We start from the raw sequence: 72,089 nt of genomic DNA, 5'->3' as shown, positions 1-72,089 counted from the left end.
GAAGTGGTATCGAGAACCTAGAGTTATAATCAGTAAAAACATTTAACCCGAATAGAAGAGAGATCAGAATCCCAGAGTATAGACGAGGAATAAAAGATCCTAATACCACCCAATTGGCGACGTGGGCCCGTAAGCCACACGGCCAAGTTAGTAAAAAGTTTTGTAATGTCTAGACTCAACTTCGGCCAAGGAGTGTGGAAGGGGGATTCCTACAGGCAATCGGCTCTGATACCAACTTGTGACACCCCCGATTTGACCGTACACTAATCATACATGCAAGCGTGTACGATCAAGATCAGGGACTCACGGGAAGATATCACAACACAACTCTACAAATAAAAATAAGTCATACAAGCATCATATTACAAGCCAGGGGCCTCGAAGGCTCGAATACAAGAACTCGATCATATACGTGTCAGCGGAACCAACAATATCTGAGTACAGACATAAGTTAAACAAGTTGCCTTAAGAAGGCTAACACAAACTGGGATACAGATCGAACGACGCGCAGACCTCCTGCCTGGGATCCTCCTAAACTACTCCTGGTCGTCGTCAGCGGGAAGCACGTAGTAGTAGGCACCTCCCAAATAGTAGTAGTCGTCATCGACAGTGGCGTCTGGCTCCTGGGCTCCAACATCTGGTCGCAGCAATCAGGTAAAGGAAGGGGGGAAAGAGGGAGCAAAGCAACCGTGAGTACTCATCCAAAGTACTCGCAAGCAAGGAGCTACCTACATATGTATGCATTGGTATCAAAGGGAATAAGGGTATCATATGTGGACTGAACTGCAGAAAGCCGGTATAAGAGGGGGATAGCTAGTCCTTTCGAAGACTATGCTTCTGGTAACCTCCAGCAGCAGGAGAAGAGAGTAGATGGTAAGTTCACCAAGTAGCATCGTGTAGCATAATCATAACCGATGATCCTCCCCTCGTCGCCCTGTGAGAGAGCGATCACCGGTTGTATCTGGCACTTGGAAGGATGTGTTTTATTAAGTATCCGGTTCTAGTTGTCATAAGGTCAAGATACAACTCCAAGTCGTCCTGTTACCAAAGATCATGGCTATTCGAATAGATTAACTTCCCTGTAGGGGTGCACCACATTTCCCAACACGCTCGATCCCCTTTGTCCGGACACACTTTTCTGGGTCATGCCCGGCCTCGGAAGATCAACACGTCGCAGCCCTACCTAGGCACAACAGAGAGGTCAGCACGCCGGTCTAAATCCTATGGCGCAGGGGTCTGGGCCCATCGCCCATTGCACACCTGCACGTTGCGTACGCGGCCGGTGAGCAGACCTAGCCTCCCTTATACAAGAGTAGGCGTTCTAGTCCAACCCGGCGCGCGCCGCTCAGTCGCTGATGTCGCGAAGGCTTCGGCTAATACCACGACGTCGAGTGCCCATAACTGTCCCTGTGTAGATGGTTAGTGCGTATAGGCCAGTAGCCAGACTCATATCAAATACCAACATCTCGTTAAGCGTGTTAAGTATCCACGAACACCGACCAGGGCCAGGCCCACCTCTCTCCAAGGTGGTCTCAACCTGCCCTGTCGCTCCGCCTCAAAGTAACAGCCGGGGGCCGTCGGGAACTCAGACCCACCACTACCTGGATGGAGCCACCTGCCCCTTCAGCCCCCATCTCCAAACAGTATCACCGGTAAAGTAATAGTGTAAAGTATATAGTATATGCACCGTGATCACCTCCCGAAGTGATCACGGCCCAGTAGTATAGCATGGCGGATGGACAAGAGTGTAGGGCCACTGATGATAAACTAGCATCCTATACTAAGCATTAGGATTGCAGGTAAAGGTAATAACAGTAGTAGCAAGGACAGGCTATGCATCAGGATAGGATTAACGGAAAGCAGTAACATGCTACACTACTCTAATGCAAGCAGTAGAGAAGAGTAGGCGATATCTGGTAATCAAAGGGGGGGCTTGCCTGGTTGCTCTGGCAAGAAGGGTTCGTCGTCGATGTAGTCGATCACAGGGGTACCGGCAGCGGTCTCGAGGTCCACCGGAAAGAGGTAACGTAGGGGGAACATAATAAATAACAGAGCAATCAAAGTATAACATGGCAATGCGTGGTGCTAGGGGTGACCTAACGCGGTAGTAAGTGATACTGGTGAAGGGGGAAAACATCCGGGAAAGTATCCCCGGTGTTTCGCGTTTTCGGACAGATGAACCGGAGAGGGAAGGTTGCGTGTTCGCTATGCTAGGGATGTGTGGTAGACGAATGGGCTGCGTATCCGGATTCGTCTCATCGTTCTTAGCAACTTTCATGTACAAAGTTTTTCCATCCGAGCTACGGTTTATTTTATATTGATTTTAGAAGTTTTATACTTTTTCTAAAATTCTGGAATTAACATTAATCGAAAATTAAATAGCTGAATGCTAAGTGCACACAGAAAGAGTACACAGCATAATGTGAGGCTGACAGTGGGGTTGTGGGCTGAGTCAGCATGTCAAATGTTGACCAGTTGACTGGTCATCTGGGTCAACAGGGGCCCACCTATCATTAACTGGGGCAATCCCAGTCAGCATTTGACTGGTCAATGGGACCAGTGGGACCCCATTGTAGGTCACAGTTTTAACCACCAGAGTTTTGTTAACGTTTTAATTAATCTAATTAAGTAGTGGGGCCTACTGTCATCCTCACAATAGGCCATTTTAGAAGTTAATTAGCTAATTAAGTTAATTAACTATTTGATTAATTAATTAATTAGTTAATTTATTTATTATTTTTATCTAGTATTTTCTTTTCTTTACGTTCTTTTCCAGGGGGGCCTGTGGTCAGAGGCACAGGCCAGGGGCGAGGCGCATGCTCGCACATGAGCACCGTAGGAGCTGCGGGCGCAGCCGCGGCAGCGTGCGCCGCGCGAGGGGAGCTGGTGGTGCGGCAGGGCGTGCCGGAACATGGCCACGGCGGTCGGACGAGGAGGTCGGGTGGGGGCCGCAGTGAGGCGGGCACGCGAGCGAGCGCCGGTGGGGCGCAGCAACAGCAGCAGCTAGCCGTGCGTGGCGGTGGCTGTGCGGCGAACAACGGGATCTGCGGGAGCGAGGCCGGAGTAGCCAGGACGCGGGCGGGCGCCGGTGTGGGTGTGCAGTGTGCGGCGATGCGTGCGTGCGGCGCAGGGGTACGCCGAGCGACCCGGTGAACGCATGGAAACAGGAGGGAAACGGGGGCGGCTCACAGCGTTGCTGAGAAGGGGGGGTTGGCGTGGCTTGTGGACGTCGTTGTGGAGGAGGACGGGGACGCGAGATCCGGCAGCGATGGAGGAGCTCCGGCGAAGGGCGCCCGGCGACGGCAGTTCGGGGTGGCGTTGAGGTCGTGAGGCGGCGATGGTGGGGTAGTCCGACGAGGGGCGAGGAAGCCGCTTGGGGGGAAGATGGAGACGACGGCCGACGGTGCCGGCAAGCAGCGCCGGGCGGCGCGGGATTGGGCGTCGGGGTCGTGAGGCGGTTGTCGGGGGCGAGCGCCCCCGATTCAGATCCACGCGGGGGAGGGGAGAGAAATCGAGGGAGTGGGAGGGGTTATGCGGTAGTGGGCTAGGGTTCCGATAGGGAGTGGGGGGGTTAAGGGAGTGAGGGGGGCCAAATGGCCAGTGGGCTGGCCGGCCTGCCTAGTTTGGCTGCGGCCAGCTGGGCCGAGCGGCCCAGGGGGAAAGGGGGTTTAGTTTTTAGTTTTTTTTTGCTTATGTTTCCTTTTTTTATTTTACAACTAGTTTTATAATTTACCAGAATTGCACCTAAATCAGTAATGCTAATTATAACACTATCACAAAATGTCTAACCTCCAAATAAATTAGTTTAGTATTTTTCAAAATATCAAAGACATTTAAATAATTGTTTTTGCTGTTGTTTTAATCACCTTAGGGTATTTGATTATTTTATAAAGATGTTGTTTCTCCAACAATATTATCCATGATTTATTTTTCACACTAAGAACATTTTAGTTTTGACTTTTGAAAACTTTAATTGTTTGACTTGATTTTGAATTTGAATTTTTTTGTAATTGGTTTTGAACTAATGCGAGATTAGCATAATCATGGTGACGTGGCATCATTAGCAGAGGGTTACTGTAGCTTAATTATCCGGGCGTCACAGTTACCCACCCATTTGGGGGCCTCAAGCCTCCACGGGTCACTTTTAGGTTGGCGTGCTGGTCGCTCCCTCTTAATTTTGTTTTTTTTGTTGTACTTGTTTTTGAGTTTTAGATGCGTATTTTTAAAGGGTTTTTGAGGTTTTGTTTTTTCCTAGGTTTTGGAGGATTTTTTTTGTGAAACACAACTATGCTTCTCGGAAGAAAAAAAAACTTATGCTTCAACGAGAAGCACAAATTTCTTCCTATGGAAGTACGAATTTGTTTTCGTGAGAAGCATAGGTGTGTACATCCGCGTGAAACACTGATTCAAATTTGCTTCTTGGGGGATATTTTATTTGCTTTCACGAGAAGTATGGATTTGCTTCTCATGGAAGCATCGATTTGCTTTTGGTGAGAAGTACCTTGTCGGGGAAAATATTGTTCATGGAAGCATAGAACACATAGATGTGTTTCTCGGGAAAAGGGGAAAACACAATTTGTGCTGCCAAAAAACATGTGAAAACGGTGCATTTGGGCCAAAAAAACATATGCTTTTTTCGGTATTCGTTTATTGCACGAACTGTTTACTTGGTTTTGTTTTCTTTTTTGCATTTTTGGGTATTTATTTGGGTCTTTTCATAAAATGAGTTCATCAAAACCTACTAACATGGGATATAGTTTCGAAGATCTCGATGCGAGAAATCTATCGTGAAAACTGTTCTATACTTGGACCCATCGTTCAAGAGATAAAATGTTTTAAAAAAACAAATATGCGAAAAAGAAAATTTCCACATTGCGACAAGTGGCGCACATGCAGTGTGACATTTGTCAACCAGAGAAGGTGAAGGAGTTACCTTGGCAACGGTTCGGGTACACAACGCTCGCGTCCAAATTCCCGTCGATCGTAATGGACTTGTCCATGCGGGCGCATTCTTGGTCTCACGTGTGTTCCACCAGCCGGTTTTGTAAAGCTTCTAAAATTTTCTAGCCGATTTTATGAAGTGTCTAGAAGCTTCTAGTTTTTTTGCTGGTTTCCTGTTTGGTTTTTTATTTTTCTTTTTTGATGATTTTTTAAATTTTCGAACCTTTTTACAAACTCGTGAATTTTTTGGTTTTTTCTTCGTCTTTTTTTCAAAAGAATAAACTTTTCTCAAATTCAAAAAGATTTTTCAGATTCATGACCATTTTTTTCAAATCAATGAACTTTTCCTTAAATTTGAGAACTTTTTGTTCATGAACCTGTTCACAATTGACAAACTTTTTTTGAATACGTGATTTTTTTTAATTCGCAAACTTTTTCTGTATTCACAAGCATTTTTGGTGTGAAGAAACCTTTATTTAATTTTGAAATAGAATAATTTTTACCTTTTATCTAGTGAACTTTTAGAAAAACTCAACCTGTCAACCGTTTCTAACTAGCGGCAGGGGTGGGGGTGGGGGGGGGGGGGGGGGGGAGGGTAGCACGATGCTCGCGCTTGGTGGCCCGGCCCAGCCGATCAAAGCAGCGAGGCATAGTCTATTTTTTTGAAATACCTGTAACTTTCTTCATACTCATAACAGTTATAGGTACACTGATTTAGACCTAAGATCCAAGAAAATACAAAATAACTCTTATGACTAAGAATTAGAATGAAATATCTTAGAAACACCTTCTTCACGGCTTCAATCTTTGCTCGAAGAAATACTTCAAAGAGTTTGGTAAAGAGGCTCAATTAGACTGGATCAACGATGTTGTCACTCTTTCACACACACGAATATTATCAATAATGATTTTTTAAAGCGCCTTGACTCGCCCATCCAAAAAGATGGAAAGCCTTGGTCTTAAAAAATAGACCTTTCATAATGTTTTAAAAAATGTTAATCATGTATTTCAAAAATGTTAAATGTGTATATAAAAATGTTGACCATGTATGCAAAAAATATATACAAAATATACAATGAGTGTGAAAAAATTTGATCATGTATTTAAAATATGTTAAACAACTATTTGAAAAAAATTATTAATGAAGCATTTCAAAAAATTGAATGTGTATAAAAAAATGTTGACCATGTATGAAAAAAATGATGAAATCTTTTGATCATCATGTATATAAAAAATTAACGAATCATTTAAAAAACTGAGCAAGTATTTCAAAAATGTTAATTAAGCATTTAAAAAATGTTAAATATGTATAGAAAAATGTTGACCATGCATTCAAAAAAATGTTTATTTTGCATTTGAAAAATATTGATAAAGCATCTTAAAAATGTTAAATGTTCATAGAAAAAATGTTGACCATGTATTAGAAAAATGTTAGTGTTGTATTTAGAAAAATCAAACATGTAATTTTTTTTAAAGTGCGTATAGGTAAAATGTTGACCAACTATATAAAAAATGTTATTATTGTATTTGGAAAATTTTAATCATGCATTTATAAAATGTTAGAAGTGTGTATAGAAGAAATATTTAATATGTTTTATAATAATGTTAAATATATATTGGAAAAATGTGAAACATGTATTGAAAAAATGTTGTTGACATATAAAAAAATTTATAATGAAAACCAAAAGAAAGAAAAACACAATATACCAAAAGCAAAATGTAAATGAAAAATAAAATCAAAGAAACAAATGAGCAAACAAAAAAGGAGAAGGAAAAAGAAAAGAAACATCCCGGAAGAACAAGGAATAAAAACAAAACCAGTGAAATCCAGGCTCATTTCGCCTCAAGTGCATCCCGCCCTACTACTTGATCAGAATGTCGACGCTAGCCCGGTGTTTAGTACTGCTTGATACAATAAATAGTATGCGCTCCAAATAGGAGCACCCATCTCGCTATTCCCCGACCCGTCACCTGTATCCAGCTTTCTCTCAAAAACAAAAAACAAAACTGTATCGAGCTGCAATGTGCTGACGACTTGGCCACGCCTTTGACATGTAACAATTCATGTTGATATAAAAAAACGTAGCAATTCATGATTACCGATCAGTGCCTCAGTCCATGTAAAAGAAAAGCAGCGCTCGGTGCCTCGGTCTTTCATCACCTGATCAAAACCAAACGCACAATGATGAATGATCATTCTTCATTCATCAACGCACCGATCACCACGCTCTCCGTGGCCAAATCAACAATCATCATCACTCCTTCATTCATGCGTTCGTCCACTCGGCAGGATCGCAGCTGAACCACGCTCAAGTGCTCTGGCTTGTCCCTTGGCTGGCTGGACTGATTGATGACTGCAGTCGGTGATACACTGATGCTACTGCCGGTACTGCAAGGCTAGCGCTCCGAGGCAAAATTTCGTGTTTTGACCTTTTTCTGAAACCTATTCAAGATATGACCTTAAGTTGAAAAAAATTCAATATCTGACCATTTTGCTATCGCCAGAGTCCATGGCGCTAGGATCTAACAGCCTATCGCCAAACGGGCTGACGGTAGCCTGCACAATCCTACCGCCAAGGTGCTTGGCGGTAGGCACGAGCACACACTATGTTCAATACTTAGGCGGGTTTTGACGATAGGGCATGCAACCCTATCGTCAGGGTTCTTGGCAGTAGGTTGTTATACCCTCCCGCCATGGTCTCTGGCGGTAGCAAAAGAATCAGATCTCGAAAAAAATTTAAACTATGATCAGATTTCGAATAGGTTTGAAAAAAAAATTAAAACACGATATTTAGCCGCGCTCCGACGGCCCCGCGCCAGCAGCGGCAGGAGCAGGAGCGGCGGCAGAAGATGGAGAGGAACCAATGTATGCGACGCTGGTGGTGATCGATGCTCGGTCGTCGACATGCTGCCCTGCCCCCACCATGCCGGTCAGCGCCCTGACAGACGGCCGCATGACCAGGACCCATCCATGTGGAGCGTGGCGCCAGCCCATGCATGAGCCGAACAGTTCCTAGTCGCGTCACAGCCTCTCAGGGAATCGCGTGCGTACGCAGGTAGACTTGGCTGCTTCTTCTGTGCCCCGCCGACCACCCGCCATCTGGATTCTTGAACGCGCTGCCGTTTTGCATACGTGATGTGATGAGTGTGACGGTTGGAGTTGGACACGCTGCATATGCTTGGTCGTCGGAGGCAAGCTGCTCGTCTTGTCCTCCGGGTCGAGACCGCGCTATTGTCTACTGACCCTTTTTTTTGCGTGGAATGATCTACTGACCTGAACGCATGAACATATGAATTGCTCACATAGATATATCACATACACGGTGTATGGTGATCTGAAGAATCAATCCATCCGGGGGTGAACTGTGAAAAGTTTGAACATGACATTTTAGAAAACTACAGTTTGGTGCGACTATGCACGCGAGTGATTTTTCTAGTATACACGGGGTATTTGGTGTGTGCACGCACCGGTTGCCACCACCATGAGATTCATGCTACTTCTTTTTGTGGCGCAAGGCAAAATTTGTCTTATTTCAGAGTGTAACATAATACTTATCTCATTGTGCTTGTTTTCCAAAGTGTAACATAAGGTTTCTTCGTGTACCTACAAATAAGAGCGCACTTGTTTCAGATTGCATTTACTGCAGCGGTATGCAGCGAGGAAATTTGATACATGATGCACCAAAACAAATAACTAATGTGACACTTTGAAATAATAAAGGCAGAAATTGCCAAAGGCAGAAAAATATAGCACAATTCGACAATGAAATGAACGGCAGTGGGTCTCGGCTATCCACCGCCAACGTCTTACACGCTTCAGAGGTATAGGATGGTTATTTTCAAGAACAAGGTAAGATGGTTATGTAGGAGATGTATGATCAAAACTAGATTCGGGTGGTGGGCCAATTGCACAACCTAGCTCAGCTATGCGAGTTCAGCATGTGGACACTCTTTTTGTCTCATGCAAACATCGTCGTTGATCAGGTGGACTACATTTCTTTGAATTGGGCATCAAATGGTATGTGTTCATCAACATTCATTTATGCAACAAAATCCATGAATCCCTCCCAAAGTTCTCTTCGATGAAGATGTGGTTGGTGCATGCCGAGCCAATATGCAAGTTCTTCTTCTGGTTAGTGCTCCACAAACAAATTCAAACTATGAACATACTCCCTCCGTTCCAAAATAGATAATCCAACTTTGTATTAACTTTATACTAAAATTAGTATAAAGTTAAGTCATCTATTTTGAAACGGAAGGAGTACTTGACAACCATGGTTGGCCGCACAACTCGATATGTCAGCCTAGAGCACCAAAGACCGTCACACCCCTTTGCAAGGATTGATCCTCCTCGTGGATTGGAGCCATGCTTAAAACGGATGAAGCGTTAAACAGAGGGGAACTATTATAGTTTTAACAAACCCTTTCTTTTGGGGTGAGCTACCAGATAACTATTTTTTCTCTGGGAAGATTACACTACAAAAAAAGTACACTTCTATGATGATACGTGTTTGTCACAGTAGGTCGTATTTTTTGTCATGCATGTACATCCATGACGATTTTATGACAGAATCAAGATAATCATACATGTGCTGTCGTAGAAGTGTTCCATGACATTACCAAAATTATCATCACGGAAGTGTCCACTTCCATGACGATAAATCGCGCATCACAGAAGTGCTTTCGTTAAAGGTGACCGACACGTGGCATCCACCGCAACGGAACGCCGTTAAGCTATCGGATCGGATTTTGCATCCGATAACCCGTTAACAACCCTGACCAATGGGAAATTTCCACGTGTAAAATTCTGATTGGCCGAAGGAAACACGTGTTGCCTCACCGTTGGGACAGTCGCCATCCACTCATTGGACAGGAGGCGCCTATGATAGGTAGACACGTGGCACGACCCAACAATGGCCCATTCCGGTGAAAAAGGTCGGCCCAGTAAAAATTAGCAGGCCGGCCCATATAAGGCCTACTTGTGTCAGGTCCATTTAAGCTCACGGTCCATACGAGATGTGCCAATTCGGCCCGTCAACGGCCCGTTAAAGATTTGACACCATTGCAGCCCATCGTCAGTTCGAGCCCGTTAACAGCCCGCTATATATTTGGGCTCAATATCGGCCCGATGAGATTTCGGCCTGTTAACGACCCATTTAATGGATGGGCCAATTTTCAGAATGTACATATTTCGGCCTTTTAGCGACCCATTTAAATGTTGGGCTAATTTCCGTCCCGGTGTGTCTTTCAGCCTGTTGACGGCTGCTACCTCTTTTAGCACTGCGTTGGTTTTCCCCGAAGAGGAAGGGATGATGCAGCAAAGTAGCGTAAGTATTTCCCTCAGTTTTTGAGAAACCAAGGTATCAATCCAGTAGGAGGCTACGCGCGAGTCCTTGGCACCTGCACAAAACAAATAAATCCTCGCAACCAACGCAAATAGGGGTTGTCAATCCCTATAAGGCCACTTACGAGAGTGAGATCTGATAGATATGATAAGATAAGATTTTTGGTATTTTTATGATAAAGCTGCAAAGTAAAATAAAGGCAAAGTAAATAGCAAAGTAAAATAACTAAGTAGTAGGAGATTGATATGATAAAGATAGACCCGGGGGCCATAGGTTTCACTAGTGGCTTCTCTCGAGAGTATAAGTATTCTACGGTGGGTGAACAAATTACTGTTGAGCAATTGACAGAATTGAGCATAGTTATGAGAATATCTAGGTATGATCATGTATATAGGCATCACGTCCGAGACAAGTAGACCGACTCCTGCCTGCATCTACTACTATTACTCCACTCATCAACCGCTATCCAACATGCGTCTAGAGTATTAAGTTAAAAACAGAGTAACGCCTTAAGCAAGATGACATGATGTAGAGGGATAGACTCATGCAATATGAAGAAAACCCCATCTTGTTATCCTCGATGGCAACAATACAATACGTGCCTTGCTGCCCTTACTGTCGCCGGGAAAGGACACCGCAAGATTGAACCCAAAGCTAAGCACTTCTCCCGTTGCAAGAAAGATCAATCTAGTAGGCCAAACCAAACTTATAATTCGAAGAGACTTGCAAAGATAACCAATCATACATAAAAGAATTCAGAGAAGATTCAAATATTATTCATAGATAGACTTGATCATAAACCCATAATTCATCGAATCCAACAAACACACCGCAAAAAGAAGATTACATCGAATAGATCTCCACAAGAGAGGGGGAGAACATTGTATTGAGATCCAAAAAGAGAGAAGAAGCCACCTAGCTACTAACTATGGACCCGTAGGTCTGAAGTAAACTACTCACACTTCATCGGAGAGGCTGTGTTGATGTAGAAGCCCTCCGTCATCGATGCCCCCTCCGGCGGAGCTCCGAAACAGGCCCCAAGATGGGATCTCGTGGATACAGAAAGTTGCGGTGGTGGAATTAGGGTTTTGGCTCCGTATCTGATCGTTTGAGGGTACGTGGGTATATATAGGAGGAAGAAGTACGTCGGTGAAGCAACAGAGGGGCCACGAGGGTGGAGGGCGTGCATGGGGGGGTAGGCGTGCCCCCCTACCTCGTGGCCTCCTGTTACGTGGCTTGATGTAGGGTCCAAGTCTCTTGAGTTGTATTCGATGAGAAAATCACGTTCCCAAAGGTTTTATTCTATTTGATATTCCTTTTCTTTGAAACCCTAAAATAGGCAAAAAAACAACAATTCTGGGCTGAGCCTCCGGTTAATAGGTTAGTCCCAAAAATAATATAAAAGTGGATAATAAAGCCCAATAATGTCCAAAACAGTAGATAATATAGCATGGAGCAATCAAAAACTATAGATACGTTGGAGACGCATCAAGCATCCCCAAGCTTAATTCCTGCTCGTCCTCAAGTAGGTAAATGATAAAAACAGAATTTTTGATGCGGAGTGCTACTTGGCAAAATTTTAATGTCATTATTCTTAATTGTGGTATAAATATTCAGATCCAAAAGATTCAAGACAAAAGTTTATATTGACATAAAAAATAATAATAGTTCAAGCATAATAACAAAGCAATTATGTCTTCTCAAAATATCATGGCTAAAGAAAGTCATCCCTACAAAATCATATAGTCTAGCTATGGTCTATCTTCACCACATAAAATATTTAAATCATGCACAACCCCGACGACAAGCCAAGCAATTGTTTCATACTTTTGACATTCTCAAAACTTTTTTGAATTTTCACGCAATACATGAGCGTGAGCCATGGATATAGCACTATAGGTGGAATAGAGTGGTGGTTGTGGAGAAGACAAAAAGGAGAAGATAGTCTCACATCAACTAGGCGTATCAACGGGCTATGGAGATGCCCATCAATAGATATCAATGTGAGTGAGTAGGGATTGCCATGCAACGGATGCACTAGAGCTATAAGTATATGAAAGCTCAAACAGAAACTAAGTGGGTGTGCATCCAACTTGCTTGCTCATGAAGACCTAGGGCAATTTGAGGAAGCCCATCATTGGAATATACAAGACAAGTTCTATAATGAAAGATTCCCACTAGTATATGAAAGTGATAACATGAGAGACTCTCTACTATGAAGATCATGGTGCTACTTTGAAGCACAAGTGTAGTAAAAGGATAGTAACATTGTCCCTTCTCTCCTTTTCTCTCATTTTTTTATTTGGGTCTTTTCTCTTCTTCTTTTTATGGCCTCTTTTATGTCTCTCTTTTTTTATTTGGGCTTCTTTGGCCTCTTTTATTTATTTTGCGTCCGGAGTCTCATCCTGACTTGTGGGGGAATCATAGTCTCCATCATCCTTTCCTCACCGGGACAATGCTCTAATAGTGATGATCATCACACTTTTATTTTTCTTACAACTCAACAATTACAACTCGATACTTAGAACAAAATATGACTCTATATGAATGCCTCCAGCGGTGTACCCGGATATGCAATGATGCATGAGTGACACGTATGAAAGAATTATGAATGGTGGCTTTGCCACAAATACGATGTCAACTACATGATCATGCTAAGCAATATGACAATGATGGAGTGTGTCATGATAAACGGAACGGTGGAAAGTTGCATGGCAATATATCTCGGAATGGATATGGAAATGCCATAATAGGTAGGTATGGTGGCTGTTTTGAGGAAGGTATATGGTGGGTGTATGATACCGGCGAAAAGTGTGCGGTATTAGAGAGGCTAGCAAAGGTGGAAGGGTGAGAGTGTGTATAATCCATGGACTCAACATTAGTCATAAAGAACTCATATACTTATTGCAAAAATCTACAAGCTATCAAAGCAAAGTATTACGTGCATGCTCCTAGGGGGATAGATTGGTAGGAAAAGACCATCTCTCGTCCCCGACCGTCACTCATAAGGAAGACAATCAAAAAATAAATCATGCTCCAACTTCATCACATAACGGTTCACCATACGTGCATGCTACGGGAATCACAAACCTTAACACAAGCATTTCTCAAATTCACAACTACTCAACTAGCACAACTTTAATATCACCATCTTTATATCTCAAAACAATTATCAAGTATCAAACTTCTCATAGTATTCAACACACTCATAAGAAAGTTTTATTATTGATCTTGCATACCAAGCATATTAGGATTTTAAGCAAATTACCATGCTATTAAGACTCTCAAAATAATCTAAGTGAAGCATGAGAGATCAATAGTTTCTATAAAACAAATCCACCATCGTTCTCTAAAAGATATAAGTGAAGCACTAGAGAAAAATTATATAACTCAAAAGATATAAGCGAAGCACATAGAGTATTCTAACAAATTCCAAATCATATATGGCTCTCTCAAAAGATGTGTACAGCAAGGATGATTATGGTAAACTAACAAGCAAAGACTCAAATAATACAAGACGCTCCAAGCAAAACACATATCATGTGGTAAATAAAAATATAGCTCCAAGTAAAGTTACCGATAGAAGTAGACGAAAGAGGGGATGCCTTCCGGGGCATCCCCAAGCTTTGGCTTTTAGGTGTCCTTAGATTATCTTGGGGGTGCCATGGGCATCCCCAAGCTTAGTCTCTTGCCACTCCTTGTTCCATAATCCATCAAATCTTTACCCAAAACATGAAAACTTCACAACACAAAACTTAAAGTAGAAAATCTCGTGAGCTCCGTTAGTGAAAGAAAATAAAATACCACTTCAAGGTACTGTAATGAACTCATTATTTATTTATATTGGTGTTATACATACTGTATTCCAACTTCTCTATGGTTTATAATCTATTTTACTAGCCATAGATCCATCAAAATAAGCAAACAACACACGAAAAATAGAATCTGTCAAAAACAGAACAGTCTGTAGTAATCTGTAGCTAGCGCAAGATATGGAACCCCAAAAATTCTAAAATAAATTGCTGGACGTGAGGAATTTATCTATTAATCATATGAAAAAAGAATTAACAAAATATCACTTTCCAAATAAAAATGACAGCAGTTCTCGTGAGCGCTAAAGTTTCTGTTTTTTACAGCAAGTTCAACAAGACTTTCCCCAAGTTTTCCCAACGGTTCTACTTGGTACAAACACTAATTAAACAAAAAAAACACAACCAAAACAGAGGCTAGATAATTTATTTATTACTAAACAGGAGCAAAAAGCAAGGAATAAAAATAAAATTGGGTTGCTTCCCAACAAGCGCTATCGTTTAACGCCCTAGCTAGGCATAACAAGCAAAAATAGATCTAGGTATTGCCATCTTTGGTAGGCAATCCATAAGTGGCTCTCATAATAGATTCATAAGGTAATTTAATTTTCTTTCTAGGAAAGTGTTCCATGCCTTTCCTTAATGGAAATTGGAATCTAATATTTCCTTCCTTCATATCAATAATTGCACCAATCGTTCTAAGGAAAGGTCTACCAAGAATAATAGGACATGAAGGATTGCAATCTATGTCAAGAACGATAAAATCTACGGGCACATAATTCCTATTTGCAACAATAAGAACATCATCAATTCTTCCCATGGGTTTCTAAATAGTGGAATTCGCAAGGTGCAAGTTTAGAGATCAATCATCAAAATCACGGAAACCTAACAAATCACACAAAGTCTTTGGAATCGTGGAAACACTAGAACCCAAATCACATAAATCATAGCATTCATGATCTTTAATTTTAATTTTAATAGTTGGTTCCCACTCATCATAAAGTTTTCTAGGGATAGAAACTTCCAATTCAAGTTTTTCTTCATAAGATTGCATCAAGGCATCAACGATATGTTTAGTAAACGCTTTATTTTGACTATAAACGTGAGGAGAATTTAGCACGGATTGCAACAAGGAAATACAATCAATCAAAGAGTAATTTTCGAAGTTAAATTCCTTGAAATCCATAATAGTGGGTCTAGCAACATCTAGGGTTTTAATTTCTTCAATCCCACTTTTATCAAATTTAGCATCAAGATCAAAAGATTCAGAATTCTTGGAACGCCTTCTAGGTAAAGGTGGATCATATTCAGTCCCATCATTATCAAGATTCATATTGCAAAACAAAGATTTAATAGGGGACACATTTGTAAGTGCATCTAGTGCCACCCCTAGTTGGTTTTGGAGTATTGACGACAAACCTAGTTGAGGGACTAATGTGTTTGTGAGAATTGTAGGATAACACAGGTAGAAGTCCCTCATTGATTCGGTTTTCCTACCAGAGATGACCCCTAAAAATGTATGAAGACATTGATGTCAAAGGTGGTATGTGAAGATATTCACATTGAAGACTATGACAAGAGAAGACATCGCATGAAGCCTATGGAGCTCGAAGACTCAGATCTTTCATAGTTCTTTTTATTCTTTATTGAGTCATAGGAACCACCGTACTGTTAAGTGGGGTCCAAGAGAACCAGTCAGAATGACTGAAGTGATGCTTAACCAAAACCTATGTCTTCGAGCGAAGACTATGAGAGCGAATCTTGTCCAGAGTCGGACAAGTCAGCTTTGCTTGTAGCCCAAGTAAAGTTGCCGTGTGTGTTTGAAATCTGACCGTTGGAACACGTGTCAGTTCCTTAGTGACCCAGGGTCATTTTGGACAAATTAGGTCGGGTTGCCTAGTGGCTATAAATAGCCCACCCCCTACAACCATAAACAGTTGGCTGCTCAGAGTTAGACTACGGCTTTTGTCGTTTGAGAGCAACCCACCTCGAAGCCTTTGAGAGAGAATTCCTTGCGAGGATAAAGCCCTAACCACCCAGAGCCAAAGAGTGTTAGGCATCACTTAAGTATTCCTGTCTGTGTGATCTGAAGACTTATTACACTTGAGGACTGTGAATCCTCCAGCCGGTTAGGCGTCGTGTTCTGAGCATCCAAGAGTCATTGTGGATCGCCGGTGAACGAAGTCTGTGAAGGTTTGGGAGTCTACCTTGAAGACTTACCAGAGTGATTGGGCGAGGTTTGTGTGACCTTAGCTCAAGGGGAATACGGTGAGGACTGGGTGTCCTGAGCTGCGTGTTCAGGACTGGGTGTCCGGGACTGTGTGTCCTCAGGTTTAAATACCTAGCCGCCCTAACCAGACGTACAGTTGTCACAGCAACTGGAACTGGTCCAACAAATCATTGTCTTCAACGAGTCACTGGTTTCATCCTTCCCTTCCCTTTACTTACTGTTGGTCCTTGTGAAGTCATTGTACGATTGCACTATCTCTTGTCTTCATTGAGTGACTACTTGTTCTGATTGGCTTCATAATATCTTCCTACCTGATCCTTACTACCTAGCTGCTATTAGTCATTGTGCTTTCACTTCATTGAATACTTGACTATGGTTTGCCTAGTGTAGTCTACCTTCCGCTGCATGGTAATAGGTTTATTTCTATCGTTTGTCTTCGAAACTTCCATGTTTTGAAGACTTTCATAAAAATCGCCTGTTCACCCCCCTCTAGTCGATATAACGCACTTTCAATTGGTATCAGAGCAAGGTACTCCCTTGTTCTGTGTGATTCGGTTTAACCACCTGGAGTTTTAGCTATGTCGACTGCAGGGATAATTAAAGTCTCCGCTGCGTGCCCCGTCTTCGATGGAACTGAATATCCCTACTGGAAGAATAAGATGCGCATGCATCTTGAAGCCATTGACGTCGACCTATGGTATGTCGTCAAGAACGGCGTTCCCAAGGCTGGAGAAGGTGTCACTGCTGCTGGCGTCAAGAAGTTCGTTCAACTGGACTCTACTGCTAAGAATATCATCTGTGGTCATCTGACAAAAGGACAGTATGGCCGCGTGAGTGCTTTGGAAACATCTAAGCTAGTCTGGGACTGGATCTCCAAGGTCAACGAAGGCGTCTCAACCCAGAGAGATCAGAGAATCAGTGTCCTTCGCAACCTCTTCAACCGCTTCAAGAGAAATGACAATGAGAATGTCCAGCTCACATTTGATCGACTCACTGGCATCACAAATGAGCTTCAAGCCCTCAGCGCTACTGAGATCACCAAGCATGAAGTCGTCAAGACACTCCTGAGATCACTTGACAGTTCGTTTGACACCCTAGCCCTGATGATTCAAGAACGTCCTGATTTCAAGACACTCGATCCGTCTGACATACTTGAGAGGCTCAACACACATGAGTTTCAGCTTTCTGAGAAAAGAGATATCTACGGTCCCAACTATGGGCGAACTCGTGCCTTGAAGGCAAAAGCTGTCTCCTCATCTGAAGAAGAATCTGACAGCAGTTCTGATGATCCTGAAGATATTGGAAAGGAGCTTGCTATGCTTGTGAAGAAGTTCCAAAAATTCACCAAGAAGAAAGGCTTCAGAAAGTCTTCACGATCAAGCTCAAGGAATGATGAAGCTTCTACTCATGACTACAAGAAGAAAAGATGCCACAAGTGCAAGAAACCTGGCCACTACATCTCTGAGTGTCCGCAGTGGGACATTGAGAACAAGAAGAAAAAGAAGAGCAAGGAGTATGATTCTGATGACAAGAAGAAGAAGAAATACTCAAAGTCTTCTTCCAAGTCCTCCTCAAAGTCTTCATCACACAAGAAGAGCTCATCTGGCAAGGCACATGCGTTTGTTGGCAAGGAAATGGATTCAGAGGAGGAGTCCGCTTCTGAGGAGGCGGAGGTGGAGTCTGAGGAGGAGTCCAATTCTGGCGTTGCGAGTCTGGCTACAGCATACGTTGCCAAGTCCATCTTCAACACTAAAGACAATGACTCCATCACCGACACCGATGCAAATGACAAGGACTACTCCACTCCTACCTATTGCTTCATGGCACGCGGTGCCAAGGGAAGGGTCTCCAGCAGAAAACCAAAATCGTCTGACGCTATTGCTGGGGACCTTAAACATCTTGTAGGGCGCAAGATCAAATGCCCAAATGGTCTTATTATGTACTTCGTTCCTGAATCGCTTGCTACTCTCCCTATCAGTCCAAATCTCGATCTAAGCTTTCATAACCCACTGGTTCATCAAATGTTTTTGCTTCACAATTCTCTTCGTGAAGCCTATCCCCTAACTGCACTGTAGGGTATGACACCAGCAGCTTCAGAATGGATTATTGATACTGGGTGTACCAATCACATGACTGGCAAGAGAAGCCTTCTTATGGACTCAACCTTACGTCCATCCGACAAGAGTCACATCACATTTGCTGACAATGGTAAAAGTAAGGTATTGGGTCTAGGTAGACTTGCAATCTCAAAGGATCAACACATGGATAAAGTCATGCTTGTTGAATCCCTTGGCTTCAACTTAATGTCTGTCTCAATGCTTTGCGATTTAAATATGATCGTGATGTTTGGAAAATATCATTGCCTTGTTCTAATGGAATCTGACAAGCCTCTAGTGTTTGAAGGGTATAGGAAGGATGATTTGTACGTGGTAGATTTCTCAGCAGGACCATAGCTTGCCGTATGTCTTCTGGCAAAAGCTTCAGAATGCTGGCTCTGGCATCGGAGGCTAGGGCATGCTGGCATGAGGAACCTCCACACCCTTGCAAAGAAGAAGCATGTCATAGGCATCGAGGGCGTCAAGTTCAAGAAAGATCACTTATGCGGTGCCTGTGAAGCAGGAAAGATGACGAGGGCCAAACATCCCTCGAAGACAATCATGACAACAACTCGACCCTTCGAACTGCTCCACATGGATCTTTTCGGTCCCACTCTTTACTCAACTCTTACTACTACTATTTGTCTCTATGGCTTTGTCATTGTTGATGATTATTCTAGATATACTTGGGTGCACATAATCCTCTACAAGACTGAAGTGCAGGATGTCTTCAGACGCTTCGCCAATCGAGCAATGAACAACTATGGCGCCAAGATAAAGCACATCAGAAGTGACAATGGCACTGAATTCAAGAACACTGGCCTTGATACATATCTTGATACTTTGGGCATCACACATGAATTCTCAGCTCCGTACACGCCACAGCAGAATGGCGTCGTCGAACGCAAGAACAGAACACTCATTGGGATGGCCCGAACGATGCTTGATGAATACAAGACTCGAAGAAAATTCTGGCCTGAAGCCATTGATACTGCATGCCATACAATCAATCGTGTTTATCTTCACAAGCTTCTGAACAAGACATCTTATGAGCTCCTTACTAGCAAGAAGCCAAATGTCGGTTACTTCAGAGTATTTGGCGCCAGGTGCTGGATCAAGGATCCACATCACACTTCAAAATTTGCACCAAAAGCACATGAGGGTTTTATGCTTGGATGTGGAAAGGATTCACACTCCTACAGAGTCTTCAATCTCTTTCATTATAAAGTGGTTGAAACAGTGGATGTGCGGTTCGATGAGACTAACGGTTCACAAAGAGAGCACCTGCCAAATGTTCTAGATGAAGTTCCATCCAGTGAATCAATCAAACTTATGGGAACTGGAGAAATCATACCCTCTGAAGCTCAACTTGAAGAGGAACTTATCATCTCCGCACCTGATCAACCTGAAGACAATCCTTCTAACAATGACAATGATCAGCAAGAGCAAAATCTTCGCCCTGTACATCCTCGTGTTGCCAATGAAGTGCAGATTGAGAGAATAATTGATAGCATCAATGCACCCGGTCCGCTCACTCGTTCAAGGGCAACACAGCTAGCAAATTTCTATGGACACTTCGCTTTCGTCTCAATAACAGAACCCAAGAAAGTTGAAGAAGCCTTCATGGAACCTGAATGGATTCAAGCTATGCAAGAAGAGCTTCAACAGTTTGAGCTGAATAATGTATGGGAACTGGTTAAGCGTCCTGATCCTCGAAAGCACAATATAATAGGCACCAAATGGATATACCGCAACAAGGTAGATGAGCATGGTCAAGTTTTCAGAAACAAAGCTCGTCTCGTTGCTCAAGGATATACTCAAGTGGAAGGGATTGACTTTGATGAAACATTTGCTCCTGTGGCTCGACTTGAAGCCATACGCATACTGCTGGCCTATGCAAATCATCATAACATACTTCTATATCAAATGGATGTGAAGAGCGCTTTTCTCAATGGCAAGATTGAAGAAGAAGTGTATGTTGCACAACCGCCTGGCTTTGAAGATCCAAAACATCCTGACATGGTATACAAGCTCAACAAGGCACTGTATGGCCTCAAACAAGCCCCTCGGGCTTGGTATGACACACTCAAATACTTCCTGAAGAGCAAAGGCTTCACACCTGGTTCCCTCGACCCCACTCTCTTCACGAAGACATATGATGGCGAACTGTTTGTGTGCCAAATATATGTGGATGACATTATCTTCGGCTGCACCAATAAAAAATACAGTGAAGAGTTTGGATATATGATGCAAGAGCAATATCAGATGTCCATGATGGGAGAGCTGAAGTTCTTCCTCGATCTTCAAATACGACAGCAACGCAACGGCATCTTCATATCTCAAGAGAAGTATCTCAAAGATTGCCTGAAGAAGTTCGGTATGCAAGACTGCAAAGGCTTCACGACGCCAATGCCAGCCAAACATCATCTGGGTCCCGACGACAATGGTAAAGAGTTCGATCAAAAGGTATACCGCTCCATGATTGGTTCTTTACTTTATCTATGTGCATCTAGGCCAGATATTATGCTCAGTGTTTGCATGTGTGCTTGATTCCAAGCGGCACCAAAGGAATCGCATCACTTAGCTGTGAAGCGAATTCTTCGATATTTGGCTTACACCCCAACTCTAGGATTATGGTATCCAAAGGGCTCGGAGTTTGATCTGGTTGGATTCTCGGATGCTGATTATGCTGGTGACAAGGTGGATCGCAAGTCTACATCAGGCACATGTCATTTTCTGGGACAATCACTTGTATGTTGGTCCTCAAAGAAGCAGAACTGTGTATCTCTCTCCACTACTGAATCTGAATACATTGCTGCTGGATCTTGCTGCGCTCAGCTTCTATGGATGAAGCAAACACTCAAAGACTATGGCATTCATCTGAAGCAAGTGCCACTCTACTACGACAACGAAAGCGCCATCAAGATTGCCAGCAACCCAGTTCAGCACTCGAAGACAAAGCACATTGAGATTCGTCATCACTTTCTCAGAGATCATGTTGTGAAGGAAGACATTGATATCATACACGTCAACACTGAAGAGCAATTGGTAGATATCTTCACCAAGCCCTTGGATGAGAAAATATTTTGCAAGTTACGGTGTGAGCTAAATATCTTGGAATCCTCAAATGTCCTGTGATCAGGCACACATCCTAACACTTATGCATATTGATGACTTAGATGTGCAACACACAAAGTAAAGTATATCTTCAATCAATGAAGACATGCATTCTAAGTGTGAATACATTAATGAGGAATTTGACTTTGGAGCACCATGATAATTGTGTGCCATGTCTGGGTCTAATACTTCCTATACGGTGGGTAACACCACCACCAAATGTTCTGTTTGAAGTGTTTCACTCATGGCATTACATTTGCTATGTCTTCACATTTGGTTTGGCTTCAATCTCAACATGTCTTCATGTTTATCTTCATTATGTTGATTATATATATACTAGTGTTCTGTCCTCTACAGCATTCACTTATAGCTATGTCTTCTTGTTGAATCTTTTGAACTAAGTGAATGTGATCGGACCCTAACCTCTCTATGCTTTCTATCTCAAACTCTATCTCTCCAAATTATATGCATTCTTTTGAAACTGTCAAATGTCTTCTCTGCGTCCTTGTCAGCAGAAGATACAGAGACAAACATTAAGTCTGTTTTCAATGCTAATTCCTTCACCTGAAACCCGGAGAAGTGGGAACGACCACCCGACAATCCAGGCGTGCGTGGGACGTGGAACAACCTCCGACATGCTGCATGATGGCCACATGTTCCTCAGATGTGAATCGCCAGGGGCACCTGTGTAATAACACTAAGCCGCCCCTGTCCCTATAAATACACGCCTCACCACAGTCATTATCTCTTCTTCCACTCTCGCACGAACCCTAGCGCCACCGCTAGCCCTCGACGACGCCGACGACGAAGCGCTTAGCTGCCGCAACCTCTCCGACACCGTCTTCACGCCGACCGCGGACATCATCTTCTCCGCCGTCGCCGTAGGTGTCCTCCGTCGCCAAGTTAGGGCACGGACGATCGGACTGCTCGGCCTCCTCTTCCACTCCATCTAGCAGTTCTTCGTGTGGTAAATAAAACTTCCTTTTTACGGCCCCTTTGATCCTATAGACTCGTCACTTTCTACCACAAGCAGTTTTTGTTCACACAAGTTGGATCTATTTCATAATGCATCTCATAATATGCCTAGTATATTCACTTATGCTTCACAAAGTAGTTAGATTCCTCACTTGTACTGATCCGTGGATTCGTACAAATATGGAACCAACTCCTTATCTATGAGTGAATGTCTTCGCACAATGAGGTCAATGTCTTCTAAACTGATTTATCTTCAAAATCTTCTGAGAATGCATATGACCTCTTCCCCTTCCCTCGCACCTTAATGCTGTCACAGGTACATGTCCGTGGGAGAATCCCTTGGTTCTCATAGTCTGCATTCATTTGCAGAATTCATACAATATCACATAAATTCTCCCGAAGCCAGTGCCTGTTTGTCCAGCAAGCGAAAGCCTTTGAAGCCTTTGAATGTATTAAAGCCATTCAGTTTAAAGTTCATGGCTGCAGAGAAATCAGCAAGGAAGGGTGGCAGAAAGCGTCGAGGAGAAACATCAAGAGATCTGCCCGATGACCTCTCAGAGATGTACAAGACAGATCCCGAAGAGGATTACAATCAGCGCAAGACACGAATCCAATGGATTCGACGATATTGGGCAGAACAGTGGTTCAAGTACAGATTTGTGACAAAGGAAAATGCTGAAAAGAATGCCATCAAGCGACCATGGGGAGACATCCTCTACAAAAATCTTCAACCTAGGTCTAGAGATGAAGCCATTGAACAAGGCTTCTATCCCTGCATGGTCCGTGGACCACAGCCTGCGGATGCTGACCCATTGTCACTGCTATGGTGTCGTGACGACAATCTGTTCAAGCGCAACTTCCAGTTTGCCCAGAATTCGGCAAAGCAGAACAAGAAGTCTTTGGGATTAGACTTCAACCCTGGTCCCTCTGCTCCCCGTGCCGATGGCACCCGCGAAGTTGAACCCAATCTTCTTGGGCCCTTCTACAACTTGGAAGGTCTCATCACTCATATCGTGGTTCAAGGGACAACCGTGAATGAGCCTGCAGATGACGCTGAATCAGATGAAGCGCCTGCAGCGCCGAAGCCAAAGAAGTTGAAGCAGCCTAAAGCTTCAAAGCCTGCCTCTGCACCAAAAATCTCACGGGCGAAGCCACTGGCTACTGCACCTCCTGAAGACAGTGTGCAGTCTGAAGATTTGTCATGCATCTCCAAGCCCTGGAAAGTCAAGATGCCTCTGCCACACGCCGGCCAAGAACTAACAGCTGCTGCTATTCTGCGCAACGATGCCATCGATCTGTCCAGTGATGAAGATCTTGCAGATGACGCTCTTGAGCAACTGATCAAGAGCAAGGAAGAAGCAGAAATCTTCAATGACCTGCCTCTCTTTGACGTGGAAATCATCCACAACTTCATTGATGAGTGGTTTGACACGCCCAACCTCAGCTTCGAAGATCTGCAACTTCCAATTGGCCTTAGTGTCGCCTTCCATGGCGCCATTGCTTCAGAGCTAGCTCTAGCTCAGCGCATCATTGAACTGAAGCAAAAGATTGACTTTGAGAAAGCTTAGTTCAAGAAGCATATGGCCAAGCTCAGCATGCAAGAGGTGAAAAACTTCAAGATTATGCTGCACAAGCTCAAAGAAGCCTTTCTCAAGAAACGTGCAGAAGCTCAGGGTTCTCGTGAGCGCATGAAGAGCCTGGCTGACAAGTGTGTGCAAGGCTACAACGAGGCTGAGAAGCGCAAGGCCCTTGGGCGTCCGGGCATTGATCCCAGGATGGCTGCTAAGAGGAAGACGAAGCCCATTGTGGCCGAACCCAACGCACCAAGGCAGGAAGCAGATTCCATTGTCTTCCCAACTAGCATGACTGGCTCGAAGCCAAAGGCCAGGTCAACCGCTTCAGAACTGAAGAAGACGAGGACTGCTGAGGCTGAAGCCAGAAAGAGGAAACATCCTAAAGCCTCTGCTACTGCTCCCTCCAAGAAGAAGCGAAAGACCAAGAAGGAACGGGCTGCTCCCACAGAGCCCTTAATTGTTGAACCCATCTCCATGATTCGCCCTGCCACTGAACATCAAGAGCGCCAACTGACTATCCATGAGCCTGCTTCCACAGAGGCTCATGAAGCTGAAGACTTTCAAACAGCTGATCCCACCGCTGCTGAAGACATTGGTCACCATGACCATGTTGAAGATGATGCAGTTCTTCCTCAGATCGAGCACCAACAGGTATCATCGCCTGTGCTTACGCACAGAGAACTCATCAACATTGGTCGTCCTCTGACGCCAATTGCTCAGGATGCATCATGGGCTGATCACCCACAAGCACAAGAGGACGATGACTTTGAGGCCCAGCCAACCCCAACTCCACAAGCGTCGCCAGCGTTACGCAGGCTTCGCAAAGGACCAAGGCCTCCAGTCTCCGAGTCTGAAGCTAAAGCGGCTGAAGATGTTCCGGCTGCATCAGCCGATGAAGAAGAAACCCCAAGAGTTGCTACACCCCCGTCTCACCAAGAAGCTGTTCTCAAGGAGAACGTGACTGTGACCGACCCTCCATCTCATCAAGTGGAGGTTGAGAATCTTGAGGCTGCCACCACCAAAACAAATGAAGCCACTGACGCTGTCATGTCTGAAGCAAATGTGGAGCCTACACCAACCCAAGCACCAGAAGTCAGCGAAGCCAATGATGCTACTGCTTCTGTTCCTGTGCCTGCTGGTGGTCCTCATTTTGACTATCATGTTGAGCACAGGCCTCAGGTACAGAAGCCAATTCCAAGGTTGCCCAGGTTTCCAGGTCCTGCATCAGCACCTGGATCCTTCAATGTCAATGGCTTCAAAGCAGACAACACTTTCTTCAGTAGCTCCAAGAACCCCTACTCAAGGGAAAGAATATCTTCTGATCGGTTCTGGAGCTATCCGCAGCAAAGCTATTACTCCTGCATTCTGTACAATCAAGGTCGCATCTTCCCACATAAGCGTCTTGACACCGAAGCAATAGCTGGTCTGCCCTGTTTGGAAGAAGCTCTGGATTGTTTCAAAGAGGTTGGATTGTTGTCGTTTGTCACCGACCAAGAGCACTAGAATGAAGAGTTGCTGCTCCAATTCTATGCCACACTTCACATCCGTGGGTACAACAGAGATCCGAAGACTTGGGTCCTGGAGTGGATGACAGGAAATGTTCATCACGAAGCCAAAGCCTTTGATATCATTGAGCTTACTGGTCTGCCCACTCCTGGCGATCTCTACGAACTTGGCTGTCAGCTTCACAGTGAAGCTATGGAGAGCATCTTTCAGAAGCCTGAACCAAACATGAGTCAGATGCTCAGTATGATGAAACCCTTGCCACAAGATGCTGCATACCCTAAGGAGTTCTTTGTTGAAGACCTTGAGTATCTGCCAAGGACTACCTATCACATCATAAGGCGAACTCTCTGGCCCATCAAAGGACATTCTCCACATGCCAAGCTGGAAGGTGCAATGAAGACTTTGGTCTTCTATATTCTTCATGGCAAATGCTTCAATGCACAAGACTTCTTCATCCGCCAACTTGCTGCATCAGGCTCTGATCTCTTTGGCTTGAAGTTCTACGCTCCATGGATAATGCGGCTGATTAAACTCCACTCCGCTATCTCATATCAGCCATCTGCTCGCAATCATCGGATCTTTCTGCCTGATGTGGATATGTCCGTTGAAGCCATTTATCCTGAGCCTGCCAAGGAGCCTCTTAGTCTTCAGAATGCGGAGCATCAAAGTTTCTCTCAGAACATTGAAGGAGTTGAAGCAGTCACTCGTGTTTATCCTCTGGCTGGAACTACACATGCACCTCATCGTGCCCTTACTGAAGCCACCGAAAGCACTATTGCTCAATGACCCAAGAAGCGATCTCGTGTTCTCAATGACCGAGAGCTTCTGGTGGCTCTTCATCAGAAATAGGATAGGCATCATGACTGGCTGAAGCGCCAAATGCAAAGCCTCTTGCTGGATGTCAACCGCATTCGCGATCTTGCCACCAAGAATGCCTTTGTTGCCCATGAAACCTCTCGACGCACATGGAAAGGGCTGACGCTTATGTGCTCTGAAGATGATCTTCAAGAGGATGGCTTCTCTGAACGCTTCAAGTTTGACTCCACACCTCCTCGAAGGGCTGTGCTGCGATGAACTCCATCTCTTGAAGACTATGAGTTCTCTTCCTCTACGGCAACTGTGAATGCCAGAGTGATCGAGGACGAAGACGATGCTACTTCACCGCCCCCTCCTTCAACACGCTTCGACACTGCTCCAAGTTCTTCTACACCGCCGAACACCACCGACGACCCTGCTGCTTCACCTACATCTTGGGAACGAGTAGATGCTCTATGTTTTCAAACCTTTTTGGTCCTTACTGACAAAAGGGGGAGAAGCATATGAGTTTGATAGTCTTCAAGCAGGTCCACATGGGCGGTTGCTTTATATTTTTCCTAGTGTTTACAACTCTCGTTTTGATACATTTGGTTCTTTGAGTTGTAACACTTAAACTCGATGGTCGTCTGCTACTTATTTGCTACTTTGTGATGCGATGATAAATTCCGCATGTGCGACGATAAATTCCGCACTTAGATCATTTTGCAGACGTCCATTTTTCATTATGCATGTCATTATCTTCACATACCTTCACATGCATAATGAATTGTCATCATAAGTTGAAGAGGATCTCCACGAGTACAACCTGCCATGTGCATTTGCATTCCAAAAGCAAATTACTTATATGCACATCTTCAGGGGGAGCCCTTGCAACTTATGAAGACAATTCCTTATCCTTTACAATTTCACATATTATATTCCCCGTTGAAAACTCCAACTAGTTTGTCATCAATCACCAAAAAGGGGGAGATTGTAAGTGCATCTAGTGCCACCCCTAGTTGGTTTTGGAGTATTGACGACAAACCTAGTTGAGGGACTAATGTGTTTGTGAGAATTGCAGGATAATATAGGTAGAAGTCCCTCATTGATTCGGTTTTCTTACCAGAGATGACCCCTAAAATGTATGAAGACATTGATGTCAAAGGTGGTATGTGAAGATATTCACATTGAAGACTATGACAAGAGAAGACATCGCATGAAGCCTATGGAGCTCGAAGACTCAGATCTTTCGTAGTTCTTTTTCTTCTTTATTGAGTCATAGGAACCACCGTACTGTTAAGTGGGGTCCAAGAGAACCAGTCAGAATGACTGAAGTGATGCTTAACCAAAACGATCTTCGAGCGAAGGCTATGAGAGCGAATCTTGTCCAGAGTCGGACAAGTCAGCTTTGCTTGTAGCCCAAGTAAAGTTGCCGTGTGTGTTTGAAATCTGACTGTTGGAACACGTGTCAGTTCCTTAGTGACCCAGGGTCATTTCGAACAAATCAGGTCGGGTTGCCTAGTGGCTATAAATAGCCCACCTCCTACAACCATAAATGGTTGGCTGCTCAGAGTTAGACTACGGCTTTTGTCGTTTGAGAGCAACCCACCTCGAAGCCTTTGAGAGAGAATTCCTTGCGAGGATAAAGCCCTAACCACCCAGAGCCAAAGAGTGTTAGGCATCACTTAAGTCTTCCTGTCTGTGTGATCTGAAGACTTATTACACTTGAGGACTGTGAATCCTCCAGCCGGTTAGGCGTCGCATTCTGAGCATCCAAGAGCCATTGTGGATCGCCGGTGAACGAAGTCTGTGAAGGTTTGGGAGTCTACCTTGAAGACTTACCAGAGTGATTGGGCGAGGTCTGTGTGACCTTAGCTCAAGGGGAATACGGTGAGGATTGGGTGTCCTGAGCTGCGTGTTCAGGACTGGGTGTCCGGGACTGTGTGTCCTTAGGTTTAAATACCTAGCTGCCCTAACCAGACGTACAGTTGTCACAGCAACTGGAACTGGTCCAACAAATCATTGTCTTCAACGAGTCACTGGTTTCATCCTTCCCTTTCCTTTACTTACTGTTGGTCCTTGTGAAGTCATTGTATGATTGCACTATCTCTTGTCTTCACTGAGTGACTGCTTGTTCTGATTGGCTTCATAATATCTTCCTACCTGATCCTTACTACCTAGCTGCTATTAGTCATTGTTCACTTCATTGAATACTTGACTATGGTTTGCCTAGTGTAGTCTACCTTCCGCTGCATGGTAATAGGTTTATTTCTATCGTTTGTCTTCGAAACTTCCACGTTTTGAATACTGTCATAAAAATCGCCTATTCACCCCCCCTCTAGTCGATATAACGCACTTTCAACATCAATAACTTTTAGATCTTCATCATTATTTTCATAGGAACTAGAAGAACACGCTTTTATAAAGGCATCTTTCTTAGCACGCATCCTAGCTGTTCTTTCTTTGCACTCATCAATGGAAATTCTCATGGATTTGAGAGACTCATTAATATCATGCTTAGGTGGAATAGATCTAAGTTTCAAAGAATCAACATCAAGAGCAATTGTATCAACGTTCCTAGCCAAATCATCAATCTTAAGCAATTTTTCTTCAATCATAGCATTAAAATTCTTTTGCGAAGTAATAAATTCTTTAATATTAGAATCAAAATCAGAGGGCATCTTATTATAATTTCCATAAGAATTGTTGTAGGAATTACCATAATTATTAGAGGGATTACTAGGATAAGGCCTAGGATTGAAATTTCCTCTATACGCGTTGTTACCAAAATTGTCCCTACCAACAAAATTCATATCCATAGATTCATTATTATTCTCAATCAAAGTAGACAAGGGCATATCATTAGGATCAGAAGAAACACTCTTATTAGCAAATAATTTCATAAGTTCATCCATCTTTCCACTCAAAATATTAATTTCTTCTATCGCATGCACCTTTTTATTAGTAGATCTTTCAGTATGCCATTGAGAATAATTAACCATAATATTATCTAGGAGTTTAGTAGCTTCTCCTAAAGTGATTTCCATAAAAGTGCCTCCCGCGGCCGAATCTAAACTATTTCTAGAAGCAAAATTCAATCCGGCATAAAAGTTTTGTATAATCATCCACAAATTTAAACCATGAGTAGGGCAATTACGTATCATTAATTTCATTCTCTCCCAAGCTTGTGCAACATGTTCATGATAAAGTTGCTTAAAATTCATAATGTCGTTTCTAAGAGAGATGATCTTAGCAGGAGGAAAATACTTAGAGATAAAAGCATCTTTGCACTTGTTCCATGAATCAATACTATTTTTAGGCAAAGACGAAAACCAAGCTTTAGCACGATCTCTAAGCAAAAAAGGAAATAGCTTCAATTTAACAATACCATTATCCACATCTTTCTTCTTTTGCATGTCACACAAATCAACGAAGATATTTAGATGGGTAGCGGCATCTTCACTAGGAAGGCCGGAGAACGGATCTTTCATAACAAGATTCAACAAAGCAGCATTAATTTCACAAGATTCAGCATCGGTAATAGGAGAAATCGGAGTGCTAATAAAATCATTGTTGTTGGTATTGGTGAAGTCACATAATTTAGTATTATCTTGAGCCATCGTGACAAGCAAGCAAACTAACACACGAGCAAACAAAAAGCAAGCGAGAAAAAAGAGGCAAATAGAGAGGGAGGATAGAGAGAGAGGGCGAATAAAACGGCAAGGGTGAAGTGGGGGGAGAGGAAAACGAGAGGCAAATGGAAAATAATATAATGCGGGAGATAAGGGTATGTGATGGGTACTTGGTATGTTGACTTTTGCGTAGACCTCCCCGGCAACGGCGCCAGAAATCCTTCTTGCTACCTCTTTTAGCACTGCGTTGGTTTTCCCCGAAGAGGAAGGGATGATACAGCAAAGTAGCGTAAGTATTTCCCTCAGTTTTTGATAACCAAGGTATCAATCTAGTAGGAGGCTACGCGCGAGTCCCTCGCACCTGCACAAAACAAATAAATCCTCGCAACCAACGCAAATAGGGGTTGTCAATCCCTATAAGGCCACTTACGAGAGTGAGATCTGATAGATATGATAAGATAATATTTTTGGTATTTTTATGATAAAGATGCAAAGTAAAATAAAGGCAAAGTAAATAGCAAAGTAAAATAACTAAGTAGTAGGAGATTGATATGATAAAGATAGACCCGGGGCCATAGGTTTCACTAGTGGCTTCTCTCGAGAGCATAAGTATTCTACGGTGGGTGAACAAATTACTGTTGAGCAATTGATAGAATTGAGCATAGTTATGAGAATATCTAGGTATGATCATGTATATAGGCAACACATCCGAGATAAGTAGACCAACTCCTGCCTGCATCTACTACTATTACTCCACTCATCGACCGCTATCCAGCATGCATCTAGAGTATTAAGTTAAAAACAGAGTAACGCCTTAAGCAAGATGACATGATGTAGATGGATAGACTCATGCAATATGAAGAAAACCCCATCTTGTTATCCTCGATGGCAACAATACAATACGTGTCTTGCTGCCCTTACTGTCACCGGGAAAGGACACCGCAAGATTGAACCCAAAGCTAAGCACTTCTCCCATTGCAAGAAAGATCAATCTAGTAGACCAAACCAAACTGATAATTCAAAGAGACTTGCAAAGATAACCAATCATATATAAAAGAATTCAGAGAAGATTCAAATAATATTAATAGATAGACTTCATCATAAACCCACAATTCATCGGTCCCAACAAACACACCGCAAAAAGAAGATTACATCGAATAGATCTCCACAAGAGAGGGGGAGAACATTGTATTGAGATCCAAAAAGAGAGAAGAAGCCATCTAGCTACTAACTATGGACCCGTAGGTCTGAAGTAAACTACTCACACTTCATCGGAGAGGCTATGGTGTTGATGTAGAAGCCCTCCGTGATCAATGCCCCCTCCGGCGGAGCTCCGGAATAGGCCCCAAGATGGGATCTCGTGGATACAGAAAGTTGCGGCGGTGGAATTAGGGTTTTGGCTCCGTATCTGATCGTTTGGGGGTACGTGGGTATATATAGGAGGAAGAAGTACGTCGGTGGAGCAACAGGGGGCCCACGGGGGTGGAGGGCGCGCCTGGGGGGGTAGGCGCGCCCCCTACCTCGTGGCCTCCTGTTACGTGGATTGACGTAGGGTCCAAGTCTCCTGAGTTGTATTCGATGAGAAAATCACGTTCCCGAAGGTTTCATTCCGTTTGGAGTCCGTTTGATATTCCTATTCTTCTAAACCCTAAAATAGGCAAAAAAACAACAATTCTGGGCTGGGCCTCTGGTTAATAGGTTAGTCCCCAAAATAATATAGAAGTGGATAATAAAGCCCAATAATGTCCAAAACAGTAGATAATATAGCATGGAGCAATAAAAAATTATAGATACGTTGGAGACGTATCAACGGCCCATAAATCTGATGGGCCATTTGTAGTCGGACCTGAGTTTCGGCCTTTTAGCGGCCCATTTAAGTGTTGGGCCAATTTCTGGCCCGATGTCACTTTCAGCCCGTTGACGGCCCATAAATCAGTTGGGCCATTTGTAGTCGGACCTGAGTTTTGGCCTTTTAGCACCCCATTTAAGTGTTGGGCCAATTCCCGGCCATGTGTGCCTTTCGGCCTGTTAACGGACCATAAATGAGTTGGGCCAGTTGTAGTCGGACCTTAGTTTTGGCCTTTTAATGGCCCATGCCCTTGATGGTCCAATACCAGCCCGGTTTCTCTTTCGGCCTACTAAAGGCCCACAACACAGTTGGGCCGTTTACAATACGACATGACTTTCGGCCTCTTAGCGGCCCATGCTCTTCATGGTCCAGTACAAGCCCACTGTCTCTTTCGGTCTGCTAAAGGCCTACAGTATAGTTGGGCCATATGTAGCCCAAACTTAGTAACAGCCTGTTAACGGCCCATGAAATAAATTGGGGCCACCTGTTGCCCGCTTCGATGTCGGCCTGTTAACGACCCGGGAGGTAAGAGGGCCGACCATTAACTTTCGGCCTAGTAACGGCCCATTAACTTAATGGGCCCACTAAAGTTCGTTCATGTCTTTAGGCCAAAGTAGATAATTTGAGCCCATTACGACGAGCAATTATGCACAGGACCAAAATCGATCAAGCAAATGTACAACATACAAGGAATAACGTTGCACATCCAGCATATATTACAGGGAATTACATCCACTGGGCAATCAAAGATTGATGCCGGTGCAAATAAATGAGCAAAACCTAACCATCTACAACGTCACAATCTGCAACCTCAACACAGATGATGCCCATAAGCATGTGGGAAAGTTCTTGCTATTTTGCTACACTGTCTCTGAAAACATTATTCAGTTGTTGTGTCGCACGACTCTGCACCTCTGATTCATCCACCATTTCCATCATTGCTTCAGCCATTAATTGGTTCACAAACATACATTTATTCCGTTGCATCCGAGACAGAGGATACTGAATAGATTCAGATGGCGATTTTGCATGCTTGTATTATTGATAGTGGAGAGTGTCTCGACCACTGCATCATAACATAAATTAGGACGAGAACCAAATAGATTAATCATGAGTTATTGTCATATTACCTGACCTAGATTTACTGGAAAGAAACAATGGGGTTGCCTTGCTGTTTTCAGAGTTTGTCTTCTTATCTTTAGCAGCCTGCACAAAATTAACACACTAGCATTGCTATCATTGGCCAAGTCAGATAATAGGAAAGCAACATTGACACAACGAACGTTTGGGCAACTAGCCTACACCAAATTAACACAATATGGCACAACTATCATCAGCCAGGTAAGGTAATACGAAAGCAACATTGACACAATGAATGAATGGGCAACCAGAGAAGCACTACAATTCAGTAATGTGCGTGATATGAGATAGTACATTCATGCAGCTCAGTATGCAAAACTACCAGGCAATTTTCCTTACAAAAAACAACATTGGCGCCTTTAACATTTTGCTACAACTAATTTTAGATCAGATAAAGGTTAGATTCATGCCGATTAACAAAATACATGCTGATGTAAAAATATAGTGATATACAACAGGTACTTACATCAGCATTGGAGCACAGAGAATTCCCGCAAGATATTTTCCTCGAATACGATCCCAATGGAGGATGTCTTGTATCGTTTAACCTTATTTCCTAAAAGAGAGATGGGTAAGAAACATGTAGAAAATATGATCAGAATGCTATAAAATTTCATGATGCGAGGATACGCACACGCTTCTTAGAATGGAGTTGACATTCTTTTGCTGGACTGGAGCGGACTAGTTCTTTGGCCACTAGAATCTGCTTATTATCAGTGGGAGTTGGGTTTGTCTGTGCTGGAGCAGTATCTATGAAAAATGGAGTTGGTTTATTATCTTCTGGCGTTTGGATCTTTTGCAAAGACCTGGTTTATAACCCTTCAGATTCTAACATAGCCGCCTTCCCCTTGCATGCCTTATATAGATGAATGGTGATTCAGTTATAAAACATGCTACAGCAGAGATGGAATAGGTACTGAAGAATAGAAAGGCATGACATATTGACATGTATTCCCTCCATCCGGAAATAAATGGATGGGTCTAGGCGTATTTTAGTTCTAGATACATCCAGTTTTATCCATTTCTGTGACATTTAATCCGGACGGAGGGAGTATGATGTAAGAGCTAGGGATACAACAGGACAACACAGTAAAAAAAGCACTGAAAACCCCACTGTAGAACCAAAGTATTCAAACCCACTGATATGAGATAGTACACTCATGCAGCTTAGGATGCAAAACTACCAGGCAGTTTTCCTTGCAAAAATCAACATTGTGGCCTTTAATCATACATTTTTCTACAACTAAATTTAGATCAGATAAACGTTGGATTCATGCCGATTAACAAAATACATGTTAATGTAAAAATATAGTGATATACAACAGGTACTTACATCTACATTGGAGCATAGAGAATTCCTGCAAGAATCTTTCCTCATAAACGATAGCATTGCAGAAATTCTTCTATCTGTTAAGCTTATTTTCTAAAAGAGAGATGGGTAAGAAACATGTAGAAAATGTGATCAGCATGCTATAAATTTCATGATGCAAGGATACGCACACGCTTCTTAGAATTGAGTTGACATATTTTTGCTGGACTGGAGCGGACTAGTTCTTTGGCCACTGGAATCTTCTTATTATCAGTAGGAGTTGGGTTTCTCTCTGCTAGAGCAGTATCTATAAAAACTGGAGTTGGTTTATTATCTCCTGGCATTTGGATCTTTTGCAAAGGCCTTGTTTGTAACCCTTCGGATTCTAACATAGTCGTCTTCCCCTTGCATGCCTTATATAGAAGAATGGTGCTTTAATTATAAAACATGCGACAACAGAGAGATGGAATAGGTACTGAAGAATAGAAAGGCATGACATATTGACATGTATTCCCTCCATCCGGAAAAAAATGGATGGGTCTAGGCATATTTCGGTTCTAGATACATCCTTTTTATCCATTTCGGCAACATGTAATCCAGACGGAGGGAGTATGGTGTAAGAGCTAGGGATACGACAGGACAACACAGCAAAAAAACACTAGTTGAATGTAAAACTGTATGCTAGCGGAATACGTACAGAAATAACTAAGGCAACATACACGTGTATGATTGGGAAAATAAGATGGCATTGCAACAGGGCACTAGAACAACACTTCAATGTAAAAAAACATGGTGTAGTAGACAGATGAAGTACATACTGATGAATAACAATGCATAAGATATTCAGAAGCATGATGTCCAAATTAAGCAGATGGCATTGCGATAGAGTAGAATGACAGTACTTGAATTTGAAAACATGTTATCATGAATGGAATAGGTACTGAAAAACAGGAAGGCATGACATATTTACATGCATGATCAGCATGCTAAGCACATGGCATTGCAACAGAGTAGATACACTCCAGGACATTATATGCATGTTATACCCATATCACAGGCCAAGTTAGAGCAAGGACCTTGTGGGGTGAAGAGGATTCATCATCTTTCTGCAAGTCTTCTGAAGAACTGCCTTTACATGTTCCATCATATTGGGTATCATTGACATCAAGTTTATTGGCCTTTACATTGCTCTGTGAGGTTCTTGTGGATATATCAATGTGTGCAATTATATCTGACATGCATGGAAGGCAACTAGTAGTTAGATTTATGTAATGAGTGCCTGTAGGAGACGACATAAATAGTAGGACTAGAGTTAACTAGCAGCAACAAGTCTCATAAACTAAAGGGAGAACACAGATGAAAGCTACAGAATATGTATCGTTTGTACTCGAGATTAATTAGATGGCACACAAAAGTATTAAAGAACAACATAGGTAATACTAGAAGTGGTATAATACTATAATCACCAGCCTGTGGGATAGCATTGGCTGATGGATGATAACTATGGAACAGCGTTACCTAAAGAACAAGTATCTTAGCTAAACTATGGAACATCGTTAACTCCTGAACAAGACCCGTAAGAGATCAACATGAATATACAGTGAAGTGTGATGATTTATTTTCCATGCTTAGATGAATAACAAAGCCATAAATGTTGCACACAAGTAAGATGAGGGTACAACCTATCTGGCTGCCATCCATAGGAGTGAGCATCATGTGCTGACTTGTCGATGGCCCTGCAATTGTTGTGGCTGTCCATGTCGGGCACGCGCATTCGATGCAGGGAACTGTTGGGTGGGGACTATAGCTCCCTTCTGGTGTATGCTTCCCTTGTTGGAGCAGCTGCGATGAGTCGGAAGATGGTGTGTCTGAAGATGCAGATAACGCATAATGTTAAGAACGACATATCTCTTTGATCTGAAAAAATACACTAAGAGATCAACAGCAAGGTATGAGAGTGGTCACACGTCTGTTGACTGAAGACTAAATTGGGGCCACACGATTTTATTTTATTTTGGTACTGTCCGATCTACACCGGATGGCTGGCCGTCTTGTGCCTCCCGGCCGACACTGTTCGGAATCTTCCCCGAAGAGCCAGCGACCAACAGCAGAGCAGCCTGCCTCCGCTGTCCGTGGCCCCGGCCAAAACCCCGCTCCCCACCCCACCGCACTGCCATGGTTGCGCCGCCCCCGGGCCAATCCACAAAGACTCCCCGTCATCCAGATCCGGTGGCGGCAGTACCTTCAACCCACGCAACTCTCAAAGATAGCCATCTAAGAGCTGCTTCCGCGGCGAACTTGCGGCCCCGCACCCTTACCTTAGACACCAGCCAACCGGCAGCCTAGGAGCTCCGCCGCCTCGAGGGGTGCTGCTTCCCATTGGGAATCGATTGGCCCAAAATAAACAGACAACTGACACCTAAATAAAGTGATTTGAGATGAGGGTGCGACCTATCTGGCGGCATGGTGAAGTAGGCAGGTCCATCTGCCGAGTCGGTGAGGCCGGCACGGTTGCAGTGGCGACCGGCGGCATGGAAAGAGCAATGTCGCGATGGTCGACGGCTACGCAGAAGCAGTGCCAGGACTCTGGACGGATCCGAAGTTGGAGCCGCTCCGGCGCCGTGAACAACGGCGGGGGTGAATCGGCTCCGGTACGGTTCACGCGGCCGTCGTCGATGCATGATACGTCTCCAGCGTATCTATAATTTTTTATTGCTCCATGCTATATTATCTATTGTTTTGGACATTATTGGACTTTATTATCCACTTTTATATTATTTCTGGGACTAACCTATTAACCGGAGGCCCAGCCCAGAATTGCTGTTTTTTTGCCTGTTTTAGGGTTTCGAAGAAAAGGAATATCAAATGGAGTCCAAACGAAATGAAACCTTCGGGAACGTGATTTTCTCAAAGAATAAGACCAGAGAGACTTGGACCCTACGTCAAGAAATAAAACAGGAGGCCACGAGGTAGGGGGGCTCGCCCACCCCCACCAGGCGTGCCCTCCACCCTCGTGGGCCCCTTGTTGCTCCACCGACGTACTCCTTCCTCCTATATATACCTACGTACCCCCAAACAATTAGAGACGGAGCCAAAACCCTAATTCCACCGCCGTAACTTTCTGTATCCATGAGATCCCATCTTGGGGCCTGTTCCGGAGCTCCGCCGGAGGGGGCATCAATCACGGAGGGCTTCTACATCAACACCATAGCCCCTCCGATGAAGTGTGAGTAGTTCACCTCAGACCTACGAGTCCATAGTTAGTAGCTAGATGGCTTCTTCTCTCTTTTTGGATCTCAATACAATGTTCTCCCCCTCTGATGACCCACAAGTATAGGGGATCTATCGTAGTCCATTCGATAAGTAAGAGTGTCGAACCCAACGAGGAGCAGAAGGAAATGATAAACGGTTTTCAGCAAGGTATTCTCTGCAAGTACTGAAATAAGTGGTAACAGATAGTTTTGTGATAAGATAATTTGTAACGAGCAACAAGTAACAAAAGTAAATAAAGTGCAGCAAGGTGGCCCAATCCTTTTTGTAGCAAAGGACAAACCTGGACAAACTCTTATATAAGGAAAAGCACTCCCGAGGACACATGGGAATATCGTCAAGCTAGTTTTCATCACGTTCATATGATTCGCGTTCGGTACTTTGATAATTTGACATGTGGGTGGACCGGTGCTTGGGTGTTGTTCTTACTTGAACAAACATCCCACTTATGATTAACCTCTATTGCAAGCATCGGCAACTACAACAAAAATATTAAGGTAAACCTAACCATAGCATGAAACATATGGATCCAAATCAGCCCCTTACGAAGCAACGCATAAACTAGGGTTTAAGCTTCTGTCACTCTAGTAACCCATCATCTACTTATTACTTCCCAATGCCTTCCTCTAGGCCCAAATAATGGTGAATTGTTATGTAGTCGACGTTCACATAACACCACTAGAGGCTAGACAACATGCATCTCATCAAAATATCGAACGAATACCAAATTCACATGACTACTAATAGCAAGACTTCTCCCTTGTCCTCAGGAACAAACGTAACTACTCACAAAGCATAAACATGTTCATAATCAGAGGGGTATTAATATGCATATAGGATCTGAACATATGATCTTCCACCAATTAAACCAACTAGCATCAACTACAAGGAGTAATTAACACTACTAGCAACCTACTAGCACCAATCCCGGACTTGAAGACAAGAATCGGATACAAGAGATGAACTAGGGTTTTGAGATAAGATGGTGATGATGAAGATGTTGATGGAGATTGCCCTCTCCCGATGAGAGGAGCGTTGGTGATGACGATGGCGATGATTTCCCCCTCCGGGAGGGAAGTTTCCCCGGCAGAACAGCTCTGCCGGAGCTCTAGATTGGATCCGCCAAGGTTCCGCCTCGTGGCGACGGAGTTTTGTCCTGAAAGGTTGCTTCTTATTTTTTTTCTCGATAAAAGACTTCATATAGGAGAAGATGGTCATCGGAGAGCCACCAGGGGGCCCATGAGGTAGGGGCCGCGCCCTAGGGGGGCGCCCCCCACCGTCATGAGCAGGGTGTGGGCCCCCTGGTCCTCATCTTTGGCGAGGATTTTTCATTATTTATTATAAGGTGTTCCGTGGAGTTTCAGGACTTTTGGAGTTGTGCAGAATAGGTCTCTAATATTTGCTCCTTTTCTAGCCCAGAATTCCAGCTGCCGGCACTCTCCCCCCTTATGTAAACCTTGTAAAATAAGAGATAATAGCCATAAGTATTGTGACATAATGTGAAATAACAGCCCATAATGCAATAAATATTGATATAAAAGCATCATGCAAAATGGACGTTTAATTGTTCATCGGGAAAGCTATGCAATAAATAACAGCCCATAATGCAATAAATTACTCAAATCATAGAAGAAATTTAGCAACTATGTAATTAGCATAATCAGCATACCAAGGGGTACTACGAGAAGTACTTATGACATTTAATTGTTCATCAGGAAAGCTATCATCAATAAGTAGTGGGTCATCAAGAACATTCTCTAACCTAGATAAGTTGTCTGCAACGGGGTTCTCAGCTCCTTTTCTATCAACAATATGCAAATCAAATTCTTGTAGCAAGAGAACCCATCTAATAAGTCTAGGTTTAGCATCTTTCTTCTCCATAAGATATTTAATAGCGGCATGATCAGTGTGGATAGTTACTTTAGAATCAACAATATAAGGTCTGAACTTATCACAAGAAAATACAACTGCTAAAAGTTCTTTTTCAGTAGTAGCATAATTTCTTTGAGTATTGTCTAGGGTCTTACTAGCATAATGAATAACATTTAATTTCTTATCAACTCTTTGCCCTAGAACAACACCTACAGCATAATCGCTAGCATCACATATAATTTCGAAGGGTAAATTCCAATCAGGTGGCTGAACAATGGGTGCAGAGACTAATGCTTTCTTAAGTATTTCAAATGCTTCTACACAATCATCATCAAAGACAAATGGTATTATCTTTTTGTAATAAATTAGTCAGAGGCCGAGAATTTTTTGAGAAGTCCTTAATGAACCTCCTATAAAATCCGGCGTGACCAAGGAAACTTCTTATACCTTTGATGTCCTTGGGACATGGCATCTTTTCAATAGCATCAACCTTGGCTTTATCAACTTCAATACCTCTTTCAGAAACTTTATGCCCCAAGACAATACCTTCATTAACCATAAAGTGGCACTTTTCCCAATTCAAGACAAGATTAGTTTCTTCACATCTCTGCAAAACTCGATCAAGATTGCTCAAGCAATCATCAAAAGAAGATCCATAGACGGAAAAGTCGTCCATGAAAACCTCATAAATCTTTTCACAAAAGTCAGAGAATATAGCCATCATGCATCTTTGAAAGGTAGCAGGTGCATTACATAAACCAAAAGGCATACGTCTATAAGCAAAAGTATCAAAAGGGCATGTAAAAGTAGTCTTTGATTGATCTTTAGCTGACACAAGTATTTGAGAGAAACCAGAATAACCATCTAGAAAGCAGTAATGTGTATGTTTGCATAATCTTTCTAGCATTTGATCGATAAAAGGTAAGGGGTAATGATCTTTCTTAGTAGCCTTATTTAATTTGCGGAAATCAATTACCATCCTATAACCTGTAATAATTCTTTGTGGAATCAATTCATCTTTATCATTAGGAACAACAGTAATACCTCCCTTCTTAGGGACACAATGAACAGGACTTACCCACTGACTATCAGCATCGGGATAAATTATACCTACCTCCAGAAGCTTTAGTATTTCTTTTCTTACCACTTCTTTCATTTTAGGATTCAGACGTCGTTGAGGATCACGAACTGGTTTGGCATCTGCTTCCAAATTTATTTTGTGTTGACATAAAGTGGGAATAATGCCCTTAAGATCATCAAGAGTATATCCAATAGCAGCACGGTGCTTCTTCAGAGTTTTCAATAATCTTTCTTCTTCATGCTCTGAAAGGTTAGCACTAATAATAACAGGATATATCTTCTTTTCATCAAGATAAGCATATTTAAGATTATCAGGCAACGGTTTAAGCTCAAACACAGGATCACCCTTAGGTGGAGGAGGATCCCCTAGGATTTCAACAGGCAAATTGTGTTTCATCATAGGTTCTTGTTTAAAGAATACTTCATCTATTTCCCTTCTTTCATTCATAAACATACCATTCTGATGGTCTAGCAAATATTGTTCTAAAGGATCACTAGGAGGTACGGCAATAGTAGCAAGACCAATAATTTCATCCTTACTAGGCAATTCTTCTTCACGGTGTTGTTTACTAAATTTAGAGAAATTAAATTCATGAGTCATACCATCCAAGCCAATAGTAAAAACATTCTTTTCGCAGTCTATCCTAGCATTAACAGTGTTTAAGAAGGGTCTACCAAATATAATGGGACAGAAGCTATCTTGTGGGGAACTAAGAACAAGAAAATCAGCAGGATATTTAGTTTTGTCGCACAAGACTTCAACATCTCTAACAATTCCCATTACTGAAATAGTATCTCTATTAGCAAGTTTAATTGTGACATCAATATCTTCTAACTCAGCATGTGCAATTTCATGCTTGATTTCTTTATACAAGTCATAAGGTATAACACTAGCACTAGTACCCATATCACATAAGCCATGATAACAATGATCTCCTATTTTAACAGAAATAACGGGCACGCCTACCACAGGTCTATGTTTATCTTTAGCACAAGGTTTAGCAATTCTAGCAGTTTCACCGCAGAACTGAATAACATGCCCATCAATATTATCAGACAAGAGCTCTTTAACAATAGCAATATTAGGTTCAACTTTAACTTGCTCAGGAGGTGTATATGTTTTAATATTGCTTTTACGAACCACAGTTGAAGCTTTAGCATGATCCTTTATTCTAACAGGGAAAGGTGGTTTCTCAACATAAGAAATAGGAACAATAGGATCATTATAAGTAATAGTCTTTTCTTCAACTTTAATAGGTACAGCTACTTTTACTTCTATGGGAGGATGATATTTAAACCACTTCTCCTTAGGGAGATCAACATAAGTAGCAAAAGATTCACAAAAAAGAAGCTACTATCTCATAATCAAGTCCATATTTAGTGCTAAACTTACGGAAAATATCGGTATCCATAAAAGATTTAACACAATCAAACTTAGGTGTCATACCTGACTCCTTACCATTGTCGAGGTCCCAATCTTCAGATTGCGCTTAATTCTATCCAATAAATCCCATCTAAATCCAATCGTCTTCATCATAAAAGAGCCAGCACAAGAAGTATCAAGCATGGTGCGATTATTTTCAGAAAGCCGAGCATAAAAATTTTGAATAATCATTGCTCTTGAGAGCTCATGATTGGGGCATGAATATAACATTGATTTAAGCCTCTCCCAAGCTTGAGCGATGCTTTCTCCTTCGCAAGGCCAAAAATTATATATATAATTGCGATCACGATGAACAAGATGCATATGATAAAACTTTTGATGAAATTCCAATTTCAATCGTTTGTAATTCCAAGACCTCATATCATCACATAGCCTATACCATGTCGATGCATCTCCCCTCAAAGATAAGGGGAAGACCTTCTTCTTAACAACATCTCCGGATACACCTGCAAGCTTAAATAATCCACAAACTTCATCCACATATATTAGATGTTCATCAGGATGTTTGGTTCCATCTCCTAAAAAAGGATTAGCTAGCAGTTTTTCTATTATACCCGATGGAACTTCAAAGCAAGTATTTTTCATTTTCATTTTCATTTTCATTTTCAGTAGGTTCAGTAGGTTGAGGAGCAACTCTTTGCTCTACTGGTTGGGGTGAAGATACCCCGAGCAACTCTTTCCATGATAACAAGTGACAGTAAATTTCAGCACACTATATAAATTTTTCCTCACCAAATTCCACCTACCAAAGGCGCTTCACTCCCCGGCAACGGCGCCAGAAAAGAGTCTTGATGACCCACAAGTATAGGGGATCTATCTTAGTCCTTTCGATAAGTAAGAGTGTCGAACCCAACGAGGAGCAGAAGGAAATGATAAACGGTTTTCAACAAGGTATTCTCTGCAAGTACTGAAATAAGTGGTAACAGATAGTTTTGTGATAAGATAATTTGTAATGAGCAACGAGTAACAAAAGTAAATAAAGTGCAGCAAGGTGGCACAATCCTTTTTGTAGCAAAGGACAAGCCTGAACAAACTCTTATATAAGGAAAAGCGCTCCCGAGGACACATGGGAATATCATCAAGCTAGTTTTCATCACGTTCATATGATTCGCGTTCGGTACTTTGATAATTTGACATGTGGGTGGACCGGTGCTTGGGTGCTGTTCTTACTTGACCAAGCATCCCACTTATGATTAACCTCTATTGCAAGCATCCGCAACTACAACAAAAATATTAAGGTAAACCTAACCATAGCATGAAACATATGGATCCAAATCAGCCCCTTACGAAGCAACGCATAAACTAGGGTTTAAGCTTCTGTCACTCTAGTAACCCATCATCTACTTATTACTTCCCAATGCCTTCCTCTAGGCCCAAATAATGGTGAAGTGTTATGTAGTCGACGTTCACATAACACCACTAGAGGCTAGACAACATGCATCTCATCAAAATTTCAAACGAATACCAAATTCACATGACTACTAATAGCAAGACTTCTCCCTTGTCCTCAGGAACAACGTAACTACTCACAAAGCATAAACATGTTCATAATCATAGGGGTATTAATATGCATATAGGATCTAAACATATGATCTTCCACCAATTAAACCAACTAGCATCAACTACAAGGAGTAATTAACACTACTAGCAACCTACTAGCACCAATCCCGGACTTGAAGACAAGAATCAGATACAAGAGATGAACTAGGGTTTTGAGATGAGATGGTGCTGATGAAGATGTTGACGGAGATTTCCCTCTCCCGATGAGAGGAGCGTTGGTGATGACGATGGCGATGATTTCCCCCTCCGGGAGGGAAGTTTCCCCAGCAGAACAGCTCTGCCGAAGCTCTAGATTGGATTCGCCAAGGTTTTGCCTCGTGGCGGCGGAGTTTCGTCCCGAAAGGTTGCTTCTTTTTTTTTCTCGACGAAAGACTTCATATAGGAGAAGATGGTCATCGGAGAGCCACCAGGGGGGCCACGAGGTAGGGGGCGCGCCCTAGGGGGGCGCCCCCACCCTCGTGAGCAGGGTGTGGGCCCCCTGGTCTTCATCTTTGGCGAGGATTTTTCATTATTTATTATAAGGTGTTCCGTGGAGTTTCGGGACTTTTGGAGTTGTGCAGAATAGGTCTCTAATATTTGCTCCTTTTCCAGCCCAGAATTCCAACTGCCGGCATTCTCCCCCCTTATGTAAACCTTGTAAAATAAGAGAGAATAGCCATAAGTATTTTGACATAATGTGAAATAACAGCCCATAATGCAATAAATATCGATATAAAAGCATGATGCAAAATGGACGTATCACCCTCTCTTGTGGAGATCTATTCGATGTAATCTTCTTTTTGCGGTGTGTTTGTTGAGACCGATGAATTGCGGGTTTATGATCAAGTCTATCTATGAATAATATTTGAATCTTCTTTGAATTATTTTATGTATGATTGGTTACCTTTGCAAGTCTCTTCGAATTATCAGTTTGGTTTGGCCTACTAGATTGATCTTTCTTGCAATGGGAGAAGTGCTTAGCTTTGGGTTCAATCTTGCGGTGTCCTTTCCCAATGACAGTAGGGGCAACAAGTCACGTATTGTATTCTTGCCATCGAGGATAACAAGATGGTTTTTTATCATATTGCATGAATTTATTCCTCTACATCATGTCATCTTGCTTAAGGCATTACTCTGTTTCTAACTTAATACTCTAGATGCATGCTGGATAGCAGTCGATGAGTGGAGTAATAGTAGTAGATGCAGGCAGGAGTCAGTCTACTTGTCTCGGACATGATGCCTATATACATGATCATACCAAGATACTCTCATAACTATGCTCAATTCTGTCAATTGCTCAACAGTAATTTGTTCACCCACCGTAGAATACTTATGCTCTTGAGAGAAGCCACTAGTGAAACCTATGGCCCTCGGGTCTATCTTTATCATATTGATCTCCGACTACTTAGTTATTTTCTTTGCTATTTACTTTACCTTTATTTTTACTTTGCATCTTTTATCATAAAAATATCAAAAATATTATCTTATCATATCTATCAGATCTCACTCTCGTAAGTGGCCCTATAGGGATTGACAACCCCTATTTGCGTTGGTTGCGAGGATTTATTTGTTTTGTGCAGGTGCGAAGGACTCGCGCGTAGCCTCCTACTGGATTGATACCTTGGTTCTCAAAAACTGAGGGAAATACTTACGCTACTTTGCTGCATCATCCCTTCCACTTCGGGGAAAACCAACACAGTTCTCAAGAGGTGGCAAGAAGGATTTTTGGCACCGTTGCCGGGGAGGTCTACGCAAAAGTCAACATACCAAGTACCCATCACATACCCTTATCTCCCGCATTACATTATTAGCCATTTGCCTCTCGTTTCCTCTCCCCCACTTCACCCTTGCCGTTTTATTCGCCCTCTCTCTCTCTATCCTCCCTCTCTCTCTCTATTTGCCTCTTTTTGTCCGCTTGCTTTTTGTTTGCTTGTGTGTTAGTTTGCTCGCTTGTCACGATGGCTCTACCTAAATTTGGTGATCTTCACCTTAAAAGATTAGAAGAGATCGAAAGCAATGTCAGGAGTTTCATGGTCTTGCAATTTGAACATAATAGTTTCTTCAGAAACGAACTTAAAGAACAGAAAAGTTTTATGAGTTTTATGAATAAAGAGCTTGATTATATGTCTAAAGAATTCGATGGTTTAAGATCCCAAATTGCTCATCTTGTGAAATTAACTGCTGAAATTTCAGATAGGCAGGCTACCTTAGTTAATAAGATGGCCGCTAAACCGGATTGCTATGAAAATAAAGATGAAGATCTAAAAGTTATTGATGTGTCCCCTATTAAATCTTTGTTTTTCAATATTAATCTTGATAATGATGGGACTGAATATGATCCACCTTTACCTAGAAGGCGTTCCAAGAATTCGGAATTTTTTGATCTTGATGTTAAATTTGATAAAAGTGGGATTAAAGAAATTAAAACCCTAGATGTTGCTAAGCCCACTATTATGGATTTCAAGAAATTTAACTTCGAAAATTACTCTTTGATTTATTGTATTTCCTTATTGCAATCCGTGCTAAATTCTCCTCACGCTTATAGTCAAAATAAAGCGTTTACTAAACATATCGTTGATGCCTTGATGCAATCTTATGAAGAAAAACTTGAATTGGAAGTTTCTATCCCTAGAAAACATTATGATGAGTGGGAAGCAACTATTAAAATTAAAATTAAAGATCATGAATGCTATGCTTTATGTGATTTGGGTGCTAGTGTTTCCACAATTCCAAAGACTTTGTGTGATTTGTTAGGTTTCCGTGATTTTGATGATTGCTCTCTAAACTTGTACCTTGCGGATTCCACTATTAAGAAACCTATGGGAAGAATTAATGATGTTCTTATTGTTTCAAATAGGAATTATGTGCCCATATATTTTATTGTTCTTGACATAGATTGCAATCCTTCATGTCCTATTATTCTTGGTAGACCTTTCCTTAGAACGATTGGTGCAATTATTGATATGAAGGAAGGATATATTAGATTCCAATTTCCATTAAGGAAAGGCATGGAACACTTTCCTAGAAAGAAAATTAAATTACCTTATGAATCTATTATGAGAGCTACTTATGGATTGCCTACGAAAGATGGCAATACCTAGATCTATTCTTGCTTGTTATGCCTAGCTAGAGGCGTTAAACGATAGCGCTTGTTGGGAGGCAGCCCAAGTTTATTTTTATTCCTTGATTTTTGCTCCTGTTTAGTAATAAATAATTTATCTAGCCTCTGTTTTGGTTGTGTTTTTTGTGTTTAATTTGTGTTTGTGCCAAGTAGAACCGTTGGGAAGACTTGGGGAAAGTCTTGTTGAACTTGCTGTAAAAAACAGAAACTTTAGCGCTCACGAGAACTGCTGTCATTTCTATTTGGAGAGTGCTATTTAGTTAATTATTTTTGAAGATGATTAATAGATAAATTCCTAACGTCCAGAAATTTATTTTAGAATTTTTGGGGTTCCAGATCTTGCGCTAGCTACAGATTACTACAGACTGTTCTGTTTTTGATAGTTTTTTTCGTGTGTTGTTTGCTTATTTTGATGAATCTATGGCTAGTAAAATAGTTTATAAACCATAGAGAAGTTGGAATATAGTAGGTATAACACCAATATAAATAAAGAATGAGTTCATTATAGTACCTTGAAGTGATCTTTTGTTTTCTTTCGCTAACGGAGCTCGCGAGATTTTCTACTTTAAGTTTTGTGTTGTGAAGTTCTCAAGTTTTGGGTAAAAATTTGATGGATTATGGAACAAGGAGTGGCAAGAGACTAAGCTTGGGGATGCCCATGGCACCCCCAAGATAATCTAAGGACACCTAAAAGCCAAAGCTTGGGGATTCCCCGGAAGGCATCCCCTCTTTCGTCTACTTCTATCAGTAACTTTACTTGGAGCTATATTTTTATTCGCCACATGATATGTGTTTTACTTGGAGCATATTGTATTATTTGGGTCTTTGCTTGTTAGTTTACCACAATCATCCTTGCTGTACACACCTTTTGAGAGAGCCATACATGATTTGGAACTTGTTAGAATACTCTATGTGCTTCGCTTATATCTTTTGAGTTATATAATTTTGCTCTAGTACTTCACTTATATCTTTTAGAGCAGGGTGGTGGATTTGTTTTATAGAATCTATTGATATCTCATGCTTCACTTAGATTATTTTGAGAGTCTTAATAGCATGGTAATTTGCTTAAAATCCTAATATGCTAGGTATTCAAAGTTAGTAAATTTTTCTTAAGAGTGTTTTGAATACTAAGAGAAGTTTGATGCTTGATGATTGTTTTGAGATATGGAGGTAATAATATCAAAGTCGTGCTAGTTGAGTAGTTGTGAAATTGAGAAATACTTGTGTTGAAGTTTGCAAGTCCCGTAGCATGCACGTATGGTAAACGTTATGCAACAAATTTGAAACATGATGTGTTATTTGATTGTCTTCCTTATGAGTGGCGGTCGGGGACGAGCGGTGGTATTTTCCTACCAATCTACCCCCCTAGAAGCATGCGCGTAGTACCGAGGTTTTTGATGACTTGTAGATTTTTGTAATAAGTATGTGAGTTCTTTATGACTAATGTTGAGTCCATGGATTATACGCACTCTCACCATTCCATCCTTGCTAGCCTCTTCGGTACCGTGCATTGCCCTTTCTCACATTGAGAGTTGGCTCAAACTTCGCCGGTGCATCCAAACCCCGTGATATGATACGCTCTTTCACACATAAACCTCCTTATATCTTCCTCAAAACAGCCACCATACCTACCTATTATGGCATTTCCATAGCCATTCCGAGATATATTGCCATGCAACTTTCCATAATTCCGTTCATCATGACACATTCATCATTGTCATTTTGCTTAGCATGATCATGTAGTTGACATATTATTTGTGGCAAAGCCACCATTCATAATTCTTTCATACATGTCACTCTTGGTCCATTGCATATCCCGGTACACCGCTGGAGGCATTCATATAGAGTCATCTTTTGTTCTAGTATCGAGTTGTAATCATTGAGTTGTAAATAAATAGAAGTGTGATGATCATCATTTTCTAGAGCATTGTCCCAAGTGGAACCATGTCTTACGGACGCATTTGTCTGAAATGTGAGGGGGAGGCTTATCAGCTTGGGTCTGTGTACTGAGGGTCAGGGATAGTAGAGTAACTTTGCTTCTCCCCAAATAGTGGGCGGGAGCGATTTCAAGCGAGGAGGGCGTGTTTTGAACTATAGTGGGCGCGAGCGATTTCGGGCGAGGAGAGCGTGTTTCGAAATAGTGGGCACGAGCTATTTCGGGCGAGGAGAGCGTGTTTTGCCGACCATGGTTTTGAATTATTCGGCACATGTCATTTCGGCCGAGGAGAAGGCGCGCTTGGATGAAGTTACGAACCTACCCTCGATGTACAACGGGCCAATTGATGTGTGTCCCACATAGGACGGTAATTTCGCGTCTCCTGTTTATTTGCTCGGGCGAATTCCACCGAGCAGAGAGGATTTTAACGGTTCGTTCAAATTTTGGGAGAACGAGCATCCACGTCTACCTTACCAAGTCGATTCGGATCAAATTTCGAAATATTAGCTTGCCACTTCTTTTTTAGATGGAGAGATGATGCTCGGGAGTAATGTCTTTTTACATGCTCGTTGCTAGCGATTTACTATATGACAAATAGTTGACCCACTCAAAAACGCGAATCAAACCCAAAATGAAATATCTCGATTCAATGAAATAGCTCGTTCAGTAGGTCAAAATAGTGAACTAAATCCAAAATTGAACACCTCAATCGAGTAGCATGTTGTACAGTATTATAGTACTCCATGAACATGTTGAAAGTCAAATTAATGAACTTGTTTGATATATGCATATATCCGTTCATGTGTGGATTGCAGACAACATGTTCTCCAATTTAAATATTTGAATGCAAGTTTATATCGAAACATCATTTATATTAGTCTTTGATGCATAAAACGCGACCTCCCCCTCTCCCGGACTCCTGTTCTCTCTCTCTCTCTCCGACAATCTTCAATTCTGCCGCACGCATCCGACACAAAAACCTTGTTGGTCCCTCTCCCTTTCTCTCCATCTCTCTCTCTCTTTGTGTGTGTGTGGGGGGGGTCTTTCTAGTTCGCATGCATATATACACCATCTATAGGTCTCTCTCGCACACTATGTATGATACTCTAGCTAGTCCAAGCTAGATATCTTGGGTGCACTCATCGTACGCACACAAATTCCTTGGCTCTTTGCCCGTAAATCTCTCACGCACCACTATGTCGTCTCGGAGCTCTTCCCCCCTCTCTTGAACTCTCCATCCACCTGGGTCACACATACACATGCATATCTCACTCACACTCGATAGGCCCATCTAAAACTCTATCTCCCCCTCGTTCTCTCTCCATCTCACACGCGCACACACACAATCTCATGCCCAGCTAGCCAAGTATGATGGTCTCTCACTCAATTGTAGGCACACGCAGTCCCCCTATATGTATATGACTAGCTAATCTTAGTCTCCATCACAAACAAGTGCATGGTCTATCTCGATTTCTCTCGGGGCATCTTTCTATCACGCACGCACTCCCTCGATCTCCCACCCATATAGTCCCCTCACGATCTCGACGGGATCTCTCTATCACAAACACACCCTCTCTCCCTCCCCATGCGTCCATGCCATCCATGTGTCCCTCTCGACCTTTGTTCCATGTTGGCCAGACCTCTATTGGACATGTGCTACAGGGGTGTCTCTCTCCATTGCAAACAATCACACACTAGCTATCTTCGTGTATCTCCTAACCTCGCTTTTCCATCTCGAAGATGCATGCGTGATATGTTCGCATAAGAAACGAAAAAACACACTCTCTATCTAATTTATCGTTTGTTGTCACTTTCTCTTTCACACACATACTATTTTTGCACACTTACTCATTCTCCTTCACAAGCACTTGCTCTGTCTCGACTAAGGCACTCTCCTCGGTCCATAGCATATAGATTTATTGAAAAGTCAAACATCACAAAGTTTGACCATGTACATGGAGAAAAAGAATTACATCTAGTACGGCAAACATATACCATTAGATTCAACATGAGATGTAGTTATGTATGATGTATCTTTGGTATTGTAGATATAAATAACATTTGCGTCAACCTGATCAAAGTTTCCAAAGTTTGACTTCCAAAAAATTTACATGCACTGCATTATCGAGCGGATGGAATATCTCTTTCCCCCTCTCAGCTATCTGACGCACCACTCATCCTTATCGGGGCTCCTCAATCTCTCTCAAACTTTATTGGTCAGTTTGGTTCGTGACCTGACCCTCATGCCTTGATGGCCGGTACTGCCTGGTGTGGACGTGAGATGTAAAATATTTCTGCCTGGCCAGGCTTGTGTGGTGCTGAAGCATTTGGTTCATGCCTGGGCCAGGCAAAGCATCAATGTCCCATCAATCAATCCATGCATCAATTATTTAATGCTAATATCCATCCATGTTGCTGTTAGCCTCGTGGCCACACGACCAGGCATGGCCAGGCATTCGAAATCGGTCGCCTGGGCCAGGCTACTTGCAGTGTCTGGAGTTCAGCTAGGCTAATTAAAGTGCAAGGGAACCCAGGCCAGGCGGGCTTTCTTTTTCAGAGGGTAGCAACCAAACAAGCGTGCATGAATTCCAGCCAAAACCCCAGGCCAGGCAAAAGATGCTCAGGACGCAAGCCAAACTGGCCTTATATCTCCCTGGTTCACACATACACATATCTCGCTTGCGCTATACATATAGACCCATCCAACACTCTCGGCCCTTGTTCTCTCTCCATGTGACACGCACCCCCCTAAGTACCATAATCCCTCACTCCATCATAGGCGCAAGCACTCCCCCCCTCCTAAGTATGATTATCTCTTACTAGCCATCAGGAACACACGTATTGTCTCCTTCCATCCATATGTCTATCTCGATATCTCTCGGGGATCTTCTATCGTGCACACACCTTGTCACTCGATCTCCCACCCATGTAGTCCCATCACGATCTCCAGGGGATCTCTCTATGACATACATACACTCTCTCCTCCCCATGTCTGCATTTTCTCCGCACGTCTCTCTCGACCTCTCTCCCTTGTTTGCCAGACCCCTCTTGGCCACGTGCTAGGGGTCTTGCTCTCTCGGTTCCAAACAACCACACACTATCTCCTCACCTTGCCTCCGATGTCGAAGATGCATGTGTGATATGTTTGCATAAGACATGCACGCTTTTTCTCTACTTTTATCGTGTGTTGTCCATGTCTCTTTCACACACGCACACACACTTTTTTCACTCTCTCTCTCTCTAGTTAGGGACTCTGTCACGTCCATAAGCATATGGATGTTTTGAAAAGTCAAAACTCAGAAAAGTTTGACCAGGTATATGTGGAGAAAAACATTTACATCTGGAACGATCATTAGATTCATCACAACATGTACTTACTTCATACTATCATTTATCTTTGGTATTGTAGATATAAGTAATTTCTTTATAAACTTGGTCAAAGTTTCAAAAGTTTGACTTAAAAATGTTGGAACTACATTATCGAACGGAGGGAGTAGCTCTTTCTCTCTCTCTGCTATCTCTCACGGGCCTCCCCTCTCACTCGAACTCTCTATACCGACGGATTATACGCTCACTGTGTCAGCGTATAGCTCTGTATATTGTTTAGTTGACCGGTTAACCAATCCACATGCTGCCTTGTCAGCTCGTGTTCTGTATCTTCGTGTGTTGGCCCATGTGGCAGTGGGTGAAAATAAGTAAACTAGAGGCCCATCTGACACGCGGTGAAGTAAACAAAGTTGAAACCACTCGGGGTAGCACCCCGCATGCTAGTAAATTGAGGGCGCATTGAGGACAAACTTCTTGCGCGCGAAGGACGCACTCGCGCACAATTCACCACTACGCGGCGGCATGCACAGAAGGACGCACTCGCGCACACCCAACACACAACACACACCAGCACACGTGTACACCGGCGTCGCCGCCAGTTGAGATGGACGGCGAGGCAACCAACAAGCGGAGGCGGCTCGAGCCAAAACCGCATCCGGCGAGCCTGGACTTCATCAGCAGCCTCCCCGACGACATGCTGTCATCATCGGCTTCCTCCCCACAAAATCTGACGTGCGGACCACCCTGCTCTCCCGGTGGTGGCGCCCCCTCTGGTGCTGCATCCCCCTCAACCTCACCGTCGACAACTGCCTCTGCGACAGGGATTGCAAACGCATGGCCGCAGTTTCCAAGATCCTTTCATCGCACCCTGGGCCAGCCAGACGCCTTGACATCCGCATGTTCAGTACCAATTGCAAGGTCCAACCCAAGTTCGACGAGTGGTTCTTATCCCCTGCCCTAGATCAGCTCGAGGAGCTCAGCTTTGAAGTTGGACAATGTCGCTCTCTGCCGCCGTCCGCGCTCCGCCTCACGCCAACACTGCACCGCGCCAGCTTCAGCTCCTGCTATCTTCCCCAGATTAATACCGCGCTCGCCCTTCTTCTCCCTCAACTCAAGCAGCTCGACCTCTTCGACGTTGTCATCTCGAAGAAGGCTATGGAGCACCTGCTCCGCAGCTGTACTGCGCTCGAGTACCTTCATCTTGAGCAGATCCACGGGTTCATTAGCCTCCACATTGCCTCGACGAATCTCCGATGGATTTATGTGTCTTGCTGGCCCCGCAACAAGACATCAATTGGGAAGACATCGCTCCAGCTGTTCCACGTTATGGTCATTGAGAATGCACCTTTCCTTGAGAGATTGCTTATATCGGATCTAGAAGGTCCAACAAAAATCAGGGTCATTGACGCGCCGAAATTGACAGCGTTGGTGTACTCATCTGCCAAATTCTTTGAAGTCTTTATTGGATCCGTAATCGTTCAGGTACAACACTCATCTTCTTCTCCGTCTTCTTGAAATTCACATTTTTAAATTTCTTCTTGATGTATTTACGACCGCCTTCCAGAAAATGATTCCCACAAGCTTGACCCAGTCCATGCGCAAAATGAAGATCTTAGCACTAAAATCTATCGGTCCCAATCTGCATCAAGTTGTTGGATTCCTTACATGCTTTCCGTGCACGGAGAAGCTACTCACCAAGGTGAAACTTCTTTCCTATAAGTAAATGGTAATCAAAACATAGCTCAATTTTTTCGTAATTTTCCCAAATTACGATGACAAGTGTAGTGTTCAAAACTGCATCCACGCACTACACCGAAAGAAATGTTTTTAGTATTTTTTCTCACGTGATCACCTGCATCGTTTTTATGCTGTACTACTATAGTAGCCTAGGCTAGTCATAGTGGAAAGTAACTTGGACTACTCCAGTAACTCTATGGTTACCCTAAGAGCAAGTACTACCTCCGTCCTGGTTTACTCTTCCAATTTTGTAGTATCAAAATTTGACCATAGATTTAACTGACAAAATGTTAATGCATGTCACAAAGAACTATATCGTTGGATTTGTATTTGAACATAATTTCAAATGGTGTAATTTTTAGTGACATGCATTGGCATTTTCTTAGGTAAATCTATGGTCAAAATTTCATACTAAATACGAGGTAGTATTCCCTCCGTCCCAAAATTCTCGTCTTACATTTGTTTAGATATGGATGTATCTAACACTAAAATGTAACTAGATACATTCGTATTTAGACAAATTTAAGACAAGAATTTTGGGACGGAGGGAGTACAAAAGTGGGCTATGTAGGCCAAAACATGTGCCAAATTCACTTGTGATGTATTTGGCATCGATGCCCCTCCATTGCTCACCTGGTGCCCCAATCTGGATCACCTACTTTGCTCCGGTGCCAAATTAACTCACGCAATGAAAAAACACTGCGTGGGAGAGAGAGAGGACTGAGGCAATAAAAAAACACTTGTTTGGGAGAGTGAGAGGCTGGTGTGGTTGGTTTGATTGATTTGTTTATACATGTGGGTCTGTGTGCACATCGGTGCCAACTCTCTCACATCGCGAGAGCAGTGCCAAAATCTTTTGATTTGACATCGATGCATATTATGTGGCATACTTTTGCGAAATATGGCATCAGCCACATAGTGGAAGGCAACAAATGCCCAAGCTCTTCATGTGCTCCTAGTTAAATGAGAGGAAACAGAAAGAGAGAGAGAGAGAGAGTGAGGGTGAAAAAATATCACGAGCCAGCCAACCCTATCGTATGAGCGAATGATATTGGTACCTCTTGATGACACGACAATCTTATGCAGCCAGCTGCTGTAATATGTTCTCTTCTTTTGCAGATAAAAAAAAGACCCGAAAGTGAAAAATGTGCTGCACTACAACAATCTCATCGAATGCCTTGATATCCATCTTACAGAAATTGATTTGATCGACTACCGAGGCAGCACATCTGAGATTAAATTGGCCAGGTTCTTTGTTCTGGAGGCAAGTGTGCTCAAGGTAATGAGGTTTGGCGTTCTCTGGCGCAACAATGAATGGCGTGTTGATCACCGCAAGCGTCTAAGCCTAAATGACAAAGTCTCCGCAGAAGATGAATTTGTTTTTGAAACATCAAGTGGCCAGAGACTCGAAAACTTATTTTCCCATTAGTGACTTGTCAGGGCAGTGGATTTTAGTTTGTATGATAATGCTGCATCCACCTAAAGTAATGAAAGTTCTTACGTAAACTTCCTAGTAATTCCCTCTTCGTAGGTGCAGCATTACTCCTAACATTTGTAATATCAGTTTGAAACTTGTAATATTGTCGTGTCCTATTCCTGCGTTTTCAAAATCCTACGAATCAAACAGGTCCTGAGTTGGTGATGATGTTGTGCCTCCCATCTTTCACCAATAGCCGTCGGATCTAGATCTGACGCATACAAACCAAGCTTCTCCATTTTTGCAAAAAGATGCCCGCACTTGTTCCCTATTTACAAACAACTCCTTGTCTCTCACAATCAGCCTTATCTCCTCCCCACCACATCTAGAAGGCAGTGGAAAAATCTGGCGCGATGGCCGCTGCCGGAGCCGTCCACCCCCAATTTTGGTGTTCCGTGCAATGCACGGGCATCTACGCACGGGAAATTATGTCGAACAGGGCTAGTTGTAAGCAGGCTAGCTCTACAGCCATGATGATAGTGACTGCAGACAGTGAGGCTGACTATGGTATGCCGAACACGACGCCTATACTCAGGTGTCATCTCCGGCGTAGGGTCTTGTCACTTCACTGTGAGGAGCAGCACGTAATAATTTGACCAACGTGTAGTACAGCGCTAGTACTCCTACTACTACATTGGTAGTACTACTACTAGTACTAGTAGCACCACTGTCTGGATTTAGGAGTAATACCACGTCCATCTGGATTTTAGTATTTGACTAGCAATATCTAGTAATGCATGTCATAAAAAATTTACTACTCCCTCTGTAAATAAATACGTGGTGTTTTATTCCTATCGGCGAGAGAACTTAATGTTTTTTTGCTAACTAGAGTACTAATAGGATTACATGCAATGAACTAAACACTGCATGTCATGTTTGGTAGTCTCAAGTCATTGAAAGCATGCACGGCCCACATCTCTCATTGGTTGATATGTCACGAAATAAGAAACAAGGAGGGAGTTAATGCACCCTGCCTAAGTATTTTGGGATTATTTGGTTTTCGTAAGGTGACTTACACAACATTTTTGTTTACATGCATTAACATTTTATTAGTGAAATCAAAGGTCAAAACTTGGCGCAAAATGCAAAGGGGACCAATAAACCAGTAAACATCAAACTTCTCTCGTTTGGCCCCAACTAGAGGTCCGGTGAGATGACTATACTGCACCGGCACGGAGGGGGACGCAGCTTCATTGACTTATGGCAACTGCCTTTGGGTGAATGACACGTGGGCCCAGGGGTGGCTGGCCCACCTATCATACAGCCAAAGGCAGGCGCAGTAGAGGGCCGAGGAGTAGTACGAAATCCTACGCACCTACGCATGCTAACCAAGGGCAAGAGTGATCACTCGAATCGCAAGATCAGTTGACTAGAAGCTAAGCTAGACCCATGGAGGCGATGAGCGCGAGCATCAGCCGGCTGTGCCAGATGGTCCACGACACCGGCCTGCGGCCCGGCACCGAGGAATGTCTCCAGGTAGTATTGCTTGAGGCCGCCAGGGCGAGGGGCCGCTTGGACGACAGCTTCGTCTCCTTGTTCGACGAGGTCCTCGTCGGTTTCCTCGACAAGTTCACCATCGTCAAGAAGCTTGCGGACGACTTTGACGTAAGCCTCCAGCCGACGCGCCCAGGCTCTGCGATGCCTGCCACCCTCAACAGCCACAATGGTGACAACCTCTTCGACGCACTGGTGGCCCTGCGACTGCCCGTCGTCGCGCCGGAGAATGTCCACCCCGAGGTCGCGCTCACCGCGCAGCGCCTGGCGCAGCAAGACACCATCGACATAATCACCCACGTCTATGCGCAAATCGTCCACAAGGACTACTACATGCAAGAGGAGGACGATAGGACGCTGGCCTTCTTGGACCGCAGGGCAACCTTGGACGACACTGTTCAGAAGCACGTTGAGCTCGCCACCAACGCCGCTGCTCCTCACACGTCGGTTGGTGACCCGGCGCACTAGGGCGTGAGGATGTCGTTGATGGATCCGTATGTATTTTTATCTTTCCGTCAAATCCATGTAGTAGTATATGATACTATAGTAATTATCTTACCTTTTGCATCAACTTCATAATTTTCATACGTACTCCATGCATGAACGGCGCCAGAACCAAACTTCTCATTACTCTAGGCAAAATAGTTATTTTCTATCTATCGGTCGCGCCATGGAGCAGAACCAAATTTTACAAGTTACGAGTTCAAAAGGAAAATCCGGCCATGTTCGTGTCGCACCCCCACACGGTTGGTCCGGCACGCCGCTCAAGCGGGAATGCGTGCGGTGTTGCATTTTCACTTACAAGTGGGACCACAGTTGAGCAAACTGACTATCGGCAAACCCCCACCCCGCCCACCGTGCGATGGCGAAGAAAACAAGAGGGAGAAGAGATGGTTGTAGCATGGACTCCAAGAAAATTGGTGTCGGATGGGACTCGTGTGGGTGGCGTGTGCCGTACTACTAGACGTGAATGCTAGTTATGGCCCATGCCACCCCACTATATCGAGCCTATATCGAGGTACGTAGAACAAATTTCCTGCAGTCCATGCTCAGCCCTCCTCTATCTCTCTTCTCAGCCAGCCAGCGGACGCGTGAAGCCCATCGTCTGTTTGCTCACATGCGGCCCCACATGTCAGTGAAAACGCAAGAGGACCCACTGAACCTGCACATCTTTCACCTCGACGTGCTGGTGATGAAAAACAAATCCAATAAAGATCTTCGGTGGCCGCTTTTGGAGTTACTCAAGAGTAGTAAGATTCTATTTACAGTTTAACCCAAGATGCACATCTCGTGGCTTCAACTACCACTCTATTTTCTTTCATGACACGACCTGGATGCTGGATGTCCCACGTGTCGGCAAAAGGAGGAAGAACCCGACCAAATCTTCGGTTGTGCTCTCGGATTAGACTAGTTGTGCTAACTTAAAATTTTTATTGTGTACTCCCTCCGTTCCAAAATACTTGACTTCCATTTGTCCAAAAATGGATGTACCTATATACTAAAACATGTCTAGATACATATATATTTTGACAAATAGAAGGCATGTATTGTGCAACGGAGGGAGTAGAATGGATGCAAGTTTTTGTATTGGCAAGAAGAGTACATCCATATATTAATAGAGCGCAATTTAGTAGATGTTCTATCACTTTTAGCTAGCATAGAGGCTAAAGATGAGATTAGTGCACTTGTTGATACTCCTACTAAAATAGAGGCTAGACATGAGACTAGATGCGAGGAAGCAACGTCTACTACTTTACACTCGAAGAAGAAAGAAGCACGCAAGATCGAGCCTCCACAGATCAACAATGAATGCGTCGAGAAGGCACTAATCCAACTTACAGGAGTAGTAAAATGTATTCTAGTGGTTCTTTTTTTGTTTGTTCTTGCTTTTCTAGTCAAAATTATCGTTGGAGTTCATGCAAAACGGAGGTCCATTTGGGGTCGTGCGCTGGAGTTGGCCTTACAAGTGGGACCGCAGTTAAGGAAACCGACTATCGGCAAACCCCCACCTCGCTCGCCACGCGATGGCTGAAGTTAGAGAAACGACGAGGTTGAAGAGATTGTTCTAGCACGGACTCCAAGAAATAATATGGTGTCAGATGGATGTCGTGGTGGTGGCGTGTGCCGTACTCCTGGACGTGAATGCTTGTTCTGGCCCATGCCATCCTACTACTCCTACTATATAGTACTAGTATCGAGGATTCGAGGTGCCGGTTACGTACAGCGAACACATTAACATGTGGCTACAGTAAAAACACCTGCCCGACGCGCGAAGCATGTGAAGCTAGTACAAATAGTGTACTACTATTGTTGATTGGCCTCATCCGATAACCTGTTGCAATGCACGTACAATTATGTGTTCGGAAAATATTTTTTTGCCTCGTCGCACCACTCACTCAGAGAAGCGACTCGAAAGCCATTCATAAATTTAGTAAGTTTATCACAGGCATATCATTTTATTACATACAACAGGTCATCAACCCACATCGATAACGAGGATACATTATAAATACTAAAGTTTTCACCACACAACAAATAACAAGCAATGAAATGAACTTCAACTCAACCATTCCTCGGCCTTGGAAACGCTTGCTTTGAACCACAAGTGATTCTCTGGGACGGGCCATCGATTGTCGATCTGGAAACCAACGCAGGACTGATCATCCAGGCTAAACCGGCCTACTATATCAGTACCAGGGTAGGGAACCACCCAAATGTCCGAGGTATAGACACAGTTGCTTCTCATAAATGGTACTAGTAACGTTGTGTCAACAGCATTTGGATCGTCTTTCACCATCATCGGATAGTTTTGTCCAAGGAAGAGCGAGTTTTCTCCAAGACTATCAATTCTGTACCAGGGAGAAGGAGTTGGCGCTAGCACACTAGTATCCATCCCGAATACCATGCAATGGGTGTTGGAATAGGTACGGAGAGTGCGATCATGGGAGACTACACCTGCTTCCTTAGAAGTAACATCATCAGTGGGCTGTATACACACAAGAAGAGGTGGTCCATCGGAATTAGTTGCCAGGCGCCACAGAGTATATGGGCGTTGCTCGTCCTCATGCCCGTGATCATCACCATCGTCATCTCCCCCTTGGTTATAAACATTTTCAAGTATAGGTGGTGGGATGTTCACAGGACCTTGGAAACACAAGAAGAAGGTTAATTAGTAAAGGGAAACTTGCTAACCCACATGCATGTGGATGAAACAATTATAATTACGGTGGAAGACAAATGTACCGAAACTACGAGGATCCCATGCAAAAACAGTGCCACGAGTGGTGGCAGCAAACACAAGGCCCTTGTATTGAATTGCATCACAGTACTCATCCGTGTACAGAAACTGATTTTTGAGCAATATCCATCGAGTCAAACCACCAAGGATGGCAACAAGCTTGTCGAAGATAGCTACAACTTGATAGTTGTTGTAATTCCAAGAGCGGTTGGGAACTCGACAAATTGCTATCTTCCATAGAAGATAGTCACCATGATCGTATTTGAACGTGCATACAATACCGGTGTCCTCAACCTCTGGGCAGTCTGCTGAGATTTTTGGAAGTGGAACCCGGTCACGAGTGTGCACATTCACAAGTTCCCACTCGTAGTTGGACCCAATGTAAACAACCCAATCTCCATTTGTGCCCGCCCAAGCCTTGCCCTCAAGCGATGGCATCTTAACATCATACGTATCATTATCAAGCAGCATCAACTGGCACAGGGCGAGGCCTCCGTCGTGCCGGAGCCAGTCATCAGGGTCACGACGAAGAAGATAGGGGAGATCAAACTGCTCCTTGACTCTTGGGTTCTTTGTAATGATGTTATTAGTTGAGTCGAGAATGGGCTTGAACGAACCTGCCATGCTAGCCGAGGTGATGACGTCGCACCGATCAATGAGTTCCTCCACCACATCATCTTTCAGATCAGGACAAGAATAACGGGGTCATTTCCGGCCTGTTCCCTCCATGGAGAAGACGATCGAACAATGGCAGAAGAAAGGGTGAAGGGCTGAAGGAAAATGGAGGAGGGAGAGGAAGAGCGTGCGACAGCAGTTCCAAATCGAGAGGGAAAGGCAAAGAGTCAGTGGACGGTTGCGAGTTTGCCACGGTTCATGATGAGGCGCCCCGGCCTACACGTCCGTTTGGAAATACTCCTACTACTCGCCGTTGTCTCACTGATATGTTGGAACGGGACCACATGTCAACGAAACATGGTGTGTAATTTCTCATGCAAAATGCGATCTGGCCGCGTTGGCCCGAGGTGCCGCATTAGTTATCAACCTTTATTTTTTTAATGGTGTGCCGATTAGTTTTGAAGCACGACTAACTGGTACTGTACGCTGAGAAAATATAAACTACTCTACCACAACTCCACCTCCAGTACTAGTAGTATAAAAAAGATATATAGGCTGGATCTTGAGCGCTTTCTTGTTAAGGGCTACCCACTTGCTTCTCACACTACCACCCTCTCTCCTGATCTAAAAAAGACGGCCCCTCTCTCCCTCCTCACCGGTGGTCACAGATCCGTCGGGGAAGAAAAGGACGTGCAGCGTTGACGCACTCGTCGTCGGCGAGCGAGGTCACGCACTGACGACAACGTCGTCCTCTCAGACCTAGCGCCCGCGCGGGATGGCCTCCATCCCCAAGCTCGTTGTCGTAGTGTGTGCGGAGGACGACGACCACGAGCGAAGCCACTTCCCGCCGACCCTCAGGTATGCTACCTCTTTTTGAACCATAACCTTGTTCTATTGCCCCATCTGCCACGTCGTTGCATGTGGATCTTTTTCCACTCCACCATCTTCCCAATTTGCTATCCTCTGCTCTGCTGGCCACGCAGACGAAAACCATAATTTGCACTATTAAAGGAAACCCTACTTCATGCAGACTAATCCATGTCTAGGTTGAATAAGGAAAGGAAGGGAGACTGTACTTTCCAAGAGAGTAGGCATCGAACCCGCATCTAGGTTGAAAAGGGGAAAATCAGTAGCTAAGGAATGAGTCTCGTGTCTCTTGGTTGAAGAAGGGTAGAAAGGCATGACAACGCAATAGAGAATGACCAGGTCGATCGGTTTGTTGTCCTCGCATAGGAAAAAGGTGGCTAAAGAGAACAAAAATGGGACGTAATCCACATATATTGCCTGGATATTTGTTGCTCTGGGCAACCATACCTCCCTCACCACTCTGCGTCCGTGGAGGTACATCGTACTGGTGCGCCCACTGTCCGAATGGGCCTCCCATGCTCTTATTGCCACTTTTTTTGCTGTTAGTATAACGCCAGCAGTCAAGTCAAGCAATGCTACTGCTAAAGTGATGCCACATTTAACTAATGCCGCTCTTAGTCTAATGCCACCGATAAATTTAAGCAATGCCATTTAATGTCACTGGATTATTTCAGGGTTAGCTGTTGACTGTGGATGTTTAAAGATTTTTCAGCTAAGGCATTCTAATGCTGTTGCACAGCCAGTATACCAACGATGAAACTTGTTACCACCTTTAGATTTTTGCACTGTTAATGCTTATAGATTACATACCTCACTTTCATGAGATAAGTTAATTTTTTTGTACAGTGTCACCAAAATGGCAAGGCGCTGATGTCATTTTATTTTGGTTAAACTGCACAGACAATTATGAAGACAAGAGGAAAGGTCAAGAGTGGGCACCTCCTCCTCCGGTTGTTCTCTTGATTCGTTCGATCAAGTTTTTATGTTTAATCGATTATCAAGATTGGGATAACAATTTTCAAGGCCCCCCCGAGTTTGAAATGATATTTACCTTGGAGGTTCATGGTTTGCAAATTTTTTATACTGTCATTAGTTAATAATGCTAGTTACCTTCAGACTTTTGTATTTGGTTTAATGCTCATGCACACCTAGTATACCAATGCTGAAACTTGTTACCTTTACATTTTGTATTGTTAATTCTTATAGAAACCTTCCAGTGCTAGAGTTTATTGAAATCTGTTCACTAAAACCATTGTACTGTACCCTGTAATAAACTAACTACTCTATTGTTGCACTAGCCACTGGATTAGTGTATATTTATAGTATTCGAATGGTGTTGCAGCGTATGGACATAAATAAAGTGTCGCAAGCTTTCCCAGATATGTGCTCAAGAAAACTACTACCTGTTTTTCTAAATACTAGACGTTTGGTTACTTTAAATTAAACCACGAAAACGTCTTATATTAAGGAACAAAGGGTGCAGAGTTCACTCAAATTATCTCGGTAAAGCTAGAAACACCTTTGTTAAAATTAATGTTCATTATGTTATCGGAGGAGGTCTGTATGTTTGTCTCTAATGCCTGTCGACTACATACCTAACATCATGATGTAATGTTAAGTCATTTCCTTTTGTACAGTGTCACTGAATTGTCAAGGCGGTGATGGCATTTTATTTTAGTAGAACTGCACAAAATTTGCTTAAAAGAAGAAGAAAGGTCAGGAATGGCTCAGTTTTTCAGAAAAAACTATGTATGCCTTCCTGACATCAGCCGCTGTTGCTTTATTTATTCCTTCAAACAGGTGGTTAGAAACAGTCTTGCTACCTTTTCCCATTAAGAAATTGGAATACTTATATTTGTGAGTCTATGCTTCAACTAGTGCCACTTTTAGAGTAATCACACTTTCAATATCTATGAAAACAGGGATGCTTGATTTTAGTGGAACTGCACAAAAAGTCCAACTGGTTCAACATTAGGAGCATGTTTTTTTCAAAACCTTTATATCCAATTGGTGGCACTATGAGCTGTTCATTACGAAGGTACATGGTTTGCTACTATCTTGCTACTCTTTTTGTACTGTCATTAGATAGTAATACTAGTGGTTTGCATGTGAATTTATTGGTAGGGTGGACCTACATTGTAGGTGCAAGACAGGATTCAATGATTGGATGCTCAATTTCGGTTGTATCGATTTCACCTCTTCCATCACTGCGAATATGGATATCCTTGGTCTGATGAAGAATAGGCGCTATATTTCTGCTCTGAACCAGCAAATCAATTCAGTATGAAATTGTCCAGGGAAAAACATAACTGTATCAGATTGTCCAGTGCAGAACATGACAGATGCTAAGCGAAAGCAACATGTTTAAACCGAAAATACAAGGTGTGGTATATGTTTACTAGCTGCTTGATATTTGTGCAGACAGAGATGTCTTCCCGTTGCTATTTGGCAAACAAACAAAGTGTCCGCAATTTTGGTTGAACTTCACAAGAGAATAGTATAGTCACTACATGCAGTGCCATTTGAAAATAGACACAGAAAGATTGGATAGTCACTTCATGGACTGCATAAAAGTAATACTGTACTATTTATTGACCAACACTAGGTGCTTCATTGTTTTGGTCTGATTATACAATGGGCATCATTTTGCCTAAGTTAAAGTTTGTATTCCGAAAATAGTCTCGCGGTGTGATCGAGAGAAGACCAAATCATATTGCAGTGGATGTTCTTCCATCATGTGTGGTTCTTTCTCATGGTTCCAGCTGTTGGTGAAACCACTTACGTTTGCAAGAGGAATTGTAGACTTCACAAACAAATTTGTCTTTCAGTCTGTACTGAATGTTGGCCAAGAGAAGCATCCATGTTAGTAGGAAGAACAGATGTTTTTTCTAGATCTTTGCTTTTGGAGCTACATATTTGTATATGATCTGTGAATCATTGAGATGCATTAACATGTTGATCTTATGTGTGGGAATCGTACTAGTTAGTTTTAGTTGCGACGCAAGATCCAAAGTGGCTGATCTTTGCTTTTGGAGCTACATATTTGTATATGATCTGTGAATCATTGAGATGCATTAACGGTTACTTATTTCTGTTCGCTCAGTGTTTACAAGTTACGGATCGATCACTAGCTAGCCTACAAATGCGCTCCTGGCAGTTTTATTTGCGACACAAGATGCGAAGTGGCAGTTTTTTGAATAAAAATGCCTACCTCTGAAGAAACTGACAAGCTACACTATCGATCCTACAGGACACGGCTTGCCTGCTCCCTTCCCATGCTCCCATCTGTGCTCCCACTCCATCCTACGGTTGTCTTTTTCTTTTTTTCTTTCTAATCTAATCATCTCCCCCCTGATTTTAAGACGGTGAGGCCGGACCTTATTTTGTTCCAATCAAATCATGCCATGTATGTGGGAGCACGGATGGGCGCACGCTGGGGGAGCAGGCAAGTCTCGTCCGATCCTACACGGATAAAAATGCCTACCTCTGAAGAAACTGACAAGCTACACTATCGATCCTACACGGATAAATAGTGGATCACGCACGTACTACCTCCTTTCCGGTTTGCAGGGCTCAATTCAAGAAACGGCCTACTCGATCCTACACGAATAAATAGCGGATCACGCATGTACTAGTACCTCCTTTCCGGTTTGCAGGGCTTAATTCAAACCTCTCACCAACCAAGGTACTCCCTCCGTCCGGGTTTATTAGCCCCGTGAGCAAAGCAGCAAGACCAAGGCATGGCAATAATTAACGGCATGCAGAAGTTTAAGCCTAATTAATTCCAGCAATTTAAGTGGCTGCATGCGTGCCCTCGGCTGCGACTCATTGCATGCTGCTTCGCGTACTGCCTGCGAGCGATTCTGAGTGCCTGCATGCAGCTGGCCGTAATTAAGGTAGCTAACTGATGCGAAAAAATATACGCTTTAATTGTTGTGGGCTTTTTAAATCCGTGGAATTATTATTGACAAGGAGGGAGATGATTCGAGTGCACTCGTTTCACTGCCATGCCGGTGTGCGACCCAGACAGGACGGGACGACACAGTCATAATTTTAGTTTCTCTAATTTTCCACGGCAAGCTGGCGCGCTAAGCCATTATGCATTGAATTCTGATGACCGTCGTGCTACCTTCCGCCTATAAGTACCGTTTCCCGGCCTTCTCCGGTGCCACCGTGACCCAACTCGCCATATCCTCATAAGCCCCCACCGGCCCGACATCACTCGCCACGTCTGCCATGCCCCCGCCCGTCCGCGGTAGGCGACGTCGGAGGCGGTCACCGCCTGAACTAGTGTTCAGGTTTTCACCGGAAGGCAGAAGGAGGGAGGAGGCATTCTATCTGTCTTTAGATGGCAATGCGGAGATCGAGGAGTTGTTGGAGTGCGACCGCATGGCGGAGGAGCAGGAGTTGTTGGAGTGCGACCGCCTTGCGGAGGAGTAGCATATCGCCGATTTGCGTCGCCAGCGGGACATGGAGCAGCAGCGCACCGACACTCTGAGTCGTGAGCAGAGCGCCCGCAACTAGGCCGACTACGTGGAGGTCGGCGCCCGGCAAATAAGGAGGCTGTCGGGCACGCACATGTTCGCGACGCCGATTTTTACTACCAGCTCGTCAAGTGGGTTTCCCGCTTGGAAGCCGAAGCTTCGGTGGACCACACCGGCATGGAAAGGGCCAACGCGCGCGAGCAACGCGCCCTATCGCACCTCTTGCAAGTCTGAGGCGAGGCACACGACGTCGGTGCCAGCGTTTAGCGTGTACCACAGATGGCGGCCGCCATCGTCTAGTTAGCTAAGAGTAAGTTAGTACTTGTACGCTACTAGAGTATTAGTGGGAGTAGATAGTTAACTTGGCTATGATGATTGTCAACGTGGAAGTTTAGTACTCTATATGTGGATCAGACCTGTTACTTTGCTCTGAATTTTGAACTTTCCGTTTGAACGTATGGAATGGGCTGTTATTTTTTTTAATGGGTTGTATTTGTCCTCCACGGGTTTAGAGTCTGACTTGTGGGCCTAGCAAGTTGATGCGTACACAATCAGGAGATGATTGTACGTGGAGAGGATGATAGCAGAGACCCACCAAGGTCATGGCAGTACGCAAGCAAGTGCCTCCTTATTTCAAGCCAATAAAAAATGGCTCCTTCTAGTGGATTTCTGACATCTGGGTCCCATGCCATTGTCAACATAGTCAATAAACGAGAGAATTGTACAACGAGCGGCTGTCACCAGGGACCCAGCAGCTCGCCCAGTTATTTTTATTTTGGGTTAATTTGATAAATGCCACTCCAAATCTGGTGTATCCGAGAAATACCACCGCAATTTCCAAACTTTGAAAAATGCCATTTCATGCCATTTCTAGTGGCATTTTTTGAAGTCTGGAGTGGCGTTTTTCAAAGTTTGCAAACTGCAGTGGCGTTTTTCAAAGTATGCAAAAATTGCAGTGGCATTTTTCAAAGTTTGGAAATTGCAGTGGCATTTTTATCAATCGCCATAATTGGAGTGGCATTTATCTAATTTGTTTTTGAGACAGAAGCAGGGTGTCAACTGGGCTGTGCGGGACACTCTGGCCTGTCTAGACAGCCTTTTCTTTTATGTTTACCACAGACCAGCCCAGTAGTTTTTTTTCTTTCTGAAAATGGCTAGTCCAGTTTTTTTGTGATTTGTCAAGTAAGTCGCTTTATCAGGCCTGTTGGGCTGCAAATCTTTCAAGACGAGGAGAGCTTCATTCGGCTGGCCGAGAAAATGGCCTATCAGTAATGAGAAATGGGCCGTACATTTTTAAAACACAGCTTCATTCGGCTGGCCAAGAAAATGGCCTATCAGTAATGAGAAATGGGTCGTGCATTTTTAAAACACATCATACCGGCAATTAGTTTCAAATATCTTTTTTTCATTCCAAGATTTTAAATTGCATTGATTTTTATGCGTGGACAACTTATTGGATTTTATATAGATATACATTTATTTTTAAAATCAGTATGAATGTGACTCGAAATTTCGGGATTAAAAACAGTTCAGACCGCATCAACATATGCAAAATTTGATATAATTTTTTAACCGTGGCCACAATATGGGCTGTAATGCTAACAAAAAAATATGGGATCCAAAAAAACTCGTAAGAATTAGCAAATGGGTTGTAAATTATTTGAAATAATGGCAGATGGGATGTATGTTATTTTCCACAGATTTGAGGCTTTCCATAGATGGCCTGTATACTGTTGGATGTCCATCCAACGGCCGTCGTGCTTTTTCAATCTCTGCTCTTCCTGCTCCAGCCGCTCAAACAAGCACCGGCGGGACTGCCTGCTCCCTCCTCCCTGCGGCCGGCTGTGCTGCCGCGCAGGCCTCGCCACCCCACCATGCTCCCATCGCTGGCCTAGCCATCCCTCTACTCACCCACACCTGCTGTTATTCTCCGGCGACGGCAGACGAACTAGTAAACCCTCGTACAGTCGTACTTTCCTCCACGTGGGAAACAAAAACAACTGCCGAGTCTTCCCTGCCTCCGTATCGTTCCCTTCCTAGGCCTCGTCGTCGTCCACCGCCCTGGTGCTCTAGGCGTGGCGTGGTCAACGTGGTTAATGACCGACATGCATTTGAAGTGGACTGTACGTGGAGAGGCTGACAGCTGGGTCCACGGCCACATGCAAGGAAATGCCTCCTTATTACGCGCAAAATAATGATTCCTCCACCTGACATCTGGGACCCACCGAAAGGATCTCTATATTTCGCGAAAAAATGTTACCGCCGCTGATAGCTCGGACCCACCAGCTATATCTTCGCATGCAAGGAAGTGCCTCCTTATTACGCACAAAAAATGAATACTCCCCCTGCTAGCTGGGACCCAGTATAGTGGGCCTACTAAGTTGACGGGGACGAAGGGCTTTGTCAACTTAGTCAATATGCATGATTCTAGCTCGACTGACCGTACGATGTCCATCCAACGACCGTAGTGCTTCTTCAATCTCTGGTCTTCTTGCTCCAGCCGCCCAAAGCAGCGCCGGTCATGCCACCTGCTCCTGCCTCCCGTGGTCGGCTGTGCTGCCGCGGAGGCCTCACCGCCCCCATACAACTCCCATCGCTGGCCAGGCCATCCCTCCACTCCACTCACCCACACCCCCTGTTATTTTGCGGCGATGGCAGCGCAGCCGAATCAGTGAACCCTCGTACTCCTCTTCGCGTGGGCATCCATTGCCGCGTCTTCCCCGGCTCCACGTCGTCCCCTTCCTAGGCCTCGCCGTCGTCCACCGCCGTGGTGCTCTCGGCGCGGCGTGGTTGTGACGCCCCGAGACCGATGTGCCAGGTGTCCTCCAGTTATTCGTTGTTGTTGCCTTGTCTTTGCTTGCGTGTCATGCATTGCATATCATATCATCATGTGCATTTCATTTGCATACATGTTCGTCTCATGCATCCGAGCATTTTCCCCGTTGTCCGTTTTGCAATCCGGCGCTCCTATGTCACCCGGTGTCCCTTTCTACCTCTTTTCGTGTGCGGGTGTTAAACATTTTCAGATTCAACCGAGACTTGTCATGCAGACTTGGTTTGCTACCGGTAGACCACCTGTCAAGTTTCGTGCCATTTGAACTTCGTTTGATACTCCAACGGTTAACCGAGGGACCGAAAAGGCCTCGTGAGTGTTGCAGCCCAACACCCTTCCAACGTGGACCAAAACCCACCTAAACCCCCTCCATCATCTCTGTCGTTCGATCACGATCGCGTGACCGAAAACCGCACCTCATTTGGACTCTCCTAGCTCCCTCTACCTATATATATGTGCACCCCGTCAAAATTCGCGGACGAAAACCCTAGATCTCACCTCCCTCCGCGCCCGGACATGTCCAACCGCCGCCGCCGGCGAATTTCAGCTTGACACGTCATCCACCGCCACCCTCTCTCTCCTCCATCACCGCCGCGGCCCGTGGAGCCCATCTAGGGCCCGCGCGGGCCCGAAGCCGCGCCGCCGCCCAAGTGCGCCACCGCCCGCGCCCGTCTCGCCGGAGTGCCCCGCCGCCGTCCGCCGGAGCCTCTGCTCCTCCCACCTCCTCACGCCGGCCGGCGACCCAACGTCGCTGCAGAGGACCGCGTCCGGCCAGGACAGACCCGTGCCTCGCCCCTTCTCCCTCCTGCTACCTTCTGTCCCTCACCGGAGCTCTCTCTCTCTCGTAATAGGATCCGCCGCCGCCATGGAAGACCTCACCGCCGGCGTCATCGTCCTCAAATCTCACCGGATCCGGAGTCCTCAGGCTCGGATCTACCCGTTCCCGCCGATCCCTGCCATTCCCGCTTCGCCGGAGACCCTCCCCGGCAGTCGTTGACCGCGCCACGGCCTCCTGCCTCGTGCAGTCGGACGAAGGAGACGACGAAGGAGCGTCGCCCCTGGGCCCGACATCGTCCAAGGCCCAGCAACCGGCCTGCCCCGAACGGCCCAGCTCCGTGTGGGCCGCCACAGCACCCAAGGCCTGGATCTGCCCCCACCGGTCTCCTCTTCATGGCCCAGCCGAAAGCCGGCCTGCCTGTGTCCCTCACCACCGACCGGGCCGAGGCCCATGGGTGAGCCGCCCCCTCTCCTTTTGCACTGTGGACCCATGTGCAGTTTCGGCCCATAGCCATTTTTTCCCAGATCTACGATTTAACGTTTTTCCAGAGACTGCCAGTTTTGCAAAAACACCCTTGCACTTCATGCATATAATAACTAATTAACCGTGCATCAGATTAAAACAAACTTTATATGTAAAATGTTTAGAATTTCATCTAGTTCCATAATTTGTCATTTTCATCCATGTTTAAAAATGTTTAAAATGCTGTTTGGTTAAATTTGCTCCTATGCCATGCTAAAATGATTTTTTCATAACTAAATAACCGTAGCTCCAAACCTAACAAACTTTATATGTAAATGGGGTAGAAAAATGCCTAGTTTAACATGGTGCACTTTTCTTGCATGCTTAATAACTCTAAAAATTGTGTTTAGGGCAGATCAGTACCAAACCTTATAATATGCATATGGGGTTTTACCGGAATTGTTGTTTGTTATTTCCGGCCTCATTTAAACATGCCTAAATGTTTAGTTTACTTTTGCTTCACCCTCTTGCCATGTTAACCAACATTTAATGTTGTTGAGTACCTAATCGAGAGAGAACTAAATGATTGATGTGGTGTTCCGTCAATATGCAACTCGTTGCATATTGAGCTCCACTTAACTTGTAGTTTTGTTTGTGCCCTTTGCCATGCCATGCATATTTAAACCGGACATGCATCATATTTGTTTGCGCATCATGCCATGTTATGTGATGGTTGTTTACTATGTTGTTTGCTTCTTTCCGGGTTTGCTTCTCGCGTTAGCTTCGGTTTGTTCCGGAGTTGTGAGGATCCGTTCAACTACGTCCGTTTGTCTTCTTCTTGGACTCGTTCTTCTTCCTCGCGGGATTTCAGGCAAGATGACCATACCCTCGAAATCACTTCTATCTTTGCTTGCTTAGTTGCTCGCTCTTTTGCTATGCCTATGCTGCGATACCTACCACTTGCTTATCATGCCTCCCATATTGTTGAACCAAGCCTCTAACCCACCTTGTCCTAGCAAACTGTTGTTTGGCTATGTTACCGCTTTGCTCAGCCCCTCTTATAGCGTTGTTAGTTGCAGGTGAAGATTGAAGTTTGTTCCTTGTTGGAACATGGAGATGTTGTTCCTTGTTGGAACATGTTTACTTGTTGGGATATCACAATATATCTTACTTAATTAATGCATCTATATACTTGGTAAAGGGTGGAAGGCTCGGCCTTATGCCTGGTGTTTTGTTCCACTCTTGCCGCCCTAGTTTCCGTCATATCGGTGTTATGTTCCCAGATTTTGCGTTCCTTACGCGGTTGGGTTATAATGGGAAACCCTTGACAATTCGCCTTGAATAAAACTCCTCCAGCAATGCCCAACCTTGGTTTTACCATTTGCCTCACCACCACCTACTTTTCCCTTGGGAGTCGCTCTCTCGAGGGTCATCTTTATTTTAACCCCTCCGGGCCAGTGCTTCTCTAAGTGTTGGTCCGAACCGGGCAGCCTGCGGGGCCACCTCGGGGAAACTCGAGGGCTGGTTTTACTCGTAGCTTGACCTATCTGAGAGTGCCCTGAGAACGAGATATGTGCAGCTCCTATAAGGATTTGTCGGCACATTCGGGCGGTGTTGCTAGACTTGTTTTACCATTGTCGAGGATGTCTTGTAACCGGGATTCCAAGCCTGATCGGGTCTTCCCGCTAGAAGGAATATCCTTCGTTGACCGTGAGAGCTTGTGATGGGCTAAGTTGGGACACCCCTGCAGGGATTGAACTTTCGAAAGCCGTGCCCGCGATTATGGGCAGATGGGAATTTGTTAATGTCCGGTTGTAGAAAACCTGAAATTGATCTTAATTCAAATACATCAACCGCGTGTGTAACCGTGATGGTCTCTTCTCGGCGGAGTCCGGGAAGTGAACACGGTGTTGGAGTTATGTTTGACATAGGTTGTTCTAGGATCACTTCTTGATCATAGTTATATCGACCGTGCCTTGCCTTCTCTTCCCGCTCTCATTTGCGTATGTTTAGCCATCAAATATGCTAGTCGCTTGCTGCAGCTCCACCTCATACCTTTTACCTTGCCTATAAGCTTAATTAGTCTTGATCGCGAGGGTGTGAGATTGCTGAGTCCCCGTGACTCACAGATACTTCCAAAACCAGTTTCCTGGTGCCGATGAAACCGTGCAGTTGACGCAACCAAGCTCAAGGAGGA

This window comes from Triticum urartu, chromosome 3A (assembly GCF_056163025.1).
Source record: "Triticum urartu cultivar PI428250 chromosome 3A, HENAU_Tu73, whole genome shotgun sequence".
In the NCBI taxonomy this organism is placed as follows: domain Eukaryota; kingdom Viridiplantae; phylum Streptophyta; class Magnoliopsida; order Poales; family Poaceae; genus Triticum; species Triticum urartu.
This window is presented reverse-complemented; position numbering follows the sequence as displayed.